This window comes from Bidens hawaiensis, unplaced genomic scaffold (assembly GCF_021521415.1).
Source record: "Bidens hawaiensis isolate Kalapana, Puna unplaced genomic scaffold, B.hawaiensis_p1.1 tig00016743_1, whole genome shotgun sequence".
Classification (NCBI taxonomy): domain Eukaryota; kingdom Viridiplantae; phylum Streptophyta; class Magnoliopsida; order Asterales; family Asteraceae; genus Bidens; species Bidens hawaiensis.
This window is the reverse complement of record NW_027492533.1, coordinates 229789-301877: the sequence shown is the minus strand read 5'-3', so window position 1 is coordinate 301877 and position 72089 is coordinate 229789. Positions and strand designations below refer to the sequence as shown.

The following is a 72089-nucleotide window of genomic DNA, read 5'->3' as shown; positions in this document are numbered from 1 at the left end:
TTTTAACACATGTTCAGGTTTGCAGTAGCTGTTTTGGAGCTTGTGGACACGTAGGACGTTTTTACTTTTGGACCTAGAATTAAAATGTATCAGGACAAGTTAATTATGTTTGAATGTTATAATTTATAATATATTGATTTATGTTTGATTTATGTTCTTTATTTTCCCCGCTGCGCGTGCGCGATAAAATGTGTATTAATAAATATTGACACCAATAGTGTCACGAGTAATGAAGCAATATGTGGCGCCCCGATGTATAATCCGCCTTTGGTCGGGGTGTTACATAACACGTCGTCAAAGACATGTTTGTAGGGGATATTTTTGAAAACTTTTAATTAAGGGGACAAAAATGAAATCTCCTATTATAATTGGACCATTTTGAGAATTTTTGCAATTTTGCCGAACATCCATCCATCCATCCATTTATTAGTTTATACCGGCTTTATGTAATAATATGTATGATTGTTTTCCTTTGCTTAAGTTATCCTACACCTTTCTAAATCTATAAAGACATAATAAATCATAAAATATAATATAATGTTGAGTAATATAATAAAATGTTGAGGAAAAAATACACAATGACAAAAATGAAATAAAAAACAAAATGAGAAACCTGTACAAAAATTTTAAAATGTACAAGTTAGAAATCGAAAAGCGAAAACCTAAAATCTAATATCGTAGAGTTTTAACGGTCCCAATGTTCTTACTTTGAGTTCAATTGGAGTCCGCTTGATACTCTTTCCACAACTTTCTATTTCTAGAAGACTGTGTATTTGAACTCAACCCAGTTTTCTTTTCATATAATATTATCTAAGCAGATAATGTGAAAAAATATCGGATATCGGTCAAGGACCGATATCTGAGATATCGGTATCGCAGTGAGATATTGGTGTGATATCGGTAATTTTAATATCATATAAAATTCATACATATAAAAATTTAACACTAATAATTCAGTACAGTCTCCTACCATTAACAAATTAACCTTTTGCAAATTGCAAAACATTAATAATTGTAGCAAGTAAGAATTGATTAAGACTTAAAACAATAACATTGAACACTAAAAGTTGAAAATTAAGACTTAAAACACTGATATCGGGAATATCGGTGATATATCGGTCAAATATCGATCAAATGTCGGTCAATATTGTTGATATTATCGGTACCAATATTGTGACTTATAAATCGCCAAGGGACCGATAACCGATATATCACTGATATATCAAAAGTTGAAAATTAAGACTTAAAACACTGATATCGGGAATATCGGTGATATATCGGTCAAATATCGATCAAATGTCGGTCAATATTGTTGATATTATCGGTACCGATATTCTGACTTATAAATCGCCAAGGAACCGATAACCGATATATCACTGATATATCGGCACGACTGCATAGAATATTATATGTACGCATCATTATTTTCGAATGCTTGATATTTCAATTAATAGTATAGTAAATTGCAAACATTCTTTTGGGACATTTACGCAGTTTAGCACCTTTTAAAAGGGAACGACTTGTCAAGGGTGTATAGAAGTTCCAGAATGTTGCCTCAGCTTGTACGTAAGTGAGAGAAAGTTGGAAAATATAAATTAAAAAATATTATTCTTTGAAAAATAGTTTTAAAAAATGGTGGCGAGCGTGAAAGTGGCACACACGATACCAGCATTTCGTGACGAATCCGTTATATAACCCACCAAAAAGTTATATTATGTATGATTAGTCCATTATTAGATTTTGGACATTTATTTTGTTTTTTTAATATAGAACAATGTGAATAAAGATCAAATGCAAACTAAAATTACGATGCTAATATTTACCAAGGGTAATGCCTTTTTTTTAAAAAAAATACGTGCTAGACGTACGGAGTGAAGGAAGCCCAAAGTTAATGATGATGGCCAACATCTTCTCAATTCCCCACCACACCAATCTCCTCCGCTTAATCAATTGATCCTCCAGCCACCACGCCTCCGCCACAAACTCCCCACCATTAACCGCTTATCAATTCCATCACCGTCCGCATCCGTCATGTTCTGGCCACCATACCTCATCGATCGTCGTTTCGATCATATTTCCGTCGTTCATTCCGTAGGGTACAATTTTGTGAATCAAATTGAATCTTTTGTGAATCACTGATTGCTCAATTGAAACCTGTGAATCAAAGTAATACATCAATTGAAGCTAATTGAATTTCCCAATTGAAGAAAATGGTGGTGGCTATTTGAGGAAGAAGAAGAAGCAGATTTAATAATTACTCTACTTACAATATAATTAATCTATTTGAAACAAGCAGTGTAATTTGAGAAAGAAGAATCAGATACAACAATTATTTTAATTACAAAATAATTATTCTAGTTGAAACATGTAGTGCAATTTGGTGTAATAATATAGTATAATTATCTGTGTTGGTAGTGTAATTATTATTACACTATTTTAGTTTTTGTAACATAATTACTCTATTTCAAAACTGTAATTACTCTAGTTATTTGAATTTTTAGTATGTTAATTTTACATGTACAGAATCCTACCCAGAACACTGTAGGTTAATCTATCGGCCTTTGTCTCGACTCTCGAACAACAGTTCACCAAAACAATATGTCAAAGAATTCATATCCGAAAACCAAAACGTTTCCCTACCGATGTATTACTACAACCCACGACTTTGAGGAATTACTTATCCCCATTCATCTTCGGCGCAACGACTCTTGATTAGTGAGCTATTACACACTTTTTCAAGGATGACTTCCTGTAGGCAAACCTTCTAGTTGTATATGCACCATATGTAACAACCCGACTTAAGCGAAAACGCTCGAGTCTGACATGTAGATTGTTCAAAACACATGTGACACTATTAAATGGCAATATTTTCACTAATTAATTTATACGACAAGTACACAAGTTTGAAACAAGAAATATAAGGAAAATAAATATAACTAAACAGTTTGACCATTGGTTTAAATAACCAAAGTCTAGTGTTTTCTTCGTATGCCATCCTCTAGTATCGGTACCTGTAACATGTATATAAAATAAAAGGTCAACTAACAAGTAGTTGATAAGAATCACATAGTTTTGATATACATACATAAAAACCATACAATTCTATGAACATGTGTAACAATGTAAGCAAGGTCCTTTTCAGTTGGTAACAACCAACGTACTCGGATAATCACACAACGCAACCAAGGTCCTTTCCAGTTGGTAACAACCAACGTACTCGGATAATCGCACAACGCAAGTAAGCAAGTAACACACAAGTCCTGTAACATCTAAGAAAAATCCATACTTATTTTGGGCTAAAGTTGCCAACTTTGAAAGTTGAAGGATTAAAAATAACTACAAAGACAAGTAATGAGAAAAATAAGATAAGAAAAAGAAAGCATCTTATCTTAAGTAAATAAGAAAAATTTCCATCCCACATGGAAGGATGAAAGAAAATGGAAGTGTTCTACATAAGTATAAAAAAGGAATGAAATTTTCATCCCACATGGAAACAAGTTAAGAAATAGAAGCTCTTTATAAGGAAGCAAGTTTCCATAGAAATGTTTTAATGTGACTAATCACTCTCCATAGTCCTAGCGGAGGGTGCTATGCACCCAACGTGCACGCGCACGGACTCGGACGATGGGCGTAATGTGGCGTTTTGATGGCGCACTTTGCACTTCGCACGCTTGCATCGCCGCATAAGGGCCACTTTAGTATTTTTTGATAGTACAAGGACTGAAAATGAAAATCTGAAACTTAATATTCGCGCCTCGCGAAGGATCAGGCTTCAACATCTTCGCAATACGCGAAAGACAAAAGACTTGAACCGACCTCGAAGCATCTTCGCGATACGCGAAGTTGCATCTCTGCATGCTTGACACTTGGAGACACATGGCAGCACCTGGTGACACGTGGCAACCCTACTGATGACTTAGCAAACCTAGAGCATCTTCGCGATACGCGAATCGACCAGGCTTGCATCTTCGCGATACGCGAAGATGCATTATTTCAACTATAAATAGAGTGGTGTTCGGCACATTCCATCTCACACCAAACACATACTTTTACACACACTAAGTCTCGTGAAGCGTGGCCACCTCGTGAAGCGTGCAGATCTCGTGAAGCGTGCCAAGCTTCGAAGCTCTGATGGTTTAAACAGTAGTACGCGAAGTAGAGTAGAAGTGCCACTCGATCAGTCTTAGTTAACTAACTCCGAATACCCGTGAGAGGTAGGGGTTCTGATTAAGTTATTATTTTATTATTATAGTAGCTTAGACCATAGTCGGGGGTATTGCCCAAACCTTGATCACTGTTAAGTATAACATAACTTTTCATAAGCAAAGGTTATAGTTACTTATAATTTCGTCATGATTAAGAAATGTGATTATTTATATACAAAAGGTATAGTTAAAAATAGTATTTCTTAATGATTAAGAAAGATACTATTCACATAAGTAAAGTAATGTTTCTTCTTGAAGAAGAAACCTGGTATAAATGTTTCTTTCTGAAGAAGAAACATGATATATAATTAATAAATAAACAAAGGGACTAAATGTCCACATGTTTTATACAAACAAATAAATTATCAAGGTTACAGCTATACAAAACAGACTACGAAGTCTGAAGCTAGATCGTAGATCTAGATATTTATACAAATGTTATTCTCGTACTATATGTCCGAGATAACAATCAATCAATCAGAAAGCTGAAAACAGAAACAGGAATCAGTAACAAAAACTGATTTACAGACAGGGGTCAGTAACAGAAACTGATCAATATACAGGAATCAGTATCAGAAACTGATTACAATCATAAAAGGTGAATACGCCCCAAACTTTTATAACTCTTTTAGAATCTGAACTGTTTACATAAGATTTACGAATCCTTAAAACTTTGTGTTACAATAATGAGAAACGGGCATACTCAAATTAAGAGTATAAATGTGTATGGATCCATACATACATGGTGACTCGGAGTTTCCTGTGGGCATGCATATCATCTAACATGCATCTGGAAGTCTATAGGACTGTTCAGAGAAATGATATTGTGTATATGATTAATTGTACATGTACTTAGGGTAATTTTAACCCAGTTGAGTTGGGTGCCTAATGAGTATTGTCACAAAGGTATTATTATTGATATTCACAATGGTATTTGAGTCAGCGTCATTCACCGGCTGTGTGCTGACATATTTTTCCCTCACATTTCAGAAAACTGTAAAGAATAGAACTGACAGGCAAGATTGATAGAAGATTGGAGACATAGTCATTAGAGGTGATCTGATGGCTCAGATATTTTATTCAAAATATTATTAATAAATTATATTTTCAAAAGACAGGTATTTGAAATATCAAACGGGTATTCTGGCTCAACATTTTATAAATGAATATTATATTTTAAAAGACTTCCGCTATTAACTCGCAACTCTGATATATTTACAAAACAGGTACCAACTGATAGTCACACGCCTAGGCCCTGAGTCGAGGTGTGACAAGTCCATAATACGAATTGTAGTTTGAATAAAGAATAACTAAGCAATTGCTTGAATAGGATATGCATGTTACCCCCAAAATGTAAAAACGTTTAAAAAGGAGGTGTGAGAAACTCACATCAAAATCGAAGATAAACTTGTAATAAAAGCCGAAAGCATAATAACAAAACCGAAGCAACCGAACTTTACGAACTATAGTTAAAAACGAAACAAAATCTAATTAATGAGATTGATAAAGTTAAAGAATAATTTAGATAAAGGGATATGCATTATTTTAATATATTTTATTAGCATTTTATGGCATTCATATTATAATATTATATTTAAGTTTAACGAAATTTTAACAATGTTTATTATTTAATATTATATTTTTAACACTAATATGCGAGTTACGATATTACAATGTACGGATTTTAAACGGGAAATTTATCTCAAACAATTATAACTATGTTAACAAAGTAAAGTTAAAGAATTAAGAATTAACGAATTAGAAGTTAACGAACTTAAGGTTAACGGATTGAAATTAAGGAATTATAAACTAACAAACAGATTACGGTTAACGAAAGATAAGCTAACAAATTTTAAAGTTAGCGAATTAAAACAATTGATTTAAAGTTTCACAACTTTAAAGTTAACGAACGAATTATATTAATGGATAACGATTATGAAAGTTTGGTTTTTAGATGGGAAAAGTTAAAATATAATTTATAAAAATTTTATTTGGTCTAAAAATAATTTTATTTGATTTATTAAGATTTTTAATTTATATATTAAATTAATATTATTTAAGAAAAAAGGTTTTAAAAAAAATAATAACAGTTTATGACCCGGGTCTGCTACTTATCAATCAAAGAGTTTAACCTCCAGACCGTTCATCTTCAACCTAACAAACCCTAGGTTTCAATTCTGTTAATCTGGTCCATGTGTGACAAAATTAGTTTAGGGATTTTGTTTATCGGTTAAAGACGATCAAAATGCATATATTAACTGGAAGTGTTCTTGATTCATGGTGAATGGAGACTCGCCGGAAAAGGACTTTGACGATTGATTATATGATTACAGAGTGTTTATTAGTGGAATTAGATGTATTGGACGTCTTTCGTTGATAATTTAGATCTTATTTATAGGATGAATTGGAGCGTATTGTGTTGATTGATCATAATTGCGTGTTTATTAAGATTCCAGTGGATTACAGATTGTTATACTCATTACTGGATGTTAATACACGATATTATTGATGATTAAGAGTTTGCCGTTAATGACTAAGGCCATTAAACGAATTAATTGAGTTAATATTATGTTTTCACAAGTTAAATCTCTTCGCCGAAGGTCGCTGCCTTTGCCGGAATATGTTGGATCTATTTTGGTAAAGAAAGTTGGTGAAAATGGTTTTTCGAGGTTGAATTGATATATGAAAATGGCTTTTGAATGTTGAGTTTGTATGTAAAATAGTGAAAATGGTTGAATTGGTTGAGTATTTGTATTAGTTTTGTAAATTAATTTTCTTTTATTAATATGACCATTGAACAGTCAAATAGAATAAAACAATAACATTTCAAACTTCTCACTGGCGACAAATATTCGCCCCCCCCAATCTTCCCGCGGCCCGGGGGGTGTCCTTTAAAAAATCGCCCCTTGTCGCCCTTTTTACCACCCCACTACGTCCAGTCTTACCATGCTAGTACCGACCCGTGCAGCTTACGATACCAAAAAAGCAACTTATTACGAATACAATCTTGTTTAAAAAAATTATATCGAACCGTCAAGAAAAAAATTAAACACAGCTAGTTATTCAAACCTATTTTTAAAGTTATTGAACATAAATTATTAAAAAAAATATAAAATTGAATTGTAAGTATTCGCTTTATAGGTATTTATTATTTGTATTGTAAAAGAAGAAAATTTAAACTAATAACCAAAAATGAGAAAATGGCACGTCACAGTATCACACGGAGATATACTAGTGAATTATTTGTCATATAAAATTGAATTGTAAGTATTCGCTTTATAGGTATTTATTATTTGTATTGTAAAAGAAGAAAATTTAAACTAATAACCAAAAATGAGAAAATGGCACGTCACAGTATCACACGGAGATATACTAGTGAATTATTTGTCATATATAGTTGTGATATTATAAAAATTAATATAAATGACTGCATGTCGAGGTTAAAAAAAGATATAAGAAATATTTTAAAAGACACGTCACACAGATATATACTAGCGTTATTTAACATAAAACGACGATAAAGCCCTTTCTTTGAAAATTTATGTAATCTCATGTTGTCCTTTTTTTAATTCTTTAATAAAGTTGAACATATGAAATAATTAAACAACTAAGCAGATTCATTTGGATGTTCTATAATAATCATCATGTTGATTTGTTGAGGGAAACAACTTACACTAACATGGGACAGTTAATAGAGGAACTCTTATTATTTTATTTTAAAATGCTAATTGACACACCTACTAAGACTACTTATATTGGCAGAACACCATTGGTATGCCACACTATTTGAAATAAAAAAATATTAAAAATTTTAAAATAATGGCAAACTAGTTTGTCTGCAACCTATATTGGTGTCGCATGTCATCATATGAGTGGATATGTTTTTAATTTCTTTTTCTTTATTCTTTCATAATAACTAGTTTTATGTCTAATTTTAAATTTTGCTAATAATTTTAATAACGACGTTTTTATAAAAATCTAAAAGCACAGTTTTGTGCAGTTTTTTAGCGTACATGTATAAATTTTATTACAAAATGAGTTAGTTCAAAAAAAATATTTCTTGATAAAAAATTAACATTGCTTATTTAAATATTCCTGATGAATATAGTTTTTTTAACATAAAATTATTGTTTTTTACATTTCTAGCCACTTAGAAAAACAATTATATATATTAGAGGTGTTCACGGTCTGATTTTGACGGTTTTTGGGTCAAACCGTAAGCCAAACCGTTAGTACGGTTTTTGCTAATCAAAAACCGAAGCCAAACCGTTTAACATAAAAACCAAACCGAACCGAACCGAACCGTTACTAACGGTTTGGCTCCGGCCGGTTTCACGGTTTAGGCTTTAATATGCCGTTGTCAAAAACTTAAACTCTAATTCACAAGTTCAGATTTCAAGTTGTCTAAAAATAAAATAACCAAAATGCAAGTTCTCCATAGTTAATCATATTGCCCAGAATTTAAGCCTAGGACATGACGGGATACTAGACTTTTAGTAAACTTTGGCTAAATAACACACTAGCTCTTATAGTGGACTAAGACAAGAAGCCCAATTTTTAAAACATATGATATATTATAAATAATTATATAAATCTAATATAAAAAAAATAAAATTTATATATAAATAAATCCTACGGTCCGGTCCGGTTTTTTACGGCCGGTTTTCAATAAAAACCGCAAGCCAAACCGTTCATTACGGTTTGAAAATTTTGAAGCCGACCGACCGAATGTAAAAAAAAACCGATCGCGAAGCCAAACCGATGACCAGTTTGGGCGGTTTCGCGGTTTTAAACCGATCGTTGAACACCCCTAATATATATTATATTTATTGAATAAAAAATAATGAAGGTTGGATTGCTAATGAGTGTTGAAAGTTTAGATTTGATTGGGTTGAGTAGGTGCAAGAGAGAGAAATTAATTTTATAATAAAATTGGGTTCGAGTGGTTTGTGAATAACAATGGTCTAATGAGCGAAGCAGAATGGTCCCCCCCTCACTCTTTTCCAGTTTCCGCTAAACCTTCGTAACCGTGACATATTTGTAATATGAATATTTTGAAGAGTTAAGTGTCATTTTAGCACCCGTGGTTTGTCCAATTACGTAACTTTAGTACCGTTTTTGAATTCATTGCAAATGACTATCTCAGTTTTCAAAAACTTGCCATTTTAGTACTTTTTTCTAACCTCGTCTATTTTTTCTATTAAGTTAGGGGACAATTAGTAATTTCATTTATTTTATTTATTTTCTCTTTTGAACTAAGTGTCATTTTCATGCATGTGGTTTGTTTAATTACACAACTTTAGTACCTTTTTTGAATTTATTGCAACTGAATACTTTGATTACTTTTGAATACATAGACAAACCAAAAGAGACATTACATATTATATATTATAATTAAAAGATAACTAAAATACATGATAGAAGATGAACGACCATGAAATGTATAATATATTTTTTGCATTTTTTTCTTGATTACCAATTTACTTTCATCTTGACCATTTTGCTTACATTTTCTTCATGTGCATTGATATTTTTTTTCAAAAGTTTAGGTATGATAACAGTAGTTTTTTGACACATCAGAGGATCAAACTAAATAACAATCCCATAGCTTCGCACCTCTCAGTATAACATCAATTGAACATGTAGATGAATAACGGTTGACAAACCACATGGGCAAAACACCATATCGTAATTTATTAAACTTGAAAATGAACAACAGTTGCATTTGAAGGATCGATGAGCGTGCGTGCGTCGGGGGAGGGAGTGATATGTTCATTTAGGTTTAGAGATTATCTTTTAATTGTAATGTGTCACGTCTCTCTTGATTTGTCTATGTATCCGAAAGTAATCCAAGTATTCTGTTGCAATAAATTCAAAAAATATACTAAAGTTGCGTGGTTAAGCAAACTACAGGTATGAAAATGGCAATTACCTCAAAAGAGAGAATAAATAATATAAAAGAAATTACCAATTTACCCCTGACTTAACGAACAAAACAGACGGGGTTAAAAAAAGTACTAAAATGACAAATTTAGAAAAGTGGGGCAACCATTTGCAATAAATTCAAAAATAATACTAAAGTTACGTAATTAGACAAACTACATGTACTAAAATGATACTATTTTAAAATATATATGTTTGTAATCAGAATAAATTATGAAACACGCTGGATCACATGTTAAACCTCAATACTAAGGTGTTTTAAAGTAGCAACCTTTGATGTGTGCTTTGAACAAGTTGGTAAGGTGGGTGATGTGAATTGGTGTTTCCCTCTTATGTGTATTAAGCATTTGACGATTCAAGCACTGCTATCTCACAATCCGAGATCAAGATTAACTAGTGAATCTAAAAATCTCTCTAGGGCATCACTAGCATGTCTAGGCATATTTGCATGTATCTCTTTTATATGATTATGCATGTATGTAGTTTCATGTACACATAAATATATATATAAATTGAGTTAGTCAAAAGGGAAAGGTTAAAATACAAAGAAAGACAAAAATAAGAAGTGTGAGAAGTATTTGTGGTCAAACAAAAATGAAAAAAAAAATTAAAAACTCAAATGTTTCCTCCGTCATTCTTGTTCAAAAAAAAAAACGACGAAAAGACACAATGCCGAGACTAAAGACACAATGAGAAAATTAATAAAAGACACAATTATAACTAAAAAGAGACACAATAGATCGCAAAATATAACATAATACCGAACAAAATCTAACTATCTAATATATCTAATCTAACTATACTAATAAAGAAAAAAACGAGGATGGTGTGGCAATCTCACATTCATTCTTGGTCCAATCTCTTCTCATTCAATCTACTTATCCATGAGTTATGAAGCAAAATCATTTTGACAGATGGGTTACAATTTCAATTCTAATTCTCTAATCTCCATCTTATTTATCATATTTATTCATTGGAAATGGGTCAAAATAATTTGGATAGATAGGTTATAATTTCTTTTTTAATTTTTTTTATTTCTCATCTTATTTATCTTGCCTATCCATGGGTCATTGACTCATGGGTCAAATAATTTGTAAAAGGGGGTTATAATTTTCCTTCTAATCTAAGTATACTAATAAAGAAAATAATGAGGATGATATGGTAATCTCACATTCATTCTTGGTCTAATCTCTCTTCTCATTTAGTCTACTTATCTATGGGTTATGAAGCAAAATCATTTTGACAAATGAGTTACAATTTCATTTTTAATTCTTTAATCTCCTATCTCATTCATCATATCTATTCATGGGTCAAAATAATTTGAGCAGATGAGTTATAATTTCCCTTTTAATTTCTCATCTTAATTATCATACCTATCTATGGGTCATGGGTCAAAATAATTTTGAAAAAAGGGTTATAATTTTCCTTTTAATTCTCTAATATTGGTCAAAACAATTTTGGTAAATGTTGTATATAAAGAGATTTTTTTGAATTTGTAAATTTGAAATTATATGCTTCGTATTATTTGTATCATATATTTTATTTTCTTTTTACCTTTAATTTTGTTCATTACTTTCAAATGAGGGACCTTATTTACTTTTATTATTTGACAAATCCCGTGTAATACATGGGTTCAAAGCTAGTGTTGAGTAATATAACACAATATCAAGAAAAAAAAGACAACCAATGACAAAAATAAACACAAAACACAATGATAAACAAAAAGACACAATGATCTTATTCCCTCGAAATTGCGTCTTTTTTTAACAACGAAGACGGTGGAAACATTTTGTGTTTTTACTATTTTGTTTTTTTAATTAAATTTTGAGTTATGATTTTTTTTATTCTATAAATGAGGACAAAAATGAGAATGATGAGAAGGATTTGTAGACACATAAAAATTAAATTTTGAGTTATGATTTTTTTATTTTTAGAGATTTTTTATGTGTCTACAAATCCTTCTCATCATTCTCATTTTTGTCCTCATTTACAGAATAACTTTACCCTTACCCAAAAATGAATTGTTTGGAGACTTCAAAACAAAATCATTGTTGAAACTCACAAAATCAAGATCACTATCTTTGAGAGAAATAAGTAAACACAGGAGAGAAAATGTCCATTAATTATTAAGTTATTTTTACACCTTCAAAATGGACCATTCTCAATTGATTTTTTTATGGAACTAGGACCATATCCATGCATGTCCTCTCGGTTCTTTTCATTTTGTTCACATGGGAAGTTGGGAACAACCGAACAAGGAATCCATTGGCAATATCGAAAACCACAAAAACCACTTCATTAGCCCTTCGACAAAGGGACAAGAAACATTCAATTGATTGCATTTTGTTTGTTGTATTAATTATTTTCGTAATATATTGATGTGTAGAATCAATTACACTATAGTAATTACATTGATGGTCGCAAATAATCCATAGCCCAAGTGGTTGAAATGAAACACACAAAAATTTACTAATTCAATTTTAAAATAAGAAGTTCTTGGGTTCAAGAAATCAAGTCCCACGTGACATATAAATACGGGTTTTCAAGTTGTGCCAGGTATTTGCTCGTCTATTATAGATTTCCTCCTGAGTGTGGAATGAAGATGACCAGGTGATCAGTAACCCGTTAGTGATCCAAATGTCCGTTAAATAAAAAAAGTTACATTGATGGTCAGTATGGCATGTCTAATTGTCTAAATTAAGTTTTACTCTTTCAAATTTGGAAAATTACACCCTTGAAATCAAACTATGATTTTTGGTCCTTGAAGTTGGCATCGGTTATGTTAGAACATTTTAAAATAACCAAAAGACCCTTAAAATACAAAAAGTGAAAGTAAAAAGTATTCTAGATACTAAATAGTAAAAGACCCTTAAAATAACCAAAAGACCCTTAAAATACATTTTAAAATAATACAAAAAGTACGTATAAAAGTAAAAAGTAAGATTACTTAAAATACTAAATAGTAAAAGCATTCTAGATTGCCCATTAATGCTTAATGAGATTTTAGCGTGGCTGAACATATATAAGAAAAAGAGGTTCTTTTTAAAAGTGGATATTGAAAAGGCGAATGATTCATTGAATGGGAAATTTTTGGACTTGGCTTTAGAGCAAATGAATTTCCCAAGATTGTGGCGAAAGTGGGTCTCATATATTCTTATATCAAGTCGGGCATCGGTTCTAGTTAACGGGTCTCCGACCCCGGAGTTTTAGTGTTCTCGGGGGCCTTCGTCAAGGAGATCCTTTGTCTTCTTTTTTATTTATTATTGCTATGGAAGCACTTTCGTGTCATGAGACATTGAGACACGCTTTAGATCGTGGCATTTTCCGAGGTTTAAGGTGCGGTGGGTATAGCCTGTTACTTTCCCACTTTTTATATGCAGATGATATGATGTTTGTAGGGGAATGGGAGGAAAACTCACTTTTGGCTAGATTTATGGCTTGGAAATGAGCCGTTATATACTCGTTTCCCTCTTCTGTTTGTGTTGTAAAGAGATAAAAGGTGTATGGTGGCAGGCCAACTCTTTATGGATGGTGAATTTACATGTGGACAGTGGGGTTGGTCACGTGACCCGAGGTCGGTCGAAGAAGTGGAGGAACTCCAATATCTACTCACTTTGTGTCAGTTTATGGTACATGACGAGCGGATCAATGGGGTAGAATGGACTCTCAGTGGGGAGTGTGGGGTCTCGGTGAGATGTATCAAGAATTATTTGGAAGCTCGTGGGAGAATATGGACTTCGTGTTCGCATGAAATAATTGGGTGCCAAAAAAGGTGTGTCTTGTGGCTTGGTGGGCCAAACTCAATTGCTTACCAACTCGGGGCGCGTTGGCAACTAGAAATGTGGCGGTCCCTTTTGTCTTGTGTGCTCTTTGTGACAAATGCAATGAATCGGCATAACATATATTCGTTTTGTGCAGCCTCGTGCAAGGTCTATAGGGTTATGATGCAAGGTTCCCGCAATTTATGCGTTTAGAATCCGGGATCTACTCGAACTATACAAATATTGTCGATTATCAAAGAAGAAGGCGAAAATTTTCTTTGCTATTACCTTAATTGTGTTATGGTGTTTGTGGAAGGCCAGTAACGCGGTGGTACACGAGCATGTGGGGATTCGTTTAGTCGACTTGGTGGAGTAGATCAAGTTGGTTAGTTTCTTATGGATAAAGAATAGATCAAGGATGTTCGATGTCTCATGCGCGGCTTGGAATGCTTTCAATTTTTAAGGTTCTAGGTTGTGTCTGTCATGCATGCGTGTATGTCTCTTGTTGTATAGTGGTGTTGTTTCTATTTTGTTGGTGGATGTACTTAACAACTTTATTTAGCCCCTGGCTAGTGTGTGAATGGATTTTTTATCTTTCAAAAAAAGTAAAAGCATTTTGAACAAATAAAAAGAATTAAATTGCTGGATCCCAACCCTACCCCCTCAGCTATATTGTTCATCGCTAGCTACTATCAGTCATTCACCATCTTAGGGTTTCCTCTGTCGATAATTCCGGTCAAGGGTTTCAAGCGACTACACTCATTTTCAGGTGGTGCTCAGGTGGCGACACTTGTTACAAAAATACGAATATTGATTATCTTGAAATTTCTTATAGAAGAATTTTTGAATTTGCATGGATAGTGATGCTGAAACTTTTTTGATATTTCGGATATCATACGCACATCACACATGCGCGCACGCACATGATCATGAATAGTGAATAGTGAATAGTGAATCTCTATAAAACTCTAAATTTTAGATGGAATAGAGATGAAGATAAAGATAAAGATAAAGATAAAGATAGATAGAGCACTCATAATAGCTTCTCCCAATTATGTGAGGGTGCCATCTATTTTTTAGAATGTGGTTGTAAGTGGTTATCAGTGACGGAAAAATAAAATGTTACAGTTCATGAGTAAATTTAGAGAAACACTGTTCGTCATCTATAATTTTTTTTAATATTTGTTGAAATTGGTTGTGAGCGAAGATAACATAATAATAAATGTATAAAAAGTATTATCTAATTAAAGATGAGAGAGAAAATACTGTGATTTTTGTATAATTATAAAGATGAAGATGGAAGACCTGATGGAAATACTCTAAGTTTGTAACTGCTTTAAATCAAGGTTACCCTATAAAGTATGTAGTTGCCTTCTCGTCCGCTTTATGTTAGTTGGATTAAGTTGACCGAAAACATTCTTATATTCAACAATACTAACATTAACATGTCAATGAAAATTGTTATATATTTCCCATATATCTCATCGCCAAAATTAAAGCTTACTCTGATTTACGCCTGAAAGGGTTGCACCTTTATTCGTCGAGAATATTAAATTCATTGTCAAATCAAAATTTCCAATGTTGGGATTTTCCAAGGACTAAAGTAATAGTACGTACTATCTTACCAAGATGTCAAGAACCATATGATATTTCGAAAGATTTGATTAATTACTTTTTGAACAACCGATATTATTGATTACTATTTTTTTTTTAACGTTTTTAAGCTAAGAAATAGAATACGGAATGATGAAATAAAAAAAAAGACGGAAGAGGTAATCTTATGATCACACAACAGTAGCACGTGACACAATCACTTATAAAATCACATATAGTTTTCTCTAAACTTATAAAACAGAGATAAAAAAAATGAAACTTATTTTATCTTTATCTGTTGAAGAGATAAATAGATAAATTTATAAAATAAAAAAAAAAGATGGAGGATTGTGGTAAACATAGATTTCAACACAGCCACACAGGGATGGTTTGAGATTGGTAGGAATCCAGAAAAATGGGAGGGCGTAGACTGTAACTTAGATAAGTTCTGGAACTTTGAATTGTACGTAAAAGTGCTATGTTGTAAACTAGAGAAAACTTAAGGGTGTGAAATATAAAATAAATTAGTTTGAGAAGACGACAACAATAAATAGTAGGCAAGTCAAGGCCATGCGGTGAAAAGTGTAATCGTGACGAAGAATGTAAATGAGGGATGTGAAGTGTAAAATAGAGTTATAATTGAATCTTAAATATTAAATAAAATGGGCAGAGGAGGGTTTCAACGCAAACCAATTTTAACTTTAAATTTCGTGAAAACCATTTTTAATTTTTTTTTTATAATTTTATTTATCTTCTAATATCATTCCAATTATTTTCTTTTGTATCGTTGAATGATACCCAGGAACACAACGCTAACATTATTTTGAATCTAAAGCGCCAACGTAACTTCTGTTTTTATCATAAAAGTCCCTTAACATATCAAAGTTGATTTATTAATTATATAGTTTATATTAAATGTATTAAAGTAAGTATGTGATTTTTTATGTGCAAAAAATAGTTAAAAGACTTTTATAAAAAAATACAAAAAATATATTGGTTTTTTTATAATATTTGTAATAATAAATACAGTTAATTTTTTCCCGCTTATGTCATTTGATCATTTAATTAGTTCGGCCTAATAGTCAAATCTTCCACCCATTGAGCCACATGGTTCTAAAATTTTAACCCTTAGTTAAATTGCTATTTTTAAAAATTAACCAAAATAGTAATATTTGTTAAAAACATAATAACAAAATTACATGACTCCATCTCTTTTAAAATTACAGAAAACCTTAATTAATTTCGATTCCACATGATTTATAAAATATTCAAAACATGTTAGGATGGGAAAGATATTCACCTCCTTATAAAGAAGACCACCTCTTAATATTCTTTGCACTAGTTTACATGGCTCGTTGCACACTTGCGTTGGGGCATTTGGGATCTATTTATGTATCCTCGCGTTGTGGTGGTTCACTAATAAGCATTCGGTTGGTATGGATTACGTTCGTTAAGATACAGACACTAAATTAAAAAAAAATTACCGTGTGTCAACACAGGAAACAGTAGCAACGCTTATATAACTTATAACAAAAATAAATTAACATATTAAAAAGGTCGTCGTGATATTTACAAAGACTTTCCCCGCACGAGTGGTGCGGAGTATTTGGTTAGTAAAACTCGAGCATTGTAGCGGCGAGTCAATGCTATTTCGATCGGTAGCCTAGACGCTGGTAAAATGTAACACCCTAGCTACCACCATGAGAGGAGAACTCCACAGTTAAGCGTGCTCAGGTGGAAGTAGTATCAGGATGGGTGACCTCATAGGAGGTCTCCACCCGGGCAACTAGAAGCAAATCTATGAGGCAATGGTGGTATGTCCCGGCTAAAGCGGGCAATAAGTTTTTTAATTTGTTTTTTGTATATTTAAAATATTTTTTTAATTAAATAGGTAAAATAACTAGTTTGCCCTCATGTGCAAGCACATGACCTAAAATTAACTTGGTTAGGTCTAAAGGACAAACCAGGGCCGGCCCATAGGGGGAGCTGGGTGGCCGACGGCCACAGGCCCGACACCCTGCTAGACCCGATTTTTTTCTTAAAAAAATTTATATGTATTTTTATTAAAACAATATATATATTTAGTGTTTAAACTCATTTGCATAAACATTAGCTTGGTCTAGTGACAAAGAGGTATTACTCCCAACCAAAAAGTTATGGGTTCTAGTATCATTTGAGACATGTTTTAATTATATTTTTATACGAAAGTTTTTTACACAACCTAAAATATAACCAATTAAGCCCATATCAAAATTAAATTGTTTAAACCCAACAAAATACTCCTTTTATTTAAGGCCCAAAAAATATTTCGCCTTCAGCCCAAAATTCGTTTTACTTTCTCGAAGCCAGACCCGGGACAAACAGTGTCACATTTGAAAACGTAAAGTACAATGCAAATCAATTTTGAAGATAAAGAACAATAAGTGAAATGAGGTACAAATATAAGGGACAATCTTTGTAATTCTGTCTAGATAAGAATACAAATGGTTGTTCTCATAATATTGACACCATTACTTATGTTGTTCGGTTGGTATTGACTCAGTTTGTCACGGTAACAATATTGAACGCAACTCGATATGCTCTATGACACAAAAGCAATCTTTACTTCTAATACGATCCTCCATTTTTAATTAAATTTGTATTGAAACGTTGTGAAAAATAAATTTACTAAAAATTAAATCGGTTAAATAATGAAATTAATAGAAATGTAGAGTAAAGATGAAAGGATAAAAATTGTCTTAAAATAAACAATACTTAGGTAAATATAAAAGAGCCAAAATTGTACATAAAACATTAAATACATCTCTCAAGTTTGGTTGAAAGACGCGTCCTCCATTATTATAATTATAATATAGTATATAGATATAAGGAGTGAAATTATAAATATTAAAAAAAAAGATAAGAACATCAAGAAAATCATTTGCTAATATTATCTTTTACTGTTCAAGAAATAGTAAGTTTGACTCACATAATAAACTTCACAATTTGTATATGAAAAAATAATAGAGAAAGAAACGTATAAATGAAGGCAATAAAGTCATATGTTTGACGTGAAAGGTAACCTCCAAAATACGTGAAGGAGGAAGCAATTGTCAATACGATGTGACAATTAACTAATCTGTGTTCACACCAAGTAGATGGAGATGATGAGCACACGTTTCAAAGCATTAGTCAACACGTGTCTGGTTGTAATAGGTCCAGGTCATCAACTTGACACGAGTGGCTCTTTTTTAATTTTAATAAAAATCCAAAATTAAGGATAAGGTAGGGTAAGCTTGGTGTGCCAATTAACTTAAAGTTTCGAAAGATACCTTAAGTTATAACTTAGTTAAATAAAGACCCTAAAGAAATCATTTTATGAAAACAGGTAGATTAAACAGCCTGAACACAAATCATATATTTATTTATGTCAAAAACATTAAACAATTAAATATTTCTCATGCGATGTCCGGTGTTAGGGTTTCCGTCTTGGTTTTGTAATCGACCTTTCAAAATGCATATCGCGTTAGGGTAAATTATTTTCGAATTAAAATCGAGGTCTTAATCGTTATATCAAAACAAATGTTAGGTATGATCTTATCAACCCATTCTCTTTTTTTAACTACACCATAAGACCGACTGCTGGATTAATAATAAATCAAGTTACTAATTATATCACTTTCTTATACTGGTAAAAATAATATACTAAAAGAGTAGTTAATTAATTATATTTCTAAATATTTAGAAAATTATACAAATAATAAGTGAATACTTTTCTTGAATGATTTTTTAACTTTCAGTTACAAATTGTTCACAACATTTTATCATACATAAAAGGATTGTTCATAAATATAGTAAATGCGTATTAAGTGTCTTATCAAATATTTGACATTAAATAGAAGTTTTGTGATGTTAATTTGAAGAGAATTTAAGGGTCTAAACGAAAATTAAAGCAAACTTTGGGATACCATGTGTAAATTTATTATTATTTTAGATAACTTAATTCAAAGGCATACAATATTTTATTTTATTTATGGCTTTATCCCATCTCCCCTCCACCTTGGTTTTTTCACCTCTACCTAAGGCTGAGGGGTGTGGGGCTTCAACGGGTTTTTTCACCAGGGCGCTAGGGGGAGCGTTAACGGGGCGCTAACGCGAAAAACAATGCAGGCGTGAGCCGGTTAGCGGGAGAAGAGAGAGATAAAGTTGTCTTGGTTTTAGAAAATGAGCCGTTGGGCTCTTATTAAATTAAAAAAAAAATATTTTCTTAAACTATAAATATATACCTTTATAAAATATACTTCATTTCACAATTATACACCTTTCCTCCTAAAATCCTCTCAAAACTAACACAAAAAAAATGTCGTGGTACTCGTCTGATTCCGACTCATCCGAAGAGGATGATTTGCTTCTTCATGTAGGGGGAGTTTTGACCGCAACCGTGGTGGATCTTTTGCAAAATCAAGCCCAGCAACCTCGAGTCCCGAGAGTTAGAGCACCACCTCGTGATCGTGATCGATCGGGTGCTAACGATACTTTGATTAGGCATTATTTTAGCCCTCAACTGGTATACGAGGAGTCGGATTTTCGAACTCGTTTCGAATGAGCAGACAATTGTTCATGCGTATAGCAAGTGATTTAGAATCACGGTATCCCTTTTTTCAACAAAGGGAGGATGCTAGGGGTCTCCCCGGTTTTACCTCTCTTCAAAAATGCACGGCTGCTATCCGTCAATTAGCGTACGGCATCTCGTCGGACGCTTTGGATGAGTATTTACAGATGTCGAAAAGGGTTGCACGTGAATCCCTTCATTTTTTCTGCCAAGGTAAAAAACATTAATTTTAGTTTTTATTAAATATTTATTACATTTTTTAATATATATTATATGTTTATAGATTATTTTATATACGTAGGAGTCATATCGATTTACTCTCGGAGATATCTGCGTAAACCTACAATGTATGACATCCAACGCATATATGAGGTGCACGCAGAAAAACATGGTTTTCCTGGGATGCTAGGTAGCATCGATTGTACGCATGTTGGATGGGCTATGTGTCCAACGGCCTGGCGAGGTCAGTTCCACCGTGGTGATCATGAAGGGCCGACCCTTATACTTGAGGCGGCGGTGTCACAAGATCTTTGGTTTTGGCATGCTTTTTTTGGTTTTGCTGGGTCAAATAACGACCTTAATGTTATCGATAAGTCACATTTGATCAACGACCTTATCGACGGGGTTGAACCACCTCAATCTTTTGTTGCAAATGGAGAACTCTTCAAGTACGGGTAATATCTGGTCGATGGTATTTACAACGAATGGGCTTTGTTAGTTCAAGCTTTTACAGATCCAATCGCTGATAAACGGAAGTATTTTACGAAGAAGCAAGAGTCTGCTAGAAAAGATATTGAAAGAGCTTTTGGAGTTCTGAAAAAACAATATTATGTGCTGGCGACCCCGATACGTTATTGGACTCGGGAGAGGATAATGGACGTCGTCTACACGTGTTTGATCCTACACAACATGACGTTAGAAGACGAGGGCAAAGCTATCTGCCAAAACTACCAAGGTGACATTCCGCCACAACCGTCCACAATCAGTGATCAACAAAGACTTCATAACATAGCAAATATCAAGAGCCGTGAGACACTCGGGAAAATTCGACATGAGTTGGTTGAACATTTGTGGGCGAGACGACCCGATGATCTTGTATTAGATTAGTGTTATTATTAAGTATTATTGTTTGTTTAATTTTTAGTATGTTTTTTTTTGTAATTTGAATTTTAGATATTAATGTGTTTTTTTTATTAATGTGTGTTTTTTTAATAATTTATGAGTTTTTTTAATAATACGTTGTTTGAATATATTTATAAAAAATAAAAAAAAAATTGCTGGAGCCCCTCCACACCAGGGCCAGGGGCTCCAACGGGGGCTCCAACACCCCCCTTATCCAGTTTCTCTCTCTGCCACACGTCATAATATTATTGGTTGGAGCCCCCATTAAAGCCCCCCACACCCCTCAGCCTTACATTAGTTTTATATGCATAGGTTTCTCTACACATAAACGTGTCATGGAAAATCAGATAGTCATGTCCTGGTTTCGTCATTAAAATACTATTTGATCAAACATGCCACACATTCTGACTGGGATGATCGTACAATTATATTCCCAAAATCTTTGCATCTTTTAAAATTGTCATGTTTTCATAAAAAAATAATATTATTATACTCATTAATGTTTAGTTTTATGATATACTGTTTTAAAATAATAAAGTATATAAAAATATTTGAGTTTAGAATTAATAAGAGCATTCCTAATGAATTCTCTAAATTATGTGAGGGGGTTCTCTATTTTTTAGAGATGGTTAAAAATGGTTGTGAGAAGGGTAGAGAGAAAATGTTACTGTTCATGGTTAAATTTGAAGAAGCGTACTGTTCATCTCTATAATTTTTTTTGAAGGTGGTTGTGAGTGAATGAGAAAGAAAAGGTAATGATAAAAGTATTAAAAAATATTATTTAATTAAAAATAAGAAAGAAAAGATAGTGTTTTTAGTGTAATTATAGATATAGAGATGGATAATTAAATGTGAAAGCTCTAAGACTGGTATGTGTTGAAACAGTACAACTGTACAAGTGATAATATTATGTTTGCTTAACTATTAAATTAGTTTTAGTAAAAGCCTTTGTAAAGAAAAAGAAACTTTGATATTGGGGACTGGGGAGAATAGAAGACTGATGTCCAACTTGTTTTAAGTAATCAAAAAGTAGCATCACTAAATTGGATACGTGGAATCATGACTAATATTTTATACTCTTTTTCCTTATTTTATGACGTATTCGTAAATTGTTATCTTAAATTAATGTGATAATATTACCGAGTCACGAAAAGTGAAAACAACATAATAGACCCATTCTTTTTCTTCCTGTGATTGTGTTCAAGTAAAGTTTGTTTATTCGATATTTTCTGATTTTTGTTCTATATTTTTATTTTCTTTTCTTTTTTATCGATCTGACATAGAGTTGCCTAGATATTCTATATGGGTTGACTCAATGGCAAAATGTCACCATCAGCTGGCCTAATCCAGCTGTACGGAGCACTTAAGCGCCTTCAAGTTATCTTTAGTTTCGGGAAAAACCCGCCCGCCTGAAGGCCCATTAGCAGGGCCGTCTCCGAGAATTTAAATACCTCGGACGAACCAAAATAAAAAGGCCCGCAGGCCCTAATAAGTAACGAAATATACAAGCTAGTTTTTTTCAAACAACGATTAACGTTAACTATTATGGAAAATTGAAAATAGATAATCCAAACTTTTGTGTATTGGCTAATAATCTCACATTTAAAAATCACTACCAACGGTCCAACTTTTCATCTATTTTGTCTCAATGGACCTTTGTTAAAAAACACTTAACGTCGTTAACTTTTTCTAAGTTTCAAACCAATGTTTTAGGGCTTTTAATCGGAAGAAGGATACGAGCCGACTGATGTAAAACTTATCTTGAAACGGTGATTCATATGATTTGATTTTTGTTAATTGGAAATTTAAACACCCGAATTGAAACACTGTTTCGTCGTTCGGATCACTGTTTCGAGATAAGTTTTACATCAGTCGACTCGTATCCTTCTTCAAATTAAAAGTCCTAAAATATCGGTTTGAAACGCGGAAACAAAACTTAACGACGTTAAGTGCTTTTTGATGGTGTCCATTGAGACAAAAATAGTTGAAAGGATGAGACTACTGGTAGTGATTTTAAATTTGAGATTATTATCAGCCAATAGACAAAATGTGGTATAATTGTAACATCCTAAAATTTATAATGTTGAATAAAGAAAGTTACGTTTAGTGGTTTCGCGTTATTAATTAATTAATGTCGAGTAAAGAACGGATCATGGACTTAGATTAATTAAGATGAGTTAAATGAGAATGGGCCTTAGGTCCATGGGCTTTAAGGGATATAAATATCCCCTAAACCAAGCTAAAACCCTAAACCCTCATTTTATTTCTATCATAATCTCTACACACTCCAAACACACACACACACCATAAACGAGCAAGACCCGAGAGAGAGTAAACGTTAGTTGGTATTAGATCTTATTACACGAGATCTAGAGTGCATAAACAAGCTAACCAAGATCGAACGAGCGCTAAAGGTATGTTCTTGACCTTTAAAGTTTACGTAGTATTGAACGTTTTTACTTAAAACTCCAAGCTTTATAGTTTATACGGGATATATATACGACCGAAAACGGTTAGGGAACGTAGTGGGTGATGTCGAACCATAACAAGGGTATTAAAATCGCCAAAATGCTTGATAAAAACTAAACCCGTAGCTGAACTGGGCAACTTCGCCTGCAAAACCATAACTTCGCCTGCAAAACCATAACTTCGCCTTCAAAGCTTAACTTCGCCTACGGCCAAGTTCGCCTAACTGGTAACTTCGCCTAAGGCCAAGTTCGCCTAACTGATAACTTCGCCTAAGGCCAAGTTCGCCTAACTGATAACTTCGCCTAAGGCCAAGTTTGCCTAACTAATAACTTCGCCTAAGGCCAAGTTTGCCTAACTGATAACTTCGCCTAAAGCTAAGTTCGCTTAAGGTTTAACTTCGCCTAAAGTTAAGTTCGCTTAGAAAATAAATTAAAAACCTAATGGAAAATGTGTTAAGACAGTTAATGTAAATAAAATTTTTCCAAGCTGACCTGGCAGCTCGACCCCAGCCAGGGGCTCTGCCCCTTGGACCCTGCTAGGTGCTGCCGCCCCTAGACCCCGCTGCCAGGGGCGCTGCCCCCGGACCCCCGTTCGTTGTGGGTCATATAAAGATAGAAATACAACATGAGTAGTAGTAGTTAATTGATACGTGTAAATATTATACAGTTAGCCGTGCACAGCTCAAGAAGGGAATAACTATTAACGGAGAGCGTAACAGGATTCAGGTGAGTTTCTAGCCCTATTTATGTGTTATGTTTTCGGGGCTGTGTGCATACTCAATATGTTTGTTAATACGCTTATCCTAAGAGATAAGTGTATGCCTTATGTGCATAATGTGATATGTATGAATGACTGCTTGATGGTACGTGAACGATCTTCGGATATTGCACGTACTGTTAGGTTGTAACGCTATGTATGAGGTAAGTATGATATGTATGCTTATGTGTATGAATGTGATAAAGTTAATAAAAGAAGGAAAGGATGGTTGTATGGTTACGAAGAGGGTACCGGGCCCTAATAATACTCGAGGTATGATGTATGGTTGTATGGTAACGAAGAGGGAATCGAACCATACTAATATTCGAGAACTAGGGAACCGAACCATACTAATATTCGAGGAAAGAGGGTACCGAGCCCTAATAATACTCGAGGAAGGAGGGTACCGAGCCCTAATAATACTCGAGGAAGGAGGGTACCGAGCCCTAATAATACTCGAGGAAGGAGGGTACCGAGCCCTAATAATACTCGAGGAATGTAGGGCGTAATGCTCTTTATAACGTAAGATATGAAAGCAAGTTAATACAAAAGAAAGTATGAAAGTATGAAAGTATGAATGAAAGAATATAAGTTTATGTGTATTGTATAATGTATGATTAACTAGAACTCACTCAGCGTAGCTGACTTTTAGTATGCACGCATGTGAGTAGGATGAGGCAGCTCGCTTGAGGAGACACGTGGCACTGAATAAAAGGCTGGCATCGGAAGACTCAAGACGTTTAAGTCTAATGTTTTGTTTATTTTGAAAGACAAGATGTTGTTTTAAGGCAAGATGTGTTTTGTTATGAAATGTTTTATGAAAGCTTTTATATTCCGCGAATGTTTTAATTAACTCTGATATTTAGAACTGCGTTTATGAGTAAATCCAACACGAAAGTAGGGCTACTGGTAACGGGGCCTTACAATTATTAGTTTCCAATTTGCCATTATTTATTTAGTTTTTAAATTTGGCTTGGGCCAAATAGATTAGATGGATTATGGATAAAAAAGGTATGAGTCCAAAATATTTAATATGATTAAGATCCACTTCTATTTTATAATTTTTTAAATATATATATATATAGCATATATAAAAAAAATTTGGCCCCCAAAATTTATGTGCCTCGGTCGGCCGCCCGGTTTGCCCTACCCAAGGGCCGGACATGCCCACTAGTGGTAAAACCCGAACCCCCTTAGAATTGAATTGGAAATCATTAAAAACACAGTCTTCCTTCATTGAGTCATCCATGCCCCTCCCAAAATGTTGTATGTGGGTACTGAACATGGGTCTTTATTAAGAAACTCAGGATTCCTATCACTAACCGTACTGAAAGAATTTTTTTTTAGTTTTCTAACAAGATGATTATACTATTTTGACTCTTCTTCCCACCAAAATAATAATGATAATAATAGTTAAATCTGCTATAAACCAAATATACAATATCCCATATAATTGTATTTGACGGTTAATTTTATGTTTTACATGTATATATACGTACATTTATGGATAATGTATTTCTTGATCATAGATTATATTCTACACAAATTCTCTCTGGTTTTCTTTGATTCTTTAGACGTTATCAACACGAATTCGCTCATAAATAGATTCATCAACGTATTCGTCATCCTGTAATGATCCAACACTTACTAGAGGCATATAATTTAGACCAAATCACAAAGAACCCAAAGAATATATGAAGACATTACAAATTTCATGATTTTGATTGGAGATAACTGCATCAAAATCAAGTCAAGCTGTCACGGTAGGAGACTGGCTACCAAAGACTTAGATATTATGTTCAATTGAGGGGGAGAAACACACATGTTATACTCTTTTTCATTAACTAAGTTTTGTCCCATAAGTTTTCTTAATAAGGTTTTAACGAGGCAGCATAACTAATCCTGCAGTATTAGTTAATACTGGTCCAGAAAAACCGAGCCAACATTATCCAGTAGTATAATGTTGATAGTGTATAATAATGTATATCTGATGGGGAGTGTTATAAACTAGATATACAATATCCCACATAACTGTATTTGACGGTTAGTTTTATGTTTTACATGTATATATACATGAATTTATGAATAGTGTATTTCTTGATCATAGATTATGTTCTACACAAATTCTCCCTGGTTTATTTAATTCTTTAAGAAAATTTATATTAATACTTTCAAAATTTTAAATTTTATTTTCTTCAATTTACGAAATCAATGGTCATGTGGTCTTTTTAGCATTAAAAAAAGTTTCCTTTTTATTAATTTATATTAATACTTTTAAATCTGAGACATGCCATGGAAGTTATTATAAACAATCAGTAGTGGTAGGAAGTTAGTCGATATCGGTCAAATTTGTGTTGCGACGGACACGTGGTTGGTATCGGTTAAATCCGTGTGCCGTGAACCCGACTGGCATGGGTTTGATACTATGCGGTATCGGTTCGTACAGTTTTATAAACTTAGTTGGGATGTTTGTGTTACTTAATGCTCTTGAGGGTTATCTTATTATAAAGTTGAAGTGTTAATTTTGTAACTAATGGAACTTAAGAGTTACCATATTAAATAGCTGTGAGTTTAATTGTACAACCAAATGAAAGTTATGAGGTGCTATATGTAAATATACGTATGAGATGCCATTTGTGTAGTTAAATAAATTTTGAATATAAAAAGTAATATTTGGGCACGGATTTCAAAATGCCTCTTAATATATATATTATATTACCAGACAAATGCCTGCGCAATGCGGCAGATGTTTGAACGAGGACCCTATTAATCACGTAACAATTATAGTGTTCGTGGTTTGGTTTAGACCTTGAAACTAGTTAAACCGTTCATCGATTTAGTTTCACGGTTGGTTTTTTTTTTACTTTTGGTCGGTTAACCGGTTGCAAAATTTTCAAACCGTAGTAAACGGTTTGACTCATGGTTCATACCGGAAACATGCCATATGAAACCATGCCAGACTGTAAATGTTGCATGTGTTTTAATCTTTTTTAATATTTAGTACTAGATATATTTTGTTGTATAGTAGATTCAGTAAGAACATAATTGAACAAAGCCTTTTTAATACAAGTAAGCTTGGCTATTAAAATTTTAAATGAACCTAATTCCTCTACGAGTTTTTGTAATCTTTGTTTTTCTTATTATTTCATCTCATAGGTTTTTCATTAATGTTTACCATTTATGCGGCTAAAATTATCATTCTTCATGTTATGATCCTCTCAAGTATCATATTTTGTTGATGTTCAGTTAAAACTGAAGGTACAGTATTATTAATAATAATTTTAAACAAATTTTATTATCAAAGTTTAAATTATGAAACCAAATCAGAACCAGACTGTAAGTAACAATTCAATTTGAATTCTCGATGGTTAATCCTTGAGCTGAATTAGATGGGTATAAGTTCCATACGTTATAGATTCTCCTTGCTTATCAAGACACGCACATGTAAACATATATGCACACAAACTATGGACTTCAAGAAAATGTTGTCTTGTTTCATATAAACTGTTTATTAATTGAATTCTCTCCATCAAAAGTTGATATATATTTATCTTAAGCATGTTCTCAGATAAGAGTTAAGAAGTGATGAACCGGATTCATAGCAAAGGATTGGAAGGACATTTTGAATGTGTGCTTCGGTGAGGTAAATTTCTATGTATTTAGCATTAAGACTATATTACGCTAAATTATGGTGTTTTAAAATTGACAACGCTACTTTTCTTATTGAACTTAAGACATATTCATTAATGAAAACATAGTATTACTTTCTACCACGTAAGAAATGGTATCAATTGGTCACATTCAGCCAAGCCAGGTGAGGTGTGATATATAGTTGTAAGCCTGCTTGTCCCGAACTACTACATCAACCCTTCATCCTAGCCCCCTCCTGCTTTCCTTTGCCGTTCTTTGTTTCTTCTTCGTTCCAGCACCACCCCACATCATCTCTCACGTTCCATCCCAACCCATCTCACCTAGGGGTGTCCAGGAAAACGGGAATCTGAAATAAACCGAAATCCATTATCCCACCACCACCCAAATTCCTAACTAAACAATCCTAATCAAATAAACTGAATAATCCGTTATCCGATCCAAGTAACACCCCTAATCTCACCCTCGTCACACACCTGCTCTCACCGAATCCACTCCCATCATTCTCACCCTGATATAAATAAACAAAAAACCTTCCTTATTTACCTATGATAGCTAAATATTATATAGTAAATATAAAAGGGGATCATTTTCAAAATAGTCACTTTCACAGTGAATTTTACAAAATAGTCAAAGATTTTTGTTTTCTTTTTCTTTTCAAAAATAAAATCCCAGTTAAAGCACCTCATCTGAGCTTGACTCCTAAGCTCGTTCAACAAAGAAAGCTCCATCCTAGTCGGCAGAAAATAACATACAAAACTTACAAGTATCCAACAAAGCAAGTCGAAAGGCGCCAAGACAGAACACCTTCTGTTTCTGTTCGTGTGCTCATCTCGGTTGGAGTTCATAATCATCATGTTTGTCCTTGGTAATCCATAATTCTCTGTTCATGTACGTGTTATTGTATTTAGTTTTTTCAGAAACTGCCCTGGTAATCCAAGTTGTATCTGGTTAGACACATATGATGGGAAAAGATTGGTTCTCCAGTTTATTTGATTTAAACAATGTGAAAAGAATCCAGTCTTTACGCAAAGATGTCAAGTTTATGGTGTCTTATTTGCACAAATGACAAACCTTAATTTGTAAGTTTCATGACCAAGTAGTTGTTTTGGATTGCTCGCAGGTCATACCACTCATTTTTGCACCATCTGTATATACTATATTCTTTGCGGCCTGATCGCAGGCTAACCCGGAGACTGACCCAGTCTCTCCAGTCCTGTCCTTGGGTTCCAGAGTTGCTGTTAAACATTTTAGGTTCCTGGCAGGTTCGGTCAGGGGCTGATTCGGGCAGATTCAGTCTTTATTGTTGACCCGATGATAATTAGCAAAAGAATTTGTTTTAGGCGATTTATTATTGCCTCCTTTATGATTTTGTTGCTATAAGAGAGAAGGTTTTTATATATAAGTAAAAAATATATATATGCTATTAAATATACTTGTAAGCATTTATTAAATGTTCATATTACATTGAAACAGAAGTCAAGCGAGCAACAAGCTGCGCCGCTACCCTTTTTTGAATTGTAAAACCCAATCTTTGGAGTCATAACATTTGCTGATCTTGAAGTCATAACATTACTATATAATCTATATAATTCTTTACACAATCTGTTACATTCACATATCGATTTGGATTTGGCTTGGTTTCAAGTACGCTATATTAATAAGATCGGTTACAAGTTAAAGATATGTTGCCTGCCTGCTTTACGCATGTTTGTTTTAGGTGTTAAACATTTTGTTTTAAAGGTTAAACATTCTGCCACTGTCAACCGAAACCGAAAGCATGAATCAGGTCATTCAAAAGGGGCAAAAAAAAAAAATTAAAAGAGAAGCTTTAAATGGATCATTAAAAGGATCGCTACTAATATTCGCAACAATCACAAATGCTATGTACAAATCTTAATTAACCTATAAACCTTAATGAAGATGAAAATGCAAATCTTAACGAACCAACAAACCTTTATGTAACTATAAATAATGATCAGCCTACAAATACTGAGAATGAAGTAAATGGACTCCGCCAACTATAAACTTTTTAGTTTATTGCTTTTGGTCACAAACCAGGGTAAAGAAAATGGGTCCTTAAGGTTATGTGTAGTTGGGGTTTGGGGTTGGGGGGGGGGGGGGGCTACAAATTGTGGGTGATTTGTGCCATGTGACGCCCAGTCAACGTACAAATAGAGGATTTTTGTTTTAAGGGTGTAGTACTGTGGTGTATATATACATATATACTACACACAAAACATTATAATAATAATTGAAACAAGAAACCATGTGACAAAAGCACGCCCCTGTCGCCCCTCTTATCGCCAGGGGGGGGGGGGTTACGAACAAAAATCGACCCAAAAGTGAGGGAATTGTCGCCCGCTACATACCCTAACAAAAAGAACAAATGAAAAGAGCTCCATTTATTTCGCACTTTGGAAAACATTGATCAAATAAACACACGAGTACAAATAAACAAGCCTCTGATCTCTTTCACATGAATCAAGACGTCATCAAAACGCTGTTTGAATTGAACAATAAAGAAGTGACAACTACTGACAAGAGAAGGAAGAAAAATATTAAGACCTTGATTATAGAAGTAAATATTAAAAAATCAACTGTAGATAGATATACATATTTTTTGTAATAATTGCATTATTTATTTATTGGCACAACTTGTTCATTCGTTATCTAGCTTCTCTTTTAGATAAATACAAAACATAAAAAATCTCGTAGATATTTAATTTGGTAGGACTCCTCGTTAGTGTCGTCGCCTTGTGACTGAACATCAATGGAGCCTACTGTGACGGCAACGTGAATTGGATTTTTTTTCCGCCGCCTTGTCAATATTCTGTGCACTTCTTTAATGTGAAGATTCTTAATCAATAATTAAGTTTGATCTGTTGAAAATGTTAAATAATATGTTGAAAAGTTTAAGATATTTGAAAAAGTTAATTAAAATATACCATTTTTAAATGGCCCATTCTGATTCCAACACATCCAGACCCGCATCCGTTTTATAACATTGCCATTTTCTAAAAAGATTGTTTTAACCCGACCTGTTGCCTACCCGACCCACCTGTCCCGTCCGTATTGTTAGGCCTAATGATTATGCCTCACAATGAATCAACTTCTAGGCTCAAACTATACTAACAATTACACATTCAAAATAGATGTGACTAACTGTAGGTTGGTTCGATTCAATTGGCTTAAAATCAACATCAAACAAAAGTAGCTTGATAAAACCAGTTTTTACCCTTGTGAAGCACTTATGCCTTTTCTTCTCTTTTGAATGAACAAGCCAATAGAGTGAAGTTTAAGGATGCTTTTATATAACGGATCAGATATATGAAAGGAGTTAGTTTGGGCGTGCACGTCATTAAAAATCAGATGCTTTTACCGTCTGTAAAGACAAGAACGTTCGGTGAAATCGATACTGCTTTGGTGTTAGAGGCGGATACAAAAATTTTTTGTACGAGGGGCATGATACAGATAATTTTTATTGGAAAGGCGAACGGTTCACGAACGGTTTTCCAAATGCATTTTCATGTTTGTTCGTTAATGAAATTAATTTGTTTGTGCACGGTTCACGACACAAACGAACGAACACAAAATAAACACAAACAATTATTTATTTATTTGGCTAACCGATAATGGTCAGTGTAAAAATAGATCAAATGATAAGATGAGTGTTTCCTAGTCTTCATGTTGCCCTAAAATTATCTAATGACACTTCTTAGAATCACTCCTAAATAAGAACAAAAGATGCTTTTTGTATACATGCATTGTGAATTTGTGATTTAAACTTTTCAGTTGGATACAAAGCAAAGAAAAAAAGTTATTCTAAAACAGACGGATTCATAAACCCTAATGATGCTAAAGACAATTCAACAAATACTAAACTAAAAAATAAAAAAGGTTAAAAAAAATTTAAAATTTTCCCGCTACCCTATTTTTTCCTTCTCAAGTTTACCTCACTCAGATCCACTCGTCAAATGGTTTGAGGCTTGGGCTGACAGTGGGCACTTGGGCTTATAGAGGGAATTTGTGCTGTATACTACACTAAAACTACATTAACACTATGGACTGGACAGTGGGCCTGAGCCCACCCACTCTTGGCCCTAAATCCGCCAATGTTTGGTGTACATCATCATCGTACTCAGTATATCTTACCAATAGCAAAGCTATGGTAGGGTCTGAGGAGGGTAAGATGTAGACAGCCTTACCTCTATCCCGTAGGAATAGAGAGGCTGCTTCCGGTGAGACCCCGGCTCGATAGTAGTTTTGCATCAAGCCTTGGACATAGGGCACATAACACTCAACTATCGGCACACCGGTCGATTGGTGCATGTACCCTTGTCTTTTGTCTATCAACGCCATCACATGATGCCTGATTAACCTTCCGCCACTTTTTAACGTTATTTTCACGAGATTAGTAAAATAACGTCAAAATTAGTGCAATTTCACTTTTGCCCACCCGAGGGTTCACACATATATACATTATATGCGCGCACCGCAAGCAGGGCGTGTTTGGTATACATGAAAGGTCAAAGCATATCAATATTAAGCTTCAATTTGAATAGGACTTTAATTATTTATGGAAATTCTAGAGACACCCCTCTTTTTACTAAAACGCTCATCAATACGTCCCGTATAGTTTTATACGAGGCGTATAGGCGGGTTGTCTAAATGTCCCTAGTAGGACCCTTATTTAAGGCTAAGGCAGTGGAGAAAGGGGACACCAAGACAATGAAACTGGTTTCTTTTTTCTTTTTATTTGACGCTGAAATATTATTAGAACACTAGGAAGAAGCTAGTAAAAAAATTAGCATTACAAATGGAAAGCATTTCCAAAATTACACAAAGACTCTAAGGGTGCGTTTGTTTTACAGAATTCGTGTGAATTCAAAGGAAGTGGAAGTAAAATCCCATGATATGGCGTGTTCGTTTTGTTAGAATTGGAATCTTAATTCCATTTCGGTGTGCTCGGTTCAAAGAATTGGAATTCAATTCCTTAAAATTCCTTTAAATAAAGGAATTCCAAATCCTTCCAAAATGTGGAGGAATTCAAGTAAATTAATTGGAATATTTTCATGAGTTTTTTTTTTTGGGAACAAGGACAACGAATAAACATTTTACTTTTTTTGTTTTTGATATATATTTTGAGTTATGAATTTTTATTATTAGTTTTGAATATTTTTTGAAGTACGGTGTGCCTACATCCCACCCTCCCCAGACCCTACTTATAGCTTTGCTGTCGGTGGGATTTTACTGGGTATGATTGATTGATTGAATATTTTTTGAGGGGTTTTTGATCTTAATAGAAACCTCTAAAAAAAATTCGAAAAAATAATAAAAATCGTAACGTAAAATATACATAAAAAACAAAAAAACTAAAATGTTTCCGCCGTTATCCTCGCTAATTCATTTGTCAAATGAACACATAAAAGATGGAATTGGATTTCAATTCCTTTCAATTCCAATTCCTGTTGGAATGCTTAGATTCCAAATCCAATCATTTCCAATTTCAAATCCTATGCAAATTCCAATTCTAATTTCATTCCAAAACGAATGCGCCCTAAGTTTCAAAGGTGCAACTGATTTCTTAACCAAGCCATTACAGGGGAATCTAAGTTTCAAAGTTGTTTAAAGCTTCTGCACATTGATGACAGTTGGCTGAATAAAGAAGGATATTATTATTGAGTATTTTGTAAACATGAGAGGTGTTAAGTGTAAAGTTTAAATAATAATTTAATATCATTCGAGTGCAATCAATGTTGAGATCTTATTGTGTGCTGATTGAGTGATAAATCTAAATATTCAACACGGCCAAACCTAGTATATATATGTAAGTGCAACCAAGTGAACACCACATCCATAAATATCCAAACAGATGAAATTACAACACTGAAATAGCAACATTGATGCATAAATATTCAAATAGATGAAATTACAACACCCTGGGCTACTAATAAAACCATAGACATAACTTTTAGAATTCTAAACTAATATCAAGCAATTTTGAACTGATCGAACTTAGGAAAACATATAAACACACTTAGAATGTCTGATGTATATTTATCTCACTTGGAAGTTGAGAATCCTTAAACAGAGGGCATATATGAAAGCATATGCTACGCAAAAAATAACTAGAACTGAAGCAACAGGACCCATGAAATTTAATCTAAAACCGTAGTGATCTTTGATATACCAATTCAAAGCTGGGTCATATGTCATCCCAGGCACTTTGATCGTCTTCTCAACATCATGGTATTGTGAAACGATGTACCCATACACGCTCCATGCTATTGGACAAATCCAGTAGTACCACACCCACCACTTTGGTATTTTCTATGATGTTTTGCAATTTGTTAACTTTATGCAATAAAAAAGTGACAAAAAATTTGTATGAATGATGACTTACTGGTCTGGGAATGAAAAACCCTGAAAAGAAATTAAAAAGCCCATAAAATAAAACCGCTAACACGGCTGCTGTTTGTTCGTTTGGTGTGATAGCCACAGTCATCAATCCGTAGTATGTAAAGTTTAGGAGTGTGAAGAAGCTGACGAAAAAGAACCAAAGAAACTTCGGCGCTGTCCAATCAAATGAGACCATGGCATACACTATGAAAGCGTAACATGCTGTTTCAATGAATACGTATGGTATCTCTACTAAAACCTGAATGAATCTTTATCTGTTAGAAGAAATAATCAAGGATAATCTGTAATTAATCATGCCAATATTTACTAAAACTCTAACCTGTGCCATGGCATATGGAAATGTGGAGTACATTCCAGCTGCTCTTTCTCGATAGAAGACTGTTCTTTCGGAGGCTGCTACAGGTTGCACTGTTTGGCAATTATTCATACCAACAAAGAATACTCCAGCATATAAGGCCCCAACGATTGTGGTCAAATTGTTGCTACTCTCCCTGAAGATAGATAGATGTAATCAAGAATTAGGGAAAAGGGTGTTATAAAATCATCAAAAATTATGTTATGTTCAAGATTTTAGGGTGACCTTTTTTCACCAATCTTCCAAAATGTTATGCCAATCATTAACGATGCAGTCAAAGTAAAGATGTTGCGGACAAGATTATAGTCAGGATTTCTCCAATAACTCCACCACATCTTCCATATACAAGACATGAATTGTCCCCATGAAGATTGAGAATATTGTGTTCCAAAATGAAGGTCTGTTGCTTCTGGAGGTGGTGTGCTTAACGCCATCACTAAATCCTCGTTCTTTCTATGGATTATACATAAAATATGCTGCATTAAGACTTTGTTACTTTATAGCATTAGACATAAGATAAGAACTTACTGATGCAATTCTGATGATTTGAAGTGCTCAGCAAAGTCTATCCCGAGTCGGCTCTCTATAACACTTGAACTGACTTCTAACATCCATGTTGCTGGATTATGTTTTTCTGGGATCTTTGGAACACCGGGAATTTCCTAGTATATGATAAAGTTTTTAATAGAATCACTAATGCTGTTAACATTTTAGATTGCTTATTTTGTAAGATAAGCTTGTAAAATACCTCAAAGTAGTCTATAATGTTTCTAGAATTCCTTCCTAGCGGTCCTGAATATATCACTTGTCCACCTCTTTTTAATAACAGCAGCTCATCAAAGGATTCAAAGATATCAATACTAGGCTGGTGAATGGTGCAAACAACAGTTCTTCCTGTATCAACTGTGTTTCTCACAGTCCTCATTACAATGGCTGCGGCTCTAGCATCAAGACCAGAAGTCGGTTCATCCATGAAAATGATTGAAGGATTAGCAACAAGCTCAACTGCAATTGTCAGCCTCTTTCTCTGTTCTGTTGATAAACCACTAACTCCTGGTAGTCCCACTATTGCATCCTTAAGATTTGTCAATTCAACAAGCTCCATAACTTCGTGCACAAAAGTCTAAAAAGTAATAAACAAGAAAATAAATTAATACATGACATTTGTTGACAAAAATGTTAGCATATTAAATCCTCACCAATTTCTCTTCATTATTGATTTCTTTTGAGAGGCGAAGAAAAGCTGAGAAAATTAAAGATTCACTAACAGTGATATTGGGTGAGTGGATATCAGTTTGCTCACAATATCCAGAAATTCTTGCAAAAGTTTCTTGTTTTTTGGGAAATCCTGATATTCGTATATCTCCTTCAATATAACCACTTGTCTTTCTTCCTGCTAAAACATCCATCAGTGTCGTTTTACCAGCTCCACTGACCCCCATTAATGCAGTTAAAACTCCAGGCCTAAAAGCACCGGTTACTTCACTAAGTAACTGCAGCCTATTTTCTGTCACGCCTTGTTCTCGCATTTCCTGTTTAATCAATTACGTATGGATTCTAAACAACCCTTGTTCCACATTTGATTTTAAGTAGGAATTTAAAATGAGAAAGCAGAAAGAAGTTTACTTGGGGCATATCAACATAATAGTTCATGTTATGAAATGACATGGACAGTGGAGTAAATGGAAGAACCATTCCCCTCTTATGAGCCTTTGCATCACGTGAGTTTGGTTGTCTTCCTTCAAGTTCCTTTTCCGCAGACCCTTCTAGAAAATTCAAACATATATAACTTTAGTAAGAACGCATAGATGTGATTGTTTTGAATCTTGGTTGGTACCTCTTTGAACTTCCATCCCTGTTGTTGCTTCTTTGGATATGACTGCTTGTGGTTTTCCAAGGGCTAGTTATTTTGTTATAGGAATTGGAACGATTAGTTACTGGCTCAAAGGAGTTACAAAATAATTAGTCGTTAATGGTGGGATAATGGGACTTACGATCTAAATACATGAGAGATAAAGTGAAGAAGATGTTGAAGAGAACTAGAAAACCTGCAAGAGAAGCCATACCAATCCAGTACCATTTTTCTTGGGTTGGGATATCCATGTTTTCTAGTATTGCTATGCCCAATCTAGTTACATTGTCGGTACTCTATGAACATCACAACATAATATAAATGTTATCTTCTTTTGATAGTTTTGTGTTTTTAAGTAGGTACCAAGAACTTACGTACCATCTTGTTCATCCACCTAGGCGCAAAAAACTCATTTACTGCAAACGATTTAAAGCCATACGACAATGGTGATACCCAGTACGCCCACTCCCACCAACTAAGAAGTTGTTCTTTAGAAATGATGAAACCACCTAAAAGAAATATGGAGAGAAGTGCAAGGGTTCCACCTGTGTTTGCAATGTTCATTGTTCTGCATATTCCGGCAATAAATCTGAAATAACCCCCTCCCACATTCTGGATCATAAAAACTAACAGGAAGTGCTTGAAGAACCTACACATGAACCATCTTTTTGTTAGTAATTACTAGTCTACATAGTAAGTACCATGCAACAATGAGGAGGAGATCTATGCAGAGCACTAATTAATTAATACGAGAACCCAGAGCATTTCTTTTAAATAAAAATTATAACTACGAAATGTTTGTTGTTATTTCTCGAAATTCATAACAAATAGAAACACATTTGTTTATGTATATTACCCACGCATGTGTATCTTACATTATCTACACATAACTTACACATATTGTTTAGGTAAACACTTAAAAATATAAAATGTGAGAAAAATAGTTTTGAGTTTTTATTATGTACATACACATACATATTTGTATTTAAGAAGTATAGAGTTATAAGAAAATATACGAATCATAGATAAAAATATTATACGATTTTTTCCCCCTCACAGTAATTTAGTTTTCTTCTCTAATCCAACTCCTGCAACATTAGAAATATATGGTACCTGCTAGCTTGAGGAGCAAGTCCAACACCGTAATATACTAAGGCCATCCAAAGAGTACTGTCTAATAAAGCTATTGGTATACGGAGCAAGAATGTCGGAAGTGTATACACCCATGGCGGGTGGAACAAAAGGTCTCTTTGTTTAAAAATTACAGGAAGCCGTATTATGGTGAGGGCAATTTCAGCAAGACCATTAAACATGTTTAGAAGCAAGCTGAACGAAAGCGCTCCTATGTACATTAAGCCATCTTGTTCATTCCTTCTGTGCATTCTAGTTCTAAGGAACACAGTCGTCACAGTAAATGATAAAAAGAGGAATTGTACGGTCTTGAAAATGTAAATAGGACTGTTTCTTTTCATTAATAGCAACTCCTTATTCCATGAGGCCTTAAATAGCTCCATTTTGGGGACCATATATTTCTTGAAGACTAAAGCTGCTTTGTGGCATTGGTTCTTGTCATAAGCGACTGAAAGCTCATTCGTTAGTGTTCTGCCTACATGGAAACTCTTGAACCTCTCAACAAATTCACTGACTGGGATATATCTGTAAGGTTTGCTTCTATCTGCCCAATATTGCTCTTGATCCTTTCGAGATGTAACCTGTTGTCATAAAAAAAATACAAAATGTTGATTATCCTAAATATAAGCTTGAAATTCATCACTTAACGATGATTAGTACCTCTTGCAAGAAGTCGGAAGTCCCCTTTCTCTCAGGCAACCTGAATCCACAACTCTCAAAGAACTCTAGCACGTTTTCACGCAGTCCATGATACACAATCAGTCCCTCTGATAGTAGTATTATGTCATCAAAAAGATCAAAAGTCTCTGGAGCAGGCTGTAGTAAGGACATCAAAACTGTTGACTCAGTGAGGTGTACAATTTGTTGCATGCACTTCACTATTTGAAATGTTGTGGAGCTGTCTAGACCCGTGGATATCTCATCCATAAACAAAGTTTTTGCTGGTCCAACAAGCATCTCTCCTGTTTAAAATTTGGCGTTATAGTAACGGAACATAAACAACCAACGTTTGCATGACTAATATAATAAATAAATATGAAAATGTGTATTGAACACAATTAAACAATAACAATTGTAATATGCTTCCTTGATATTTGTTATTTTAATTAGGTTTATTACAGATACATGGCTGATCAAAAAGTTAGTAGACCCTATTTGGACCAACTACACAAGGGAAAGTATAGAAGAATTGACCCAACAAAAAAAATGGCATAAGCTGTGCTATGAGTACAGTTACAAGGCCCATAAGCTGAGGATGGAAATTACTCCATCAGACGAATTATATGGCAAAAACGATAGGCAGTTTGGCTCAGCCGTTGAACATGAATTGGTTCCCTTGGGGCTCCGATTCTTCACTGAAGATTCCCTCCACTAATTTTAGTGATTCCTGGGTATTTCCTTTTTTATTATAAGAGATGCAAGCTCTAGTGTAATGTTTTAGGCATCCAATAGCATACCACTTTTCATTAAGAATTTCTCCCCAAATATTTCCTTGTGTTTTTGTACTTCCACTGCGCGTCAATTTCTTCCCAAATATATGTTTTTTTAGTTAAAAGATGAACATCTGATAGTCTATTATATATATATATGTATGTATAGAGAGAGGGAGAGAGTGTGTGTTAGGATCAAATACAAAATTAATAGAATACTTATTATTACACTAGTTAGCACAATAATTTCTCTAATGTTTCTCACATTTTTTATGCTAAAAACTGTTTGTACTAGATCTCACCTATGCTTGTTCTTTTGTGTGCGTGTGTGTGTATATATTATGTTAATTTGTCCATTCTTATGTGAAAAGTAATTAAGAGTGATTGAGTAAGGAGTATCTAACCTGTAGTGACTCGCTTCTTTTGTCCACCAGATATTCCTTTTCTCATTACATCACCAACATAGGTGTCACGACAGATATCCAAGCCTAATATCTGTTTTTGTAAAAAATATATGATTATTTTAATTTATGTTAGCATTCAAAGTGTAGCTTAGATGAACACAATTAAGACTATAAAAATAGTAGAACTTGAATGGTTTTTCTTACTCTAAGAACGTAGTATGTTACCAAACTGCTGCCAAATCCTTCCATGGCAGTTGCTTTCATAAAAAGGTCGACATCAGCTTCTGGGAATATCCCTGCTTGCTTCTCTCTTCTTGCGAGCTCCGCCAATAGTTCTATATTTCATTTTGTACTTATCATTTTATTGTTTGAATCTTACATGATTTGAAAATACGTTATCTTATGAAAAAACAAGCATTACCTATTTTTGATCCGACTCCTTGGCATCTTGCAGCGAAATCAAATGTTTCCTTAACAGTCATTTCTCCAACATGAACATCATATTGGCTAATGTATGCTGAGGTCTTTCGTGGTTCAAATTCATGTAGCTTATGTCCGTTGTAAGAAATCTCTCCTTCGACCTGTTTAATTTATAAGTTGCCATGTGTGTTTAGCTTAAAGCTTATCATCACTTTAACTAACATGTAGGAACTTCAATACCAAAATATTCCCATTAAAATTTTAAAATATTAATCAATAACAAAAATTAGATGTACTCAGGGTCGTCTCATAGGTAAGCTAAATAACGTCAAGATTTTAGGCCTTCAATTTTATAGGCCCTTCATCTAAAATAAATGATTGTATTATGGGTTTTTGAAAGTATGTTTTTTTAAGAATAAATAACTTAGTGATGAGCCGCAAGCTAAGAATGAATGTCTCATATCAATTATCATTGCATATCATTCATAGTCTATAATTATTGGTTACACTCTATATCTATACCTATACGCATAAAAAAAAAAGAAAAAAAAGTGTCAGCATTTTAGTTAGTTTTAGTTCTTAGAACATGTTAAGCGGCCCCGCATGCACTGTCAACATATTACTAGTAACGTGGTGTTCATGTAGGCATTCACGAATCTCTCATCATAATTTTCTCAAGGGTGTTAATCTTGGGTTTGTAAGTTAACTTTTCTACCCGAACATGACACATATTTTATTCTTGGCCTTTGCACATGTTTTTGAAACCTAGTGTGCATAAGTTCTTTTAACAAATTTTTGCAGTTTTATTTACAATTTTTAATGTGACTTACATTAACAACCTGATTTTTATATGGCATTTTTGACTTATTCTATGCCATGAACATAGTTTTGTGACTGAATTACCGAAATTTCATTTAATTAAAAATTTAAAGTCATAATCTTCATAATAATCACTATATTGACTTTCAGGAGCAGTCCAATAGTATGGGAAAGTAGTCAAAGTACAAGTACTAAAGAGTGCTTGGGCCCCTCATAAAAACAGGCCCATTTTATAAGATTGTATATATACTGGGCCAAGTCTGAACTCTCCATTCTGGCTCTTCTAAATTCTAATTACTAAATCAACGGGATATGCAATACAAGAATAACCATTTTCATAAAAAGATCATCGACAATGGAAATGCTATCGTCGACCTTGGAATGGCAAATATGCAGTCATCCGGTGTAATCATGATTCTGCTTTCCACCAAAGTGCGATTTTTAGCTTCAGAAAAGGTTGTTTCAGTGCTATAAATTGTAATTCTGCCTCTGGTTTCATCTCCCTTTTTCTTGGCCAATTATATTATTTTGTTAAGGACCCGTGTATTACGTCAAGCTCGTAAAAGTCTAATAATTGAATAACTTTCAAGAGTAATGAGGCAGTATACATTTTTTTATAACACTTGAATGTAACATATATTTAGAAATCTCGAACTTTAAATTGCCTATACTTTAAAGTTATTATGTTGTAAAACGAAAATCAAAAGCAACTCAAGTGGTTTGAACTAATAGAGTGTATACCAATTGTTATATTAATAATTAATAATAATACTAGTTAAATAAACTTATAAAGTATAGTGTTTATTAAATTCAATCTACACCATTGTATTATTACTATTACTTTAATGCAAGAAACGTAAAAGTTACTAATACTAAAGAAAAAAAAAAGTGAACTTATTATTACTCTAAGTGAGAAAAATTAGAATAATGAAATGGTGTACAAATGATATAAGAACAAAACCAATGGAATGGTAACTTTGTGAGACAGTATTTTTCATAATTAATAAATGGTAAATCTATTGTATTTCATGATTATGATAATCAATATTCTTTATCAATATTATTCCAATATTATTATTAGATACTGTTAATTGTGTTGTTACTGTTGTTGTACTTTTACTATTATTTTAGCGATGATGATGATGATGATGATGATGATGATGATGATGATTATTATTATTTGTGTGTTTATTTAAAATTCTTTTTATCAGTACACACTTTTATTATTATCGCTACTACTATCATTATTATTTAGTATCGCTTTTAGGTTTTATAGGTGGTTAATATGAAAAATAGGAAGTTATGGATTCAAACCCTATAGAGTGCAAAAAATTTAGTCGTTCGAAAAAAAATAGTTTTTCATACATTATGGCATTATTATTATATATTCTATTATTTTTATTACTATATATCATTATTATTAATATAACGTCACACCACTTGGATAAACCCTACTAATGATGTTACAACGACAAGTTGCGTTTCAATTTTAGGGGTAGAGGGGCATCTTCTTCTACCCGTTTTGCGGATAGGGTTTCCCCCGGTGAACACCACCTCTGTTAGTTTAAGTTGCTTTTACGATATACATTTTTGGCTAGTAGTACCCGACGACTTGAACCATGAGCCAATTCTCTCCAATCATCACTCACCTCTATAATTTATTAGGGAAAAAAAGGAGATAAGAAAATTAGATTTAGCGTAGTTAGAGCATTCTCAGTCCGTCCCTCATCTCCATCTATAAAATTATATTAAAAAATACTACATTTTTATCACCTTTTCAATTAAATAATACTTTTTAATATTTTTAACATTAAGTTTCTTTTTCTTCTACTTACATACAATTTCAACAAATATTAAAAAATAAAAGGGTGGGGGTAAACAAGTTTTCCCATAATTTACAAAAAAAAAGACAACTAACTTTTCTATCTCATTCAATCACAACCACTCTTAACTAATCTTATAATTTATAAAAACCTCTCATAAAAATTTAGAAGATGGTTGGGAATACTTTCAGAGCATTCCCCTCCATTCCTTATCTTTAAATTCAAATTACACTAAAAATCATTTATTTTTCTCATTTATGTTCATTTAAATAATACTTTTATATATCTTTATCATTACTTTTTCTCCCTCTCATTACTCACAATCACTTTCAAAAAATATTAGAAAACTTTTAGAATGCTATATTAACATTTCAAATATACAGAAAAATAATAGTATTTTCTCTATTTCGCCCACAACACCGTAAATAACTCCCTATATTATAAAAACTTTACTTACATAATTTGATGAATGAATTAAGAAAACTTTTAAAAGATGTGTTATTTATTATTTAAGTGGTTTTAGAGTAATATATAGGAAAGGAAAATTTAATATGCTTTTTGGAAAATGGAAATATTTTAATATACCCACGATGATCCATGTGGTATTTTAAATTATATTTTTATCACAATTTGCCTTTATGTCCTTTCATTTCCCATGCTGTGACTTTACCATAATCTTTTAATTGATTTAGTTATTTAAGAGATTATCTTTTCTAATCAAGGTCATTGACAGGTCACTAATAACCGATCGCTGATCATAGATCATCTCTATTTTATTTTTAGGAGGAAACCTATTAATATATGAGGAAACCCAGGTATAACTTAAGCCCTTTTTTTTTCCTCTCAAATATAACTTGAATCAAAGACTTTCTTCCCCTTTTAAATTGTAATCTTTGAATGTCTCACTTTTAACAAATTGAAAAAATAGAGATCATTGACTAGTTATTTAAGAGATCTTGGTTCAAATCTTAAAGGATAAAACTAATTATAAGTAATTATAATTTTGCTATTGAAAGGTTTATTGACGCATATCAAGCTTATTTCCTGTTGTCTTTTATTTCGATGTTAACGTTACTCTTTAATAAATAAAGAAAAAAATTATAACTTTTGTTCTTATGAATTACCCGAATTATGGGATGGATCTTTTTCGAAAGAGAGTTTCATTCTTTATCCTTTATTTGCACATTTGTCTCGGTATTAGTCCTTTACACTAACGACGTTAAGTTTTTCAGTTGGAAAGGACCCATAACTTGAGTACTTCAAAAGGATAAAATTTGTAATTTTCTCATAAATAAAATATAATTTGATATCCAAAAAAAGTAATTACGATTAAGAAGTATAAAACTAGAAGGGTGTCAATAGAAGTTTAATTTAGCATAAAACATATATAAGTATCCATAGAAGTTTTCATTTACAACTAGTTCAATTTTTATTTTGAATGTATATCATACAGTTCTAATAAAGTAAATAATGAGACTTAGGTGTCAAACTCACGTTCATTTATAGCCTAATTTTCCCTTCTAATATTCTAATTCTCATCTCATTCATTCTATCAATCCACGAGTCGTCAAAACCACTTTGACAATGAGTTATAAAATGTTCAATTTTCCATCATAATCTTCTAATTTTTATCTCATTCATTATATTTGTCAATGGATTATCGGTCAAAATTATTTTGACAATGAATTATGTAACATCCCGAAATTTCCAAAATGATATTAATTATATTACTTAATAATAGAGGGAAAGTTTACTCGGGTTATCGGGAAATAAATGAATAGAGTAGGAGTTGGTATGGGTCGGGCTAGTGTTGGGTAATGGATATGGGTTATGGACTTGGGTTATGAAAGAAGGAAGGAGAGTCCATGGGCTTAAGCCCATGATCCCTAAATATAAATACCATTAGTCACCCTTTAATCCTCATTCTCACATATTCCACCACCCAAAACACACACGACCCGAACCAAGATCCGAAGGCGAAAACCCGAGCTTGTTGGTGCTGGAACGTCGTGACGGACCAAAACAACATCAAGGCTTAACCGTGTTCGTAGTTCGACTCGTTCAAGGTACGTTTATAGCTAGAAATCGTTCGTATAGGTTCGGTTTGATTTGAGAAATGATAGATCTGAGTTTGTATGGTAAAAACGAATCCAACAAAGCTAATCTTACTGAAAATGGTTATGATTTGATGGGTTAATCGATTGATAAAAAGAACCCGTAACCTATATGCCTAAATCGCACCCTTTAAACATCGATGTTAGGTCGATTTGATGGTTGGGGTTTGTAGGCGCTGGTCAGACGATTCCGTAGGTACCTAAATCGAGTTATTTGGTTAAGAAACGAAGGTGATTAAGGGATTTAAGAACGAACAGTGGCTGCAGACGACAACTTCGCCTGCAAGCTAAGTTCGCCTGATGAACTTCGCCTGCAAGCTAAGTTCGCCTGATGACAACTTCGCCTAAAGCCAAGTTCGCATGATGACAACTTCGCCTAAAGCTAAGTTCGCCTAAGGTTTAACTTCGCCTAAAGCCAAGTTCGCCTGATGACAACTTCGCCTAAAGCTAAGTTCGCCTAAGGTTTAACTTCGCCTAAAGCTAAGTTCGCCTAAGGTTTAACTTCGCCTAAAGCCAAGTTCGCCTGATGACAACTTCGCCTAAAGCTAAGTTCGCCTAAGGTTTAACTTCGCCTAAAGCTAAGTTCGCCTAAGGTTTAACTTCGCCTAAAGTCAAGTTCGATTAGAAAATAAATTATAAACGATAAGTAAAAGTAAGCTAATACTAGGCCACCAGATTAGATCAGACGAGTATTGATGCGTGTAACTTATACAGTCAGCCGAGCTCAGTTAAAGAAGGGATTTACAACTATCGGAGGAAGAAGCAGAGTTCAGGTGAGTTTCTAGCCCCATTCCTTGTTATGTTTTCGGGGCTGTGTGCATACTCGATGTGTTTGTTAATACATTTATCCTAAGTGATAAGTGTATGCCATATGTGATATATGTGATGGATATGAATGATTGCTTGTCGGTACGCGAACGATCTTCGGATATTGCGCGTACTGTCAGGTTAAAAATAAAGGTACGAATATTATATATCGAAGATGTATGAATATTACAAATGAATACTTGTCGGGGCGTGAACGATCTTCGGATATTGCACGTATCGACAAGGGGTATGGTTGTTAAATGAAGGATGTAAAGAACACCTAGAGTGTTCTTATGCTATAATGTAATTATTGTATATGTGAAGTATGTGTATACAGGTACACGAATGGTATGTGAGTTTTACGTTCGACATAGTAAGTTAGGATGGCAAATCCCTCTAGCTTCTGTCGGACATAGACTCGGCTGGTGATGGCGTAGTTAAGGACTGCGAGCCTTATACGTGATGTAGATGATAGATATAAACGTAGATAGAGACGGTAGGCCTTATACGTGTTATAGGAGATAGACGCCAACGTAGATAAGGACGGCGGACCTTATACGTAACGTAGATAAGGACTGCGGACCTTATACGTAATATAGGTAGGCGTCAGCACAGGAAAGGACTGTGGACCTTATACGTGCTTTAGCATGGGGGAGGACTGCGGACCTCGTACGTGCTATGAATTAGGTTGCAACATAGGGAAGGATCGTGGACCTTGTACGTGTTGTGGATGTATGATGGTATAGGGAAGGATCGCGGACCTTGTACGTACCATGAATGGTGAACATAGGTAAGGACTGCGGACCTTTTACGTGTTCACGACCTTGAGTACAGGTATAGACGGCGGACTATGAACGTACTCTCGGTAGACTGAGGTTAGTGATTGTAGATATGTATGTATGTATGGTAGCAAGTATGTATGTAGAACAGAAGGGTAACTAGTTAAGTATGGATATGTATCTTCGGATATGTATGTATGTGTATGTATTGTGTGGCGTCCGATTAACTAGAACTCACTCAGTGTAGCTGACTTTTAGTATGCACGCAGGTGAGTAGAATGAGACAACTAGCTTGAGCGGGCACATGGTGAGCGAATAGGAGACTGGCATCTGAAGACTCAAGATGTTTTAATGTAATTAACGTTTATTTTGAAAGACAAGAATGTTTAATTAAGGCAAGTTTTGGATCGCTGTAACGTTTTATGAAAGTTTTTATATTCCGCGAAATTTTTAATGAACTCTGATTTGTAAGAACTGTGTTTATGAGTAAATCCGACGCTAAAGTAAGGCTACCGGGTTCGGGGCCTTACAAATTATAAATATATGAAAGTTAAACAAGTAGAAAATAGTCAAAAACAATCTTTTTCTAGGGATTTGTTCATTCGATGTCCAATTTTTTCCCATGAAGACTATATGCTGTATTATTCAGGGTAATTAACAGACATAGTCTAAAATTGTCAATATTGGATCGTGATGGGAATATTGGTGATAAAACAACAAATGTTCTATATATAAAGAGATTTTTTTAAATTTATAAATTTGAGATTCTAGGCTTCTTATTGTTTTTACTATATATTTTGTTTGTTTTTTACCTTTAGTTTTGTTTATTTATTTCAAATAACGGACCTTATTTATTTTTATCATTTGATAAATCTCATGCGATATATGGGTTTCAAAGCTCGTTTATTTATATTACATTAAACTTGTATATTACTTATGCTTAGTACCATTATAGAAATACATCTTACACATGAATTGATGCTAGTATAGATTTTTATTTATGATTGTTTGTAGTTTGTAAAAAGAAACAAAATTCTTTATTTCTAACATAATTAATAATTACACAAGAAACAAGTATAATATAATTAAAACTATATCGGGAAAAAAAAGTGACGTTAACACCTTTAAAAAGATAAACGTTAAATACTGTTGATAATTATTGTTGTTCTTCATATTTTATCTTCGTTAATAAAAAAATTTGAGACAGCCAAGTTTCGGTCATAAATTTCAAAAAGGAACGACTAATTAATTTAAATTATGAATTATTTGGCAAATACATAATTTCAAAACTCATGTTCATTCTTACCCTTAAGCTAGAATCAAGTTTTCCTGCCAAAGCCAACAGAAGAGTTGTTTTCCCAGAAGATGGCGGACCCAACAAAAGTGTCATTCTGTAACATTACAAAATCAAGCAGTTATTATTATTTTTTCTTAAAAAAAAGGTCGGTAGAACTTGCAAATTAAGTACTACCTTGAAGGTTTGATTATCCCTGATATATTTTTAAGAATTGTGAGTTTGGTTTTCTTAGACAAATTGATTCCAACCGAACTGAGAATCGATTCAATTAAATTTCTGGCGGCATTTATTAGCGTTGGAAGCGCTCTATCTCCGATATAACAATCTGCTTCAACCGTCAAATTTTGATACCAAACTTCTACAGTTGGTAGAGAAATGCCAACCCTGAAAGGATCAGTTGTTTCATAATTTATACAAAAAAACTTAAAAACCTATAAAACCATTTAGCTAATAATTATGGAGTTAAAGTCTTACTTATCAATACGATCTCTAAACTTCCTCAAGAATCTGCCATTATCTTCTTCAGCATCCTTGAAGATCTTGTCAATGAACTCTTGATGAGCTTTCGAGTCGAGTTCTCCAACATCCAATAATAAGCCATCAGATGGTGTTTGCATGCCTAAATTGTTGAAGATGGTTTTTCGGATTCGGTGGTAGGTGGGTAGTTTCTCCAAAGCAGCCCATCTCAAGGCCTCTTCGTCCGCCACCGAGCCGTGGCTGCTCCGCTCACGGCTGCTGCCACTGCTACCAATGGATAACACATCTTCTATTCCCCTACTCAGTCTTCTACTTATGCTTCTAATAATATTTACTCCACTGTTTTCCTCCATTCTTCACGTTCAAAACAGCCAGTTGATCAGTATTGTTGTGCTTTCATTATTAACTGAGTAGCAGCTATTTAACACTTAAAATTTTTGTCGTGCTTCATGTATTGTTTTTTAATTATTTTTTTTATGTGAATATATCTCACAAATATTATAATTATAAATGAAAAGTAGGGTTAATTAGTGGTTGCATATATATTGTGTCCAATCCCTCACTTCTGGTCTAATGATAAGAGACTTGGGTTCTCCGGTGGAGACTCAAGCTTGAATCTCACTAGTGTCATATTTGGGCGGATATCGGCAATGAAAGATTTAAGCTAGATCTTGTGCAAAGGTTGTCAGTTTGAATCCGAAGCCCACCCGGATTTTTGTCCCACCGTGTGTTACGCCAGAGAGTTCTGCTCTTGTGGTAACACAACGATTGTCAAGTGGCAGTCGGCGGTATAGTTTCCCGGGAGAACGCCCAAGCTAAACGCTGAAGCCAGCATTGGCCCGGTTAAGACAACATAGTCTGGCCAAAACAGAGCATCGGGCTCTCCAAATTTAAAGAGTGCGGTAGTATAAATAAAAAATTCGCCATTCTAAAAATATATATATATTTTGTCCAAACAAGTTGTGTTTTGGGTGCTTTGTTGACCAATATTTTCAAATGAATATCATACTTAGTTACGTACGGTTGTCTTGTTCTAGAACTCTAGAAGAGTGGTGTGGTGTTTTTCAATTAACAAATATTAATATGATTCTGTCAATAAAGAAAATACGTAACAAATTCTTTTACCTTTTAGGCTTTTACCATTTTATACTTTTACCACGTGTTCTAGATTCGTGTGTCTTTTATGCTTTGCTATCGACGATATATGTGTGTGTAAAGTGATTTGCGTAACATTTATTTATTAATTTTTGTTAATTTAACAAGTATAACTAAATGGGAGAGTCATCAAAATGGGAATGTGGGCACCAAATTATTCAATCAAAACAATATTGAACTTAAAAATCTATTACAATAGGCAAACTAACAAACCAATCAGAAGCTGACTAATAAACGGCAACAAACAAACCGAAAATGAAATATCCAAAAATTGAGAGGAGACCATACAAGTTCCAACTTCCATTGTACACGTGTCGCTAGCGACTACAGAAGAGCTATCTCACTTCACTCACAATTACAAAAGAGCCGACTTTGCCATGTCAAAAGCACACCTTGACAATCCATCTTCTTCATACCCACACTCCGAAGATCTGGCAGCTTCCCAGCCCAAACTTTGACAACCCGGCTTTAGCAGATGACAACACTCCAAAAATCCAGCTTCTTCAAAACATACTTGAACAAATGTAAATGTAAAAGTCAATGACTATTTTAAAAAATTCAGTGGTCCATTTGGTGAACTTATTACTAAATTAAATGGTATCCTTATATATGATGTTTAGAGTTATTAGATTGTTAGACTTTAATATAAGTACTTATAAGACTTAAATACCCATAACTAGAACGAGTAACTAAGGTCGTATTCACAGAAATCATTGAAAAGTGCTATTAAGATCAATTGTTTACTAATTAATTAACATAAGACGTACAAACGATGTCAAACAGATATTGATTTGGTTGCAAAACGATTTGAGAAAATAGTTGTGACAACTAAAAAAAAAAAATTTTATGACAACAATTAATTTTCTGGATGAAAATTCTTTCAACAAGGGGATGATGTGACATCACACATTTTCACGTTAGCCCAAACTTCGTTATCTTGCGCGTTATGCATACCAATTACACGAGTCACACACACAAGCGAGTCCGTACGCGTTGGTGATAAATGTTAAACCCGTATATGATTATAAATGATTATATGATTATATGTGTTAGGTGAGTATACATGGTTATATTATAATTAGGTAATTATAATATTTAAAAAATAGTCGCATCGCACTACATGACGGGCCTAGCCATGATCGTCGCTACGCGTTGGGACTGGCTAGTCAGGAAAATTGTTTTAAAACCCTAGAACGCCCCCACAATCATATCCAGCCGTTTTTGGATGAAAACTTAGAGTTCCTTGGGCAGTTTTGAGGCCTTGGAGGGTATTGGGAGTGTTAGAGATCATCCTTGCGTGAATTAATCATTTTTTTATAGGTAATCATTGATTAACTATAGTTCTATTGATTCGTTTCTTAGTCTATTGATGTAAAACCTGGCATGACATGAAAGTTTTTAATGATATGAGTTGTGGATGTGTGTGTGGATGTTATAAGTTGTGTGTGGATGTGTGTTGATGATTTAGATTGTTAGGGTTGCGGTATATATGTTTTTCGTAGGGTTTGGTTGAAATCAGTATTGTACCAGATTCGTACTCGCTTATGCTTTTGCCTATAACTTGATGATAAATGATTATTTTTTGTCGATTCTTAAATCCATGATGTTTTTCTTTGTGTCTAGTTTCCATAATGCTATAGTTTCATTTTTTGTACAAGTGGATTGTAATTTTTCAGATTTTACAAAACAGGATGTCAAATCTTATTCGGGAATATGATTTCTAACCTAATTTCTCAACATGATAAGTTGATATTGGCAATGCCAAATGGGTTGGTTCCACTTCTGGAACTTCATATTTTGAGTTAGGATTCTAAACCAATTAGCCTTGTTTGATTTGAATTAGCATGTGGCTTAACCAAGTCAAAACCTTTTGTTGCATAATCTACTGAACTGTTTGTACCTATCTACAATGATTGAATTGTTATGAGTTTTGTATACATGATAAAAATATAACAAAAATGGTTTGGGAAACCTAATTCATATGTGCTATTGTGATAACTTTTTTAGAACTTATTTTTAAGCTTTGTCTAGTGAATAAATTCCGTTTATGCATGCTAGAATCTGCCTTGTAAACTAAATGAACATAAGTTAAGTTGTATGATTAGTGTTTGATTGATTGGCCATGATATGATGTGTGCATACATGTTAGGACTTTTGGCACATTTGACAGTACTTATTATTACCAACGATTCTTCGGGTCAAGTTTGTGTGTGAGTCCGTATGTAGGTCTTAGAGTCATGTGTTATTGAATACACTCTCATAACTTAAACACTTGTACTAGGTAACAGTTAACGAGTCAAATGCATTCATTTGGTTTGAGAAAAGTCTATTATACGCGTCACCAGGTGAGTTCATGCTTTTTCCTATTTGTTTTCTTGGGAGAAAACACAAAACATTTTCCAACTTGTTTATAGGAATAAAACTCAAAACATTTATCTATACTTGTTTCGGGGAGAAAACACTGACATACTCATATACTGGTTTTCTGAAGGAAAACACAGTAACTCGTTTTGGATTTATGTAATTTCTTATATATCACAAGTTTTTACTAGATTTCCTCTATGCCAGTAAATCCGTTACATACCTTGAACCACTAGGATGGGATCACATGGAAATTTAAGTAGTACTACTGGGTGAGAAACCCCACCTGCTAAAACTCGACCAGAGATCGGAAGGGTGACGAGTGACTCGTAGGGAAGCCGTTAAGCGAGTTAAAAGATATAAATGCATTGGCTTAACCAACTTAATTTCATGGAATTAGTTGACTATGGTTACTTATATGTTTGCAGGTAGGAAGAGGTAGAGGATGAAATTACGAGAACGTGGGCGAAAACGGCGAAGAAAACGGAGTTGAAACGAGAAAGATATGAAGAAAACAAGAAATTGAGGAAGAGCTCCACCGTGGTCCACGGTGTTGACTATGGGCCACGGTCAAACAGGCACCAAAATCAACAGAAAGCACCGTACCGTGGCATTCCGAGCACCGTAACTGGACCGTGGTCCACGGTGTAGACCGTGGCCCACGGTCCGACACGTAACTTCTGAGTTTGGGCCACTTTTTAGGCCGTTTTTGGGTGTCTTTTCACATACCTTTTCACTTAGGACGGCTTGGAGGCGATTTTTGAAGACAAGAATCATATTTTGGGTGTTTGTACTCCTTTGTTTATGTTTGGGATTGATAATAACAAGATACTTGATGCAAGAATGATCTCTCGAGCCATGAGTGGCTAGTTCTAAGGTATTCCTCTCGGGATGTAAGGTTATTTACAAAACACTTATGTTAGTTGTTCTTGAACTTGGATTGATTATCTAAATGTTCATGTTAGTATAATCATGATGTTTGTGTGATTTTTTGTAGCTTGTCCATATTGTTTATTCCTTGTTTTGAGCCATGCGTTCTTGGCGTCGTTGACAATCGAGATTTAGTGGAAGGAATTAGGGATAATCGTATTGATTGATTGTTAAGTAACAACCTCGCATTCTAGGAATCCGAGTACTTAGTTCTTGATTAATCACAAACAATTGCATGTACACAAAACCGAGATATTATGGTTTATCCATTGAATGCTAACAAGAGTGTTGAGTAATAACCCGAACCCCGAGAGGAATGCTTGTTTAATTAATCGTTTACAACTTTCGTTTAGTTTAATTTAGTTTATAAAATCAAATCAAAACCAACTTGGAAATTACTTTTTCGTCATTTACGTTTATATTAGTTAATCGTTGAGCTACTTATTAACACACTTTCCACAAACTCCTCGTGTTCGATACCCACTTACCACTATCTATTTAGTAGTATTTGGTTTAAGTTTGCGTGAGCCTTCGACTTCACGTCAAATTTTGGCGCCGTTGCCGGGGAGTAGTGCGCAACGTGTGTTACTTTTATAGTTTTTATTTAATTGTTATTGTCAGTTTTACGCGGGTTGTGTTAGTGTGCAGGTATCTACAGATATATGCATACGCGAAACTCTCGGTCTTCATCACCGTTAGTTTTTGATCTGGAAATCGAAAGATCTGCCCGTCAGAATCGGATTCTTCAAAGGGAGAATAAGATTACCAGGACACCAGGCAACGGCGCCAAAATTTGACGTGAAGTCGAAGGCTCACGCAAACTTAAACCAAATACTACTAAATAGATAGTGGTAAGTGGGTATCGAACACGAGGAGTTTGTGGAAAGTGTGTTAATAAGTAGCTCAACGATTAACTAATATAAATGTAAATGACGAAAAAGTAATTTCCAAGTTGGTTTTGATTTGATTTTATAAACTAAATTAAACTAAACGAAAGTTGTAAACGATTAATTAAACAAGCATTCCTCTCGGGGTTCGGGTTATTACTCAACACTCTTGTTAGCATTCAATGGATAAACCATAATATCTCGGTTTTGTGTACATGCAATTGTTTGTGATTAATCAAGAACTAAGTACTCAGATTCCTAGAATGCGAGGTTGTTACTTAACAATCAATCAATACGATTATCCCTAATTCCTTCCACTTAATCTCGATTGTCAACGACGCCAAGAACGCATGGCTCAAAACAAGGAATAAACAATATGGGCAAGCTACAAACAATCACACAAACATCATGATTATACTAACATAAACATTTAGATAATCAATCCAAGTTCAAGAACAACTAACATAAGTGTTTTGTAAATAACCTTACATCCCGAGAGGAATACCTTAGAACTAGCCACTCATGGCTCGAGAGATCATTCTTGCATCAAGTATCTTGTTATTATCAATCCCAAACATAAACAAAGGAGTACAAACACCCAAAATATGATTCTTGTCTTCAAAAATCGCCTCCAAGCCGTCCCAAGTGAAAAGGTATGTGAAAAGACACCCAAAAACGGCCTAAAAAGTGGCCCAAACTCAGCAGTTACGTGTCGGACTGTAACATCCCGAAATTTCAAAGTGATATTAATTATATTACTTACTAATAGAGGGAAAGTTTACTCGGGTTGTCAGGAAATAAATAATAGAGTAGGAGTTGGTATGAGTCGGGCTAGTGTTGGATTAATGGAGACGGGTTAGATGAGAATGGGCCTTAGGTCCATGGGATTTCAGGGATATAAATATCCCCTAAACCCAAAAATATCTTCATTTCCTTACTTTCTACACACACACACTCCAAAAACACACACACACCATCTACACCGCCGCCGGGCCGAGGAGAGGAACGGGCAGATCCGAGAGAGAGAGAGAGCGATTAGTTGTGCTAACAAGTTAAACGAGATCCAAACAAGCTCAAAAAGGTTTGATTCTTGATCTTTGAAGTTTAAAGATCCAAGCTTTTTAGTGTATAAACGACCGAAAATGGTCGGGAAGCGTAGTGGGTGATATTGAACCATAGCAAGGGTGTTAAAATAGCTCAAAATGCTGGACAGAAACCGAACAGCGGCTGATCTGGGCAACTTCGCCTGCAACTGGGCAACTTCGCCTTCAAAGCGATGAACTTCGCATGCAAGCTAAGTTCGCCTGATGAACTTCGCCTGCAAGCTAAGTTCGCCTGATGGCAACTTCGCTGTAAAGTTAAGTTCGCCTAACTGGTAACTTCGCCTGAGGCCAAGTTCGCCTGATGACAACTTCTCCTGAAGCCAAGTTCGCCTGATGGCAACTTCGCTGTAAAGCTAAGTTCGCCTAGCTGGTAACTTCGCCTAAAGCTAAGTTCGCCTAAGGTTAACTTCGCCTAGAGCTAAGTTCGCCCGAGGGTTAACTTCGCCTAAAGCCAAGTTCGATTAGAAAATAAATTAAGCGATAAGTTAAAGTAAGCTAATACTGGGCCACCAGATTAGATCAGGCGAGTATTGATACGTGTAACTTGTACAGTCAGCCGAGTTCAGTTAAAGAAAGGATTTACATATATCAGAGGAAGAAGCAGAGTCCAGGTGAGTTTCTAGCCCCATACCTTGTTATGTTTTCGGGGCTGTGTGCATACTCGATGTGTTGTTAATACATTTATCCTAAGTGATAAGTGTATGTCATATGTGATATGTGTGATATATATGAATGATTGCTTGTCGGTACGCGAACGATCTTCGGATATTGCGCGTACTGTCAGGTTAAAAATAAAGGTACGAATATTATATATCGGAGATGTATGAATATTTCAAATGAATACTTGTCGGGGCGTGAACGATCTTCGGATATTGCACGTGTCGACAAGGGGTATGGTTGTTAAATGAATGAGGTAAAGAATGCCTAGAGTGTTCTTATGTTATAATGTAAGTATGTGTATATAGGTACACGAATGGCATGTGAGTTCTATGTTCGACATAGAAAGTTAGGATGGCAAATCCCTCTAGCTTCTGTCGGACATAGACTCTAGACTCGGCTGGTGATGGCGTAGTTAAGGACTGCGAGCCTTATACGTGAAGTAGATGATATATGTAGACGTAGATAAGGACTGCGAACCTTATACGTAATGTAGATAGGCGTCAGCATAGGAAAGGACTGTGAACCTTATACGTGCTGTATTTGTAGCATAGGGGAGGACTGCGAACCTTGTACGTGTTGTGGATGTATTACAGCATAGGAAAGGACTGTGAACCTTATACGTGCTGTATTTGTAGCATAGGGGAGGACTGCGAACCTCGTACGTGCTATGAATTAGGTTACCGCATAGGAAAGGACTGTGAACCTTATACGTGCTGTATTTGGAGCATAGGGGAGGACTGCGAACCTCGTACGTGCTATGAATTAGGTTGCAACATAGGGAAGGACTGCGAACCTTGTACGTGTTGTGGATGTACTATGGTATAGGGAAGGACCGCGATCCTTGTACGTGCCATAAATGGTGAACATAGGTAAGGACTGCAAACCTTGTACTTGTTCACGACCTTGAGTACAGGTATAGACGGTGGACTATGAACGTACTCTCGGTTTACTGAGGTTAGTGATTGTAGATATGTATGTATGTATGGTAGCAAGTATGTATGTAGAACAGAAGGGTAACTAGTGAAGTATGGATATGTATCTACGGATATGTATGTATGTGTATGTATTGTATGGCGTTCGATTAACTAGAACTCACTCAGCGTAGCTGACTTTTAGTATGCACGCAGGTGAGCTGATTATAGAGTTAGCATGAGGATGGCACATGGCATGGATTGAACTGCTGGCATCTGAAGAAGAAGAAAAGATGTTTTAAATATAAGTTTTGTGTTACGGCATCAAAGAAAAGATTTAATGTTTTGTAACAAATGATTGATGTTTTACTTTCCGCGAAAAGTTTTAATAAACTCTGATTTGAAGAACTGTGTTTATGAGTAAATCCGACGCTAAAGTAAGGTTACCGGGTTCGGGGCCTTACAAGTTGGTATCAGAGCATAAGTTCGAGAGATTTAAGCATCCTACATGCTTAGACTCGAACAGAGTATGGGATTTAAGTAAGAAAGGAAAGAAGATGCCAGTTCAAGAATGCCATGTGTCGCTCAAGCAAGATCAGTAAAGGTAAAGTGTATGATTAAATGATATTTGTTAATGAGAAAGGAAAGATATGTGAACGATAAGGATAGAAGTAATTGATTGTTTGATTTGACTAACTGCTTAAGTAGAACCAGCACAAATAGACTCATAAAGGGAAGTGTATAGGACACGGAAAGCAATGTGATCAGCTAGTCACAGCTGGCCACTGTTATTACCTGTTAGCCTTGCTATCCTTGTACTAAATAGTTTCTTGAGTGATGATGTTTGTGTTGTCCCTTTTAGAATACTGATGGCTGGAGCTGGAGAATTTGTGGGAACTGGGGGTCGCACTGGACGTCGTGGCAGGCCTCGTCTTGTCCGGCAACCCTCGGTAGAAGAAGCTTCCCACACCGAAGATGAAGGAAGCGCCGCTGGAGGAGACCAGAACAACAACGAAGAAGTTCAACTTAGCCCTGCAGTTCAAGCAGCCATTGTTCAAGCTGTAGTTGCTGCTGTGAAGAACCTGAATCCCGAAGGATCTGCTGGAAGCCGTGAACGAACTGCTGAAGGGGCGGGTGGTGATGGTAGGTAGGATGAGGAAGGAGAAAGAGGGGCCTCGAGTGAGGATAAGTCTGTGAAAGTCGATGACAGGAGAAGAGGCCAAGGTGGGTGCAACTATAAGTCCTTCAAAGGATGCGACCCGCCAAAGCTGACTGGTTTGGGAGACGCAATCGCTACTCTCCAATGGATAGCCACTATGGACAAGGTTATCCGCATTAGCGAATGCCGTCCCGACCAAGCTGTGGGTTATGCTACTCAGTCATTTGAGGAAGAAGCTATGTATTGGTGGGAAGGTGTGGAGCAGAGAAAGACTAGGGATGAGATCAAGGCGTTGAGATGGGACGATCTGAAAGAGTTGGTGATGAAAAAGTTCTGCGCAGATGCCGAGGTTGAAAGGACGGAGATGAAGTTCCTGAATTTAAAGGCCGGTATGATGACGCATCATGAGTATAATACTGAATTCAACCGACTATCTAGGTTGGTGCCTGATATGGTTGACACTGAGGTCAAAAGAATCAAATGTTATGTGAGGGGATTGCCACAAAAAGTCCGCATGTTGGTCAGGGCAAATAAACCTGCTACTTTTGACTCTGCTGTTGAACTTGCAGAAGTGGTTTATGCTGACCTGGCTGAGGACGATGTGGTGGTGGGGGAAAAGAAGGAGAAGAAATGGGCTACCTCTGCTAAGCGGTCTGGCGAGATGGTGACAACAACTGATGAGAGGAAGGCCAAGGTTGGGAACAAGGATGCGTGTAAGACGTGTGGGCGAGTGCACCCGGGGGAATGCAGGATTGGGACAGACAGGTGCTATCGGTGCGGAAAGGGTGGGCATTACTCTCGAGACTGCCCTGATCGTCCAAAGTGCTACAAATGCGGAAAAGCTGACCACATGGCTAGGGATTGCAAGGAATCAGGGGCGGGAGGTGCGGAAAGATAAAGATTTGGGGAAACTGCAGAGAGGAACGCTTGATGAAGGAATAATTGTTCATGCAATGGTTTTATTAAGTTGCTTTTGCTTAAGGGCTTGTTGTGTGTTAAGGTTTAAAACTTATGGTTATCAGTGACGTGTAATATATTGAGTAGGTTATGAATGATTATTATGTTATGATGAAATGTTGTTTTAGACAATAGTGTTAAAAGTACTAATCGAAGCCCTTGGAGGTATGAGATGAGTTTGTGGTACATCGAGGGTCTCATGGACAAGCTACCTTAAATAGCTAAAACACATGACCACCATTCGATGACTGCAAAGTCGGAAGTAAGAAGGATAACACAAAAAGCGTAGGCGATCCAATAAAGCGTGTAAATATAATAAGTTTTCCTTTTATAGGGAATAAGTTAGGTTTCGGGGACGAAACCTCTTTAAGGAGGGAAGACTTGTAACATCCCGAAATTTCAAAGTGATATTAATTATATTACTTACTAATAGAGGGAAAGTTTACTCGGGTTGTCAGGAAATAAATAATAGAGTAGGAGTTGGTATGAGTCGGGCTAGTGTTGGATTAATGGAGACGGGTTAGATGAGAATGGGCCTTAGGTCCATGGGATTTCAGGGATATAAATATCCCCTAAACCCAAAAATATCTTCATTTCCTTACTTTCTACACACACACTCCAAAAACACACACACACCATCTACACCGCCGCCGGGCCGAGGAGAGGAACGGGCAGATCCGAGAGAGAGAGAGAGCGATTAGTTGTGCTAACAAGTTAAACGAGATCCAAACAAGCTCAAAAAGGTTTGATTCTTGATCTTTGAAGTTTAAAGATCCAAGCTTTTTAGTGTATAAACGACCGAAAATGGTCGGGAAGCGTAGTGGGTGATATTGAACCATAGCAAGGGTGTTAAAATCGCTCAAAATGCTGGACAGAAACCGAACAGCGGCTGATCTGGGCAACTTCGCCTGCAACTGGGCAACTTCGCCTTCAAAGCGATGAACTTCGCCTGCAAGCTAAGTTCGCCTGATGGCAACTTCGCTGTAAAGTTAAGTTCGCCTAACTGGTAACTTCGCCTGAGGCCAAGTTCGCCTGATGACAACTTCGCCTGAAGCCAAGTTCGCCTGATGGCAACTTCGCTGTAAAGCTAAGTTCGCCTAGCTGGTAACTTCGCCTAAAGCTAAGTTCGCCTAAGGTTAACTTCGCCTAGAGCTAAGTTCGCCCGAGGGTTAACTTCGCCTAAAGCCAAGTTCGATTAGAAAATAAATTAAGCGATAAGTTAAAGTAAGCTAATACTAGGCCATCAGATTAGATCAGGCGAGTATTGATACGTGTAACTTGTACAGTCAGCCGAGTTCAGTTAAAGAAAGGATTTACAGATATCAGAGGAAGAAGCAGAGTCCAGGTGAGTTTCTAGCCCCATACCTTGTTATGTTTTCGGGGCTGTGTGCATACTCGATGTGTTGTTAATACATTTATCCTAAGTGATAAGTGTATGTCATATGTGATATGTGTGATATATATGAATGATTGCTTGTCGGTACGCGAACGATCTTCGGATATTGCGCGTACTGTCAGGTTAAAAATAAAGGTACGAATATTATATATCGGAGATGTATGAATATTTCAAATGAATACTTGTCGGGGCGTGAACGATCTTCGGATATTGCACGTGTCGACAAGGGGTATGGTTGTTAAATGAATGAGGTAAAGAATGCCTAGAGTGTTCTTATGTTATAATGTAAGTATGTGTATATAGGTACACGAATGGCATGTGAGTTCTATGTTCGACATAGAAAGTTAGGATGGCAAATCCCTCTAGCTTCTGTCGGACATAGACTCTAGACTCGGCTGGTGATGGCGTAGTTAAGGACTGCGAGCCTTATACGTGAAGTAGATGATATATGTAGACGTAGATAAGGACTGCGAACCTTATACGTAATGTAGATAGGCGTCAGCATAGGAAAGGACTGTGAACCTTATACGTGCTGTATTTGTAGCATAGGGGAGGACTGCGAACCTCGTACGTGCTATGAATTAGGTTGCAACATAGGGAAGGACTGCGAACCTTGTACGTGTTGTGGATGTATTACAGCATAGGAAAGGACTGTGAACCTTATACATGCTGTATTTTTAGCATAGGGGAGGACTGCGAACCTCGTACGTGCTATGAATTAGGTTACAGCATAGGAAAGGACTGTGAACCTTATACGTGCTGTATTTGGAGCATAGGGGAGGACTGCGAACCTCGTACAGGACTGCGAACCTTGTACGTGTTGTGGATGTACTATGGTATAGGGAAGGACCGCGATCCTTGTACGTGCCATAAATGGTGAACATAGGTAAGGACTGCGAACCTTGTACGTGTTCACGACCTTGAGTACAGGTATAGACGGTGGACTATGAACGTACTCTCGGTTTACTGAGGTTAGTGATTGTAGATATGTATGTATGTATGGTAGCAAGTATGTATGTAGAACAGAAGGGTAACTAGTGAACTATGGATATGTATCTACGGATATGTATGTATGTGTATGTTTTGTATGGCGTTCGATTAACTAGAACTCACTCAGCGTAGCTGACTTTTAGTATGCACGCAGGTGAGCTGATTATAGAGTTAGCATGAGGATGGCACATGGCATGGATTGAACGGCTGGCATCTGAAGAAGAAGAAAAGATGTTTTAAATATAAGTTTTGTGTTACGGCATCAAAGAAAAGATTTAATGTTTTGTAACAAATGATTGATGTTTTACTTTCCGCGAAAAGTTTTAATAAACTCTGATTTGAAGAACTGTGTTTATGAGTAAATCCGACGCTAAAGTAAGGTTACCGGGTTCGGGGCCTTACACGGACCGTGGGCCACGGTCTACACCGTGGACCACGGTCCAGTTACGGTGCTCGGAATGCCACGGTACGGTGCTTTCTGTTGATTTTGGTGCCTGTTTGACCGTGGCCCACAGTCAACACCGTGGACCACGGTGGAGCTCCCCTCAATTTCTTGTTTTCTTCATATCTTTCCCGTTTCAACTCCGTTTTTTTCGCCGTTTTCGCCCCCGTTCTCGTAATTTCATCCTCTACCTCCTCCTACCTGCAAACATATGAGTAACCATAGTCAAATAATTCCATGAAATTAAGTTGGTTAAGCCAATGCATTTATATCTTTTAACTCGCTTAACGGCTTCCCTACGAGTCACTCGTCAAAGGGTGTAAATTGTCCTAACATACAGTCAGCTTGGTTCAAAGTTCAAACGTCTTGTAGCTCGTAAAAGGGTTAGCTACCCTGGTACATTTGAAACATTCTAAATCTACATATATTATATTTACTACTTTTTGCTATAACATATGAAATCCCCAACTACGTGTTGACCCTTGAGTATTTATACTTGTCCAGGTTTCTTGATGTGCTAAGGAGCGGGTTGTATTACATATGCTTGGAGTCAAACTATCACATGAGCTTTTATTTCACTTTGTTTACATTTGATAGAGTATGCATGTTTGAGCACATGGTTTCTTCTTATTATTATTATTATCAGTTTACCTTTACGCTTCCGGTAAACTTTAAACTATTGAGTTGGTTTTCATTTTCTCATCTTTGGATGAGAGTTAAATGGTGTTTTAATTATTTTTAAATATGGTTTGGTATAACAAATGAGCTAGATCCTGGTATGTCATGCATTTCACGATAAATCTCTGTTAGTCAAAATTTGAGGGTGTGACAATAGTGACACACATCAGGTTCAGGCAATGTAATAAACTGAACGATTTATAACTCATATCAAATGGATAACCATATATGTCACACCCTGACCAAAGGCGGAACATGCCTGGGCGTAACGTATTGATTGGACAGTAGCTCAAAAGATACTAATTAAAGCGACTAATTATTTAACTTCATTAATATTAAACAAGAACACAAATTCAATAAGTAAATACATCATAACTTGTAATTTGAGTAAATATCCTAAGGTCAACTAACTATCTTCGATCTTGAATATATCAAATACTTGAACATGTAACATGTATAAAATAGAGTTTGTCAACACGAATGTTGGTGAGAATACATAAGTTTTAGTTGTATATATATATATATACAGGTAAATCACAATTCATATATAAATGGTGAGCATTACAACACTTATGAAAATGTAAACAACTAAATAGATCTGGACCCGTTTCTATTGATACAAAATCAATGTACTTGGGTAAGTGTATAATCATACTAGATCAGAATAGATGAGGATGAGATACCAACCACCAAACATAAAATAAACACTTAAGCACATAGAATATAATCATAAAGCATGCAATAATCTCACATAAACATAAATTGAATTGTGTTTACAAAGATGAAGGAACAAAACATGAGTAAAGTTGATAAGGTATACATGTTGCCCCCAAAATATAAAAGATGGAAAAAGGAGGTATGTAAACTCACCTTAACGAGTGGATTGACGAAGACGAAATGGTAATATAAATTAAGATACGAACGGTCGGCTCTTCGGGGTACATCGACAAAAGTTCCTAGTTGTTAACGATAATATAAATTAATTATAACGAAAATACAACTACAAGACCTTATGACGGATTTTGAGATTTGATGGGATTTAAATAAAATTTTTAATTGAAGTAGTCAGATTACTATTTGTAAATAATAAAAAATTAAAGGGTATAAACAATTAAAAAAAATGCAACACGATATAAATGTTACTAATCGGTTTAAAAGGAACTTGGGGACTTTTTGAGTTTAAATAATTATTATCATTATTATTGTTGTTGTGGTTATTATTATTATTATTATTATTATTATTATTATTATTATTATTATTATTTTTATTATTAATATTTATGTTAGATTTTTAATAAATAAAATAAATATCAATTGTTGATATCATAATATATATATATATATATATATTTATATTAATGAAAATTTATTTGAAAAGACACTTAGGTGGTGGTTATTTTTTGTCTGAAGATTTCCCTGGCCTCTTATGTCTGCGCTGCGCAGACCATGCGCAGACCTTTAGGCTTGCAGACTGTTTATTTTTCTGAAGACGTTTTATTAAAAAACGTCTTCACACCCTCCTATCCCAGAAGACATGGACCTTCATCTTTTCAGATCTTCTACATCTTCTATCTTATTCCAAACCCTAGCCCCATTTTATTCTACCTTCTCATCCCCTTCATCTCCTTCCCTTCACCACCGCGACCTCCACCGCCGCACCGCACCACCGCGACCTCCACCACCACTGCCGCACCGCACCACCACCGCCGCCGCTCCTTCACTAACCCAGCCGACCGCCACTGCTCCTCCACCTACCCCAGCCGACCATCGCTGCCTTCCTTTCTCCCCACATCACCGCCGCCGCACGCTGCTCCGCCACCTCCAGCCCTAGCTGCCACCTCCACCTTCATCTACCTTAGCATGCTTATTTCTTCAAGATTTGATCGTCTATTCACCATTAATGTAATTGTTCAATTATTACTTGTTTGTTGTTGAATCAAGTTTGTAGAAGGTTTAGATTTATGAATGTGTTGTTTGATTTTTTGTTAAAATTGTACAATTATTACTAGTTTGTTGCTGATTAAAGTTTGTAAAAGGTTTATGAATGTTTGTTGTTTGATTATTGTTAAAATTGTACAATTATTACTAGTTTGTTGTTGAATAAAGTTAAAAAATCGGTTTATTTAATTTTTCGTTTATTATAGCAGTCTGCAGACGTTAAAAACAAACAGTCTTCTTGTTGCAGACTGCAGAGGTTTGGTCCACCTCTTCTGCTGCAGATGCCTACAGATATGGTCCGCAGACTGCAGACATTTTACCTCTTAAAACACAAACAACACCTTAGTGTCCTTAGCAAGGGTGTGAAACCCTCGACGCGCATGCACATGGGCCCCGGCAGGGGCTCAAGCGATGGGCGAAATGTGACGATTTGATGACACACTTTGAACACTCGCATCACCGCGGGGTTGCTTTAGAGCCGCCTTAGGTTTTTTGAAAGTAGAAGCCCTAAAATGAAAATTTTGAGTTTTAGAATGTGTCGCGCTACGCGATGGAGCTTCACAAAACCTGATAATTGGGCGGTGTTGTGCTATGCGACGACCATACCCATTTGGCCATCGCGCTACACAACGCAGCCTCCACAGCGACGTGACACATGTTGAGCCACGCGCTGACACGTGGCGAGTCATCAAGCCATGTGTAGCTATATGGTGGCTTCCGAAGAAGCTGAGTCATGCGTTACGCGATGACTTGATGAGCAGCCTTTTGCAATACGTGATAGAGCTCAAAATTAGCCTATATAGGGGGAGGGGGTCACGACTCATTTAAATCTCACACCAAAACACACTTTTACACACACTTTACCTCGAAAATCTTGCCACAAGTCACAAGCCGAGGTTCCGACAGTTTAAGCATCAGCACGCGAAACAGAGTAGAAGTACTGCTCATTCAAGATTAGGCGTTTAAAACTCCAAATACCCGCGTAAGGTATAGGTTCCACATAAATTATTATTTTATCATATGGCTTAGACCCTAGGCGGGGTATAGCCCAAACCTTAATCAAATTTAAGTTTACATAAGCTTTATATATACGTAGGTTATAGTCAGAATATTGTTTCTTTATAATTAAGAAACATAAGCTTTACATATAAGGGGTATAGTAAAAATATTGTTTCTTCATAAATAAGAAACATAAGCTTTTATATACAAGGGGTACAATTAAATTGATGTTTCTTCTTAAAGTAGAAACTTAACATAAAATTTTCTTCATGAAGAAGAAACATAGCACAAACAGAAAGGCCACAGGTCTAAATATTTTTTCCAAACAAATGATTTATCAAGGTTTAAAGCAATCAAAACCAGACTACAGGTCTGTAGCTGGATCAAGAAACGATCCGTGTATTTATTTAAACATGTATTATTATATGTTAAGCATCATTTATTCATAAAGGTTTTCAAACGAGATCACCACATCATTCAGAACAGACAATCACAGGTGAATACGTTAAACCTTTACAAGCAGCCAAAAGATTTATACTCAATAAGATAAACCGGTTGTTTATCAAAAAGAGTCAGTAAAATGTTTATAAGAGATTGTGTGTTCTCCAACATACAAGATAGAAAATATAAGCAACTCAGACTGATTACACATGTGTCTAGATGCAAATATAACTGAACAAGCTAAGCAGTCATAAACAATTCTCCAAAGGCCTATGTGGCTCAGAGAACCTTTGAATTGTGTTTGTATGGCATGTGGTAGAAATCCCAGGATGGAGAGATATTCCCGCAAAGTTTGTTCAAGGAAATTATCTTGTCGTTTAAAGATTTGTTAAATGTTTTTAGAGTCAACGATTCACCAGCATATTGTTGACTTATTTTTTTCAACATTTCAGGAAATCAAATTTAGCACTTGTAGCAAGGAACTAGAGTCACTTATGGAGTTAGACTCTCGCTGTATGAAAATGACTCAGTTTTTAATTATTAAAATATTATAAACAGATTAAACAGGAATTGTAAATCAAACACTCAGGTATTTAATATTCTAGAAGTTTTTGAAATAAATAAATATTTTGTTTTACACGAAGTCTTCCGCTCAAACAACTCGTAACTCTGATACATTTACAAAACAAGTACCAACTATTGGTCACACTTCTAGGCCCTAAGTCGGGGTGTGACAGTGGTACCCGTTACCCCCAACATCTTCAGCTAAGTGGAAATTTTTATTATTTTTTACATTGTATTTATTACGTTACCCATGAAATTATATTATGTTTCCCCTTGTAATTTTTTAAAACCCAAAACCCTTCACTTTTCAAAGTTTTATTAAAAGCCCAAGATTATAAGCTACCATTTAACTAAAAGAGTTAAATGTTATTTTCATACATGTGATTTGTTCAATTACACAACTGTAGTATCGGTTTTGAATTCATTGCAACTGGACACCAGACATTTTAAAAACATGCCATTTAAGTACTTTTTTTCCTAACCCTGTCTAATTTGTCCATTAAGTCAATGGTAAATTGGTAATTTTATTTATTTTATTTTTTATTTTTCTCTTTTGAGTTAAATGTCATTTTTATACTTGTGGTTTGTTCAATTACGTAGCTTTAGTACCTTTTCTTGAATTTATGGCAATTAGTTTTGGATACATAAGCAAACCAAAAAAGGCATTACATATGAACACCACGTCGGCGATAGTTCTAGGGAGTGGTCTCGCGATTAATTGTAATCGTTTAATTAAGGATTTAGCTAAACCATTTTATGTGTGAACATGAGGCATTGGATGTTCAACATTTATCCCGATCGACAAATAATAATCTTTAACTGATTGGGATATGAATTTTCCTACATTATCCATCTTGGTGTTTTTAATTTGAGTGTCTGGGAATTAAGCTCTAATTGTACGATTGGAGCTAAGAATCGGGAAAATGCTATATTTCGGGTAGCTAAAAGACTCGCATGTGACCGCCTTAAGGATGCGTCAATTAAGACCAAGAAATAGCGGAATGGTCCACTTGTAGGGTGAATAAGCCTGCAAATATCCCCTTAAATTCTCTAAAAATGAGGGGGTTTCTTGTATAAATTTAGTTTGTGAGGGCTGAGTAATAAGTTTACCTAGAGAGCATGTTGCACATGATAATTCTTATGGTAACAAGATTTCTAAGTTTTTAAGAGGTTGCTCACTTGCGCTTTTAATTATTCGTCTCATCATTATGCTACGGGTGTGACCTAGTCGGTCATGCCATATATTAAATGTATCTTTATCTAATAACTTCTGGTTATTCACCATATATGATTCTATAGTAATATTAGTACAATATAATTCAGAGGATAACGCATGTAAACTTTCGCAAATGGTTTCTTTACCATATTTGTTTGAGATAATTTGAAGATGCTCAATATTATTTTCAGATATAGTTTTTAGATGGTAACCGTTTTTCCGAATATCTTTGAAACTTAGTAAATTTCTTTCGGATTTACTAGAGTATAATGCATTATTTATGATAAACTAAGTACCTGATGCTAGACTGTCGCTATCTAGTAAAAAACAATTAAATCAGTGTCCTAATCACCTTAAGCTAGTCAGGGTAAGTAGGGTGTCGAACCACGAGGAGTATGTGGTCAGTGTGCAGTAAAATCGATTCCTAACATTATGAAGTGAAATCTATCAAAGTGCTAATCACACTAGCAAACAGTTTGTGTTTTATAATAAACGAACAATTAATCAAGTATTCAATCAATCAAACAAAGCTAATGACACCCGGGAATTCAAGTAAGCAAACTAACAGCAAACTCATGCACATAACAGATAAACTATCCCGTGTCAACTACAGACTGACTAACCGGTTACCCCTTAGGCATCCACGCTCGCTAACACACGGCACTGGTTATCAAACGGTCCCTGCCAGTGTGACTCAAATAAGGGCAAACGTATGCTTTCTCACAATTAACAGGTCAAAACAATCCTATAAGCAATTATCATAGCAACTGGCACACTAATCGTTCTGATCGAAATAAACCTAAACTGACGCTGTGCACAATAATACTAGACATCAATACTCATAGATTAACATCAAGATAATTACAATTAATCGTTCTAGTACATGAGAAAATAACTGAAAGATTACAAACTATACATCCCGGGTATGACTCGAAGGGTCTAGCCGCGTCTCGGCATCTCTCGGTCTTCGGTTATGATGCTATAGAACATGTAGATGGCCTTGAGATGAATGGGAGTGATGGTGGACAGCTATTCTCCTCCAAAAATGCTCTGGAAACTCGATAATGGCGTCTAGGGTCGTCAAAACGTAATAGAAGATAAAACCCTAACTTTCCCGTCTGTGCGGACCATCGCGTAGCGCGATGGTCATATGACCCTCCCATCGCGCTACGTGATGGTAGGTAACCTCATTTTTGGATTCCTCTCGTCGAGAAACCCAAAATTCATATTATGGGTTCCGTAACTCATTTTCTAGGCCAGGATATGCTCGTTTTACTTCCTGGTCGCTTTTTGTGAACCAATCTTGTTCAGTTTAGCATCGGCTTTAGGTTTCTCATCCAAACTCCTCCCGAATCCTTCTAACACTTCCTAAGACTTCAATTTATGCTCCGGTATTCCTGAGATATCATTCCATGCTCGTACAAGTCTCCAATTTAGCATCTTTAACGATCAATGACCTGAAATACAAAAGCACGTATGAAGTACCAAAGTTCTAACAATATACTAAACAAAACTACATAATTAACACACAAATATATATACAAAATACCCGAACATCAGTACCCAAAGACAAGGTTATGTGGGCTCTACCGTAGCCTTTCAATAATGTTACTAGCACTAGCTATAGTACTGACAGGTGTCTGTGCTGAAGACAACTCAAAGGAAAAAAAAATATGTTTGAGAATAGTGCTAGTACTCCCATTATCTTTCATACATTCATCACCAATCATAGCTCTACTGAAGCTAGCATATATATTTCTGGATTGAACATAAGATAATCTTGAGCGATTCATGCTGATAATGTACTAGAGAATTTTGTAATCTTATTGAAGAAGTGAAAGTATACATATTTATATAAATAAAAAAAACAAATCTTACAAATATATTAAAACAAGATGATTCTCTTCACATGTCCTTATTCTAGCCTATCCACATAGGATTCCATGTAATCACATTTTCATATCAATAATTTCCACATATTCACAATTATTTTTAATCCACTAAATTAAAATAAGCATTCCAATTTAATTCAATTAATTCTACAATTAAATCTATTTATTCAAATTAATGCAATTAACTCCATAATTAAGTCTATTTATTCCGATTACTAACCACCTTGTCAATGATTTAATTAGTAACCACATTGTCAATGATTGTCAATGATTAAGTCTATTTATTCCGATTAAGTCTATTTATTCAAATTAATGCAATTAAATCTATTTATTTAAATTAGTAACCACCTTGTCAATGATTTAATTTACTATTGAGGAAAGAAGAAGAGCCGGTGAATGGTGATCAAACCGAATGTTCTTTTAAGTTTTATTTATTTATTTATTTATTAAGAAATGACATGAAAAATGCTATAAAAATATAGATATCTCTGAAAATTATTATAAAAAACACTCTAAAAGAAAAAAGAAAAAAACGTTCTTTAGAACAATTAGGAACATTTAAAAAAATTAAATAAAGCTGTTAACAAACAGATTTTTGAAAACTTAATGTGATATGGTTTAAAGTTGGTATGTATTTGTAAACTTAGTCTTCAATTAATATTACAAAATCTTTTACTAATATGTGTTTTTTATTTTTTTCAGGTCTAATGGTTCATTTATGTTATATTATTTCTTATTCATTGCATTGTTTATTTATAAAGTATTTTCTTTTTATGTTATAGATATAGTTTAACATCTTTTGTAACATCTGAGGGTAAAAAACTTATGTCAAATATTTGTGTTGACTGAATGCGTAGTTTATATTTTATATTATTTGTTGATATGTTTTCCACTTGTGTGTAACACGGGCTATTATCCTAGTAACTATATTATATGAGAACATGATAGTTATAACTATCATAATCATGCAAAGTCTTTCCCATGTGTTAATTTTAAAATATATATAAGGTTGGGCACTGCATCTTTGGTTACCTTTTTTTAAAAGGTTTGCGTATTTCCTGTTTTATTACACGTTTGCGTATTTCTTTCAGCGTTGGTAACCTTGTTTTTCTTGATTTGTTTCATCATTGATGGTGAGTTGTGAGTCTGTCGTTTTTCTTTCTCACTTTACAGTTTGGGAGTTTTCCTATTTCTTTTTTATTATAGCTCTACCATTTAATTGTCACACCATATCATAAGACTATTTCTATTCACGACCCAATCTGACTCAACTTTTTATTAAAAAATTAATTTATCTGTCTTCCATCTATACAACCCAACCAAACCTAAATTTATGCTCCCATTCACAACCCAACCAAACTATTTCTTTTTATGAATATAATATGGATTATAATTAGTTTTATTGTGTCAAAAATAACTTTTTAAATAAAAAAAAGGTCTATTTTAAATATAAATCAGGTTCTTTATTCAACATTACATATTATAGATAGAGAAATAATTGTTATGAATTTTGACATTTTCTTTAGAAAGAATTTGAATCAGAAATTTGAGATGATAAATTTTATTTAAAAAAATGGTATATAAATAACCAAAATAGAATTACATTGTTAAAAGGAATTATGAAAACAATAAAATAATGCCCAACCAAACCCAACCCTTGGTTGGTGGACCGAGTTAGGTTGGCTTGGTTGTTTGGGTTAAAATGCTTTTAGATTTTCTTTATTACAAAACCACCGACCGAACAATGCCGATGGGAGTAGTCTAAGGGTGTTTGGAATTGCTTATTGAAACCTACTTATTAACTTTTTAGCCTTTATAAGTTGAAAAGGTGTTTGAAAAAAGGTAATTCTTGCAACTCCTTTTAACGTTTTAAATGTAGGAAAACGAGTTTTTGAGAAGAGGAAGCTTCTCAAAACTCTTTTTTTAACTTTTCTCAAAGTCAAAAGGAGCTTAAATAAGCAATTCTAAACATGCCCTTAATATAACTATTATAACTCATTAGAACACCCGTCGTGGCCTGTGGGACTTCAAAGGGACACCAAAAGCTGATGTAGCCCAGCCTTAACGCCACGCACACCTCGCCAAGTGTTAAGGCTCAGACAGTAAAAAGAGGGGCTTCCACACATTAATGGGGCGGCAAAGGAGAAAATGATGGGACCCAAATGCTTTCACAATAAAATGGCGTGGCTTTAATGTGGTAACGGGGCTTAAACCACAACACGATGTTAAATGGGTGTGTAAGTTAAAGTCTCACTTTCTACGTGACTGTAACGTGACGCCTTAAATTGCGGTTTAAAGTCCATCCACAACAACCAACCTTAGAACCAAATATAATTGTTTATACCTGCTATACATCCTGTTACAAACAATAATAACCCAATAGAACTATAGACCTTTAAAAATATGACCCATTATAAAAAAATAAAATAACAAAATACCATTTTATAATCTTATGACCTGTTAAAAACAAGATGTATTGGTTTTATTAATTCCAATGATCATCTTTCGGTAAATGTCGGTCCTAACTAAAGAATTGGCTGATAAGGATCCCACATTTTATCATATGTTCACAACCCTCCGCAACTAACAAAATTCTAACGTCGTTAGTTGCAGGTCGCCGGAAAAACGTGTTTGGCCGGAAACTCACATATTTTTTCCTAAAAAACTCAACATTTTCGCCCCAAACATCTTTATAATATTAGATCGGACTTTTAGGAACTATTTTTTCTAGTAAAAGTCTCAATTATTGAAGTTGCCGGAACCCTAGAACCATCGTCAAATCGGTTGGTGGTGCTCAAGTGGTGATGGCCGGCTGATGGTGACTTAATTGGTGGTGGTGGTGTTCAGGATGAGTTTTCCAGAAAAAAAAATGTGAGTTTATTTCCGACCAAAAAATGTTTTTCCGGCGACCTGCAATAACGGCGTTATGATTCTGTTAGTCGTGGATTGTTAGAAACAAATATGATAAAAGATGGAATTGTTATCAGCCAATTTGTTATTTAGGACTAGCAGCGACCAAAGATGATAGTGAGACTAATAAAACCCAATTGTTATCAGCATCTGATTAAACGTATTGGAGACTGGTAAATTTTGTTATTAGAGACTGATTTTTAGTCTATATAAAAATATATTCGAGACTAAAATGACAATGCATTTGAAATTAATTTTCAATCACTAAAAAGAACATATTA

General features: G+C 34.8%; 1 protein-coding gene across 1 annotated transcript; it reads right to left on the bottom strand.

The window, feature by feature from the left end:
• Positions 1-34115: 34115 nt before the first annotated feature.
• LOC143551908 (ABC transporter G family member 35-like) lies at positions 34116-48648 on the bottom strand. The gene is made up of 19 exons (XM_077042251.1): positions 48217-48648; positions 47917-48126; positions 47752-47836; positions 40105-40264; positions 39888-40018; positions 39684-39774; positions 38510-38811; positions 37832-38430; positions 37097-37367; positions 36861-37014; positions 36704-36766; positions 36493-36632; positions 36066-36398; positions 35615-35989; positions 35395-35528; positions 35092-35319; positions 34831-35002; positions 34495-34749; positions 34116-34421 (listed from the first exon to the last, which is right to left on the bottom strand). Exons 1-19 carry the CDS (start codon positions 48570-48572, stop codon positions 34149-34151), a joined length of 4332 nt encoding a protein of 1443 aa, XP_076898366.1. The 5' UTR covers positions 48573-48648; the 3' UTR covers positions 34116-34148.
• Between the last annotated feature and the right edge of the window lie 23441 nt (positions 48649-72089).

Bases quoted from the DNA above. Each gene is read 5' to 3' on its own strand.
- LOC143551908 (XM_077042251.1), bottom strand. From the start codon at position 48,572: ATGGAGGAAAACAGTGGAGTAAATATTATTAGAAGCATAAGTAGAAGA. The intron at 48,127-48,216 runs GTAAGACTTTAA...TGATCCTTTCAG, and splicing joins TTTAGAGATCGTATTGATAA to GGTTGGCATTTCTCTACCAA. The intron at 38,812-39,683 runs GTTAGATACTCC...AATTTTAAACAG, and splicing joins AAAGAAGCGAGTCACTACAG to GAGAGATGCTTGTTGGACCA.